The sequence below is a fragment of the Patiria miniata genome, unplaced genomic scaffold, assembly GCF_015706575.1.
Source record: "Patiria miniata isolate m_02_andy unplaced genomic scaffold, ASM1570657v1 HiC_scaffold_7, whole genome shotgun sequence".
NCBI classification, from domain to species: Eukaryota; Metazoa; Echinodermata; class Asteroidea; order Valvatida; family Asterinidae; genus Patiria; species Patiria miniata.
In genome coordinates, this window is record NW_024037074.1 from 20,548,728 (window position 1) to 20,620,816 (window position 72,089).

At 41.7% G+C, this 72,089-nt stretch overlaps 1 protein-coding gene and 1 long non-coding RNA gene across 2 annotated transcripts; both read left to right on the top strand.

Annotated features, from left to right (window-relative positions):
- Positions 1-33,666: 33,666 nt before the first annotated feature.
- Positions 33,667-34,263, top strand: LOC119745029. Its single transcript, XM_038221253.1, has one exon. It carries the CDS (start codon positions 33,667-33,669, stop codon positions 34,261-34,263), a length of 597 nt encoding a protein of 198 aa, XP_038077181.1.
- Positions 34,264-55,140: 20,877 nt separating this feature from the next.
- LOC119746264 lies at positions 55,141-58,829 on the top strand. The gene is made up of 3 exons (XR_005273714.1): positions 55,141-55,181; positions 56,845-56,949; positions 57,483-58,829. It is a non-coding gene; the product is annotated as an uncharacterized LOC119746264 (long non-coding RNA).
- The last annotated feature ends 13,260 nt before the right edge of the window (positions 58,830-72,089 follow it).

Genomic DNA, 72,089 nt, shown 5'->3' on the forward strand with positions numbered 1-72,089 from the left:
GCAACCAGCCAAAACAGCCTTTGTTTTTGTTAAAAAATATTTGTGGCTGTTTCGGCAACCGGCCGAAACAGCCTTTGTTTTCGTTAAAGTTTTTTTTTTTTGGCTTTTCCGCAGAAAACGGAAAAGCTGAAGGTTGACTGTGGATTGGGTCACAAATAACATAGTTACCTTCAGCAATTTCGGACTTAATTTGGGCCTCAACCAAGTGCTTATGGGAAGGGCTGGTTGCTGACGAATAGTTATTAACTTCTACATTGGCAGTAGGTAAAGAGCCTTCATCTGTAATACGAAAACCTTACTGAATACCCTGCAGTAGAAATACAGCATCCGTGTCATTTTTTAGTTTGGCCACGATTCGGGAGTTGGCGACAGTCCATTGGGCCTGAGTAACTGAAATCAATTTGGGGCGTCGTGAGGACGCATGCTTGAGCACTATAGATGACCCATCAGAGGTGGTTAAAAAGGGGCTCATCTTCAACCGAAAGCCCCCCTGGTATAAAATCTACAATTTGTAGGGCCTTTGTCTCACCTTTGGGTTTTTGTCGCAAATAGACGGCAGGGTCCAGATCCATTCGAGGTGCCAAACATGATGCCGGTGTTGAGGTCTTGGGCTATTGTGTCAAGTCCTTCAATAGTTCATGCAGGGACGTTCCTGCGGCAGGGGGGCGTGACTCGTCCTTTCGTTCAGACGAGGGTTTGGTTTGGGCAGGAGCACCGGTAACTTCATCCGCAGGGGTAGCTTCATCCGCAGCAACATCACCAGCAGGCAAGGGGGGTGAGGGCGTCGCTGGGGAAGTCACTTGTTGGCTGGCAGTTGGGATGATCCATGGATGGGACGTGGGCCTGATGAGGTTGGGCTGGAGCTGGCTGAGCCTGAGCCACTTCATCCTCATCGTTCTGAAGAGTGGCCTCAAGAGTCTTGACGTCCTTTTGGAGCCTGCGTATTTGCAGCGCCATCTCCAGGTGTTTTTTTTCTCCTGCAGCTCCTGTAACTGCTCTGTCAGTTCTTGGTTTGACTGGGCAGGTGACTTGGAACATGTTGGGCTTGTTTCTTGTTCAGCGTGTGGGCCTTCACAGTGTGGTGAGGGGGAGCCCCATTCATGCTGGTTGATTTTGATGCCACAACCAGGGCATTTTCTACTGCGTTATGTGTAAGTAGAAGTTCCTTTGAGCATATCATATAATTTGCGGGTGTAATTAATCCGTAACAGCATTTTGTGGAGGGTGCAATAATATTTTAGAGACGCTTGGTGGTGTGTCCACATCGTGCGAGAGCGCGCGAAACAGGCACTGCTTGTCTTTTAATTTTTGGACGGCAGTCACCTATTTTTGTAGCCGGGAATTTCTCGGTGAGATTTCACCTTTCCTTTGCTGTTTGCCAGCATAATCATGTGCTGAGCGGGAAGGTGGGTGCCTCCATAACCTGTGGTGAGTGTCCTTTTTATCATAACTTTACGGGAAACTTGTGTTTTTGCGACTTTCACTCACAAACTTTCCAATTTTGCAGCGTCGTCGTCATAGCTACAGTCGTGCATATTCCCACACACACCCACGTTGTACACCCATTCTGGAATTTGTATTCCTGTGGAGACATTTCTTTGTTCTCGTGTAGTAAAGTTTTCGAGTTTGAAATTGAAGTTTCAAAATGCTCTTATTTTAACCAGAATTAATTTCCTAGGCTGAAATTTGGACTAAATATCCCTTTTCTAAAACTCTTCCATTTGCGACACCTACCTTGGAAATTCCTAGTTTTTGAGTAAAATCCATATATCTATTTCGTGAAATTCTTGTGGAGACGTATTCATCTATAGAAATGTTCTTCTGGAGACGTATACAATCTTTTGTTCCCTATTGTGTTCATGTCTCCGTAAGGTAGTAAATTCCAGCACTATATGCACAGCGCACAGCGTATGAACTCGCGTTGTGTGTGTGTGACCTTTGACCGCCATTGTGTGTACACATTCACCATGTATTTTGACCGCAGTGTTGTCTTGTCTTATCAGTTTTTCCGTAGGCAGTATGTAGGCGCGGTCTACTGAGACCTTCATTTATTGCACCTGGGGATCTTTACTGGATCTTTTTCAACCTGATCTTTACTGGATCTTTTTCATCCTGATCTTTATCATACGGGATCTTTTGTACTCTGATTTGCTGATGTATGCTTGATTAACTTGATTCTGCTGATGATTGAATAAATTCTCCATTAATTGTTGAAGTTATAATCTGGTGATGCTGTGTAATTCATCTAGATAGCCTCCAAGTTCCAACACACTTATCCTAATTTAGTTAGGGATCGAACTCCCTTCATCATGCTGTGACACCGCGGTACTGAAATCACTTCATTATCAACACAGCACCAACTGACTTGTAGCATCGTCAAAGAAAGACTTAAAACTGGACCCTACGTACAAGGATACTACAGACCCCACACCAGACAAGTTTCATGGTATTCTGCTTACTCCTGTGTCGTCTAACTCAATGGCATCTCTTGTATCGCCGTCAGAGTATTCAGCTTCGGAGTCATTTCTTTATCAACATACTCAGCACCAACTGACTTGTGGCATCGTCCAAGAAAGACTTTAACTGGACCCTACACACAAGGATACTAAAGACCCCACACCAGACAAGTTTCATGGTATTCTGCTTACTCCCGTGTCATCAAACTCAATGGCATCTCTAGTTCTGGCCAATATATTCATGGAAAAAAATTAAACAGACCACCATCATCACGGCAGAAAAAAGACCACATCTTTGGCTCCTTCATCGTCAAGTGATGACACCTTCATCATCTGGCAGCAAGAGCAGGGTAAGAGAATCTACTGCTCCTCTACTTCTCCGACCAAAGGTTCTCCTATACCTAAAAGGCCCATTAATTAGGGTCACATGCTATATAGATCAACCCCTTCCTTGAATGAGAGTTGCACTTCCAACACATTCAACGCATCCTGACCAGAAGCATGGCATCAAAGTTTTCATGCAGCACCCCTGAAAACCACAATCTGCTGCAATCTCACAAGAACCAGCAAGACCAAACGTTCAGTCTCGGAATCTTTAGAATCCTTTGCCAATGTAAACAAAGTGTACAACGACGAGGCTGTTATAGTGACCTCCTTACTTCTACTACTACATGTACTCAGTTGCCCAAGACTATTGTGGCGCAGTAGCAGTTTGGTGGTAGCCAGGGGCTATCGTAGCTATGAAATAGATGATGACCTAGACGTCAGCCAGGGCTGATGCGCGTAATGCGCCGCGGCGCCAGCCTATTTGCCGCGTGGGTATATAAGCGCGAGCGCGCGCTCAGTGCGGTAGTTCCTCAGCTCATGAGTTCCTGAGTTCCTGAGCAGTTCCAGTCCCTTACCAGAGTGAGACACGGGTGACCAGTAGTGCGTCGCAGTTGCTGAGCGTGTTTATTCAGTCCCTCGCCCGTGCAGATTAGTGGTAGTAGGCAGCTGTGTCCGTAAGTGAGGCTCTTACTGGGATAAGTTTAGGGGGGCTTGTTCGGTCAGTTGAAGAGGGGAGGAACTCCGTCCACGGGAATAAGTAGCGAGGCCGTAGTGGTGAGTGGACGTTAACTTAGTAGGGAATATTTATAACCTGTACAGGGAACTCGCACCTGTTTAGGAAAACCCGCACCTGTTTAGGGGAGGCACCTGGGAAGGTGACCAACACCTGTCAAGGCCTAGAGATGATTTGCAGTCTGCCTGAGTAGATTATGATAAAGGAATGTTCACCTAAAGAGAAGAGTCCTGTGTTTGGTTTAGAGGTACCCCGTTTTCCTTCCCCTGCCCTGTTCCCGTGTGTGCTGGCGCGAGAGCTGCTGGCGTAAGACCCGCCCGCGAATAAAGTTGTTCCCCTGCTGCGCCTGGCGGTAGACTGCCCCAAAACGGGCCTGCTCCCTTGGCCTTCTCAGAATTGACCGCTCGCTGACGTCGGCCGAGGACGACTCGGGGTTGCTGTCGGCACGACCGCCACACTATCATAGAGTTGTAGTGATCTCCAACCTTCTCAATCGGATGCAACAGACCAACAGTTGCCTGGAGATACTGAACAGTTTGAGGACAACCACTGGGTCTATTCCAGGACACGGTACCTCAAGATATTGGTTCATCTATCAGTGACATCTGGTGCCCTATCCTCTTCCAGACAATCCAATGGGTCATCTGTACACATGTATGTACGAAAGCTTAGTTTCAAAACCTTAGTCAGGCTATGGGTCTCCTATACCCTTGACAACCTTTTTTCACAACTTCCTTCCATCACACTGATACCCCAATGATCAGCTTCATGTACATGTAGCATCCCCTGCCCCAGTCATACTACACAGCAGCTCTTTGGGTGTTGGAATCCCTTTTACTCCTGACGAAGAGCAGAGCATACTGTCGCATGTCCCAAACCTGGAGTTTCCCCTGGTTCTTTTAAGACCCTCACAAACCTTGGTGATATATATGCGGCCTGTTTTCGAGTAGTATAATGGGGGTGTAAGTGGCGCCACCAACGTCAAAATAGTCACCCCCCATTTTTTTTGACAAAATTTTAACTTCAAAAAAATTGAGAAAAAAATTGTGAGCCCCCCCAGCCAAATCCATTGTGCGCCCCTGTCCCGTCCATCATTGTGCTAGGAATATTTGCATATCTGTGATTAAAAAATTAAGTAATTTTAATATGTTACCAAAATGTGCTAACAAGTGGCTCAAATAGAGCACATCCACGTTTCTTTTTTTGATTTTCCTTTTATTTAACTACCACTAAACTGCAAACTCATGAAATCTCTACTTATTGAAAAATGTATGTATTATTATATCTATCTGGGTATTGCACCATCTGTAGTTGGATTCCAGGACAATGCAAAACATTTTTTTACATATATATACATGTACGAACATATACCATGTCAAGTTTTATCAAGATTGGTAAAGGTATGTGCATGTATCTGGAAGAATGACCTGACACCTACCGACCTAAAGGCAGAGAATACCAGAACCTAGATTCAGCAGGACGGTGTTTAAGTTATTCAGAACGTATATAATTTTCAAATTAGCTCAACAGAAGTTGGATATAATCATAACTTACGTGTTGTTTTATGATTTGGTGGCTTTCAAGACGAAAAGTAAGCTGTAATATTGTTACGAACCCAGAATGCTTGATTATGGAAATCTAGCGCCCTCTGGATTCACTCTGTCCATGAAGAACACAATCTTCTTGTTGTCTTTTATAGTTCCTGTATTTTACGCATTTATCGTAAATTGCCAACTTGCACTTTTATTCCCAGGGTCTCTTACCAAGCACAGCGCATGATGCAATGCCACGCGCGCTACTGTATGCATCATGTGACCCTTAGACATGGAAGATTACTATTGGTTAATTCTTAAATCAGTACTCATGCATTATTACTGGAAAAATTTGGCGCTTCCAAGTCATCATGCAGTCATTCCAAAATCGTCTGCGTCTAGCAGCGCGTGTTCTTTTTGCCCCGTGAACAAGATGGCGTGGCGCATATTACCGTGAAAGACCTTATTTTTAAGTTGATTAAAGTTCTCAAAGTGACTTGTTTCTCGATATGGTGCTCCACTTGACATTCACTCCGATCAGGATCGAACCTATGAATCGAAATTGTTTAAGCAAGTCTGCAAACTTTTGGAGATTCACAAAACTAGAACGTCTCCTACCATCATTCAGCGAACGGGCAGGCTGAGCGGTTTAACCAAGTACTGGTTAACATGATTTCAGCCTACATCGACGAGAACCAACGAAATTGGGACGTTCACCTCCCGCTGCTCACTTCAGCATACAGAAGTTGCCAGCATGAAACCACAGGGTACACACCAAACATGCTCATGTTCGGTCGTGAAACCCATACCCCTATCGAACTTGTGCTTGGCGGCCCAGCTACGGACGAAGAGTCACATGATGAATGTGACTATGTCAGTTCACTAAGGAAGCGGGTGGAGACAATTCATCACCTTGTACCTGGAACGGGCCCTCAAGACCAAAGTAGTGGAAATCGCCCAGGGGCAGTCCAAAGACATTGCAAAGAAACTCGAAGACAGCGCCGTGCAGGTGAAACAATCTGTACTTCAACAGAGTGATGCGGTGCGGAGATACACCAAAACCGTGGCGGAGGCGCTGACCGGATCATTCAAGTCCCTGTAAATATACATTACCTAGATAGTATATATAATCTTCGTTTTTTCCCTTTATTCCTATAATCGCTTAATAATTTTTGTTTTAGTAGTTTTTAGTCTCTGTCGCATTTAGTTCTATTATTAGTAGTTTAGATACAAAACATCAGAAAGTGACAGTCACCACGAACTCTAGAAGAACTCTAGACTTTGCTAAACGAATTATGCTGTGCCCTGCGTACTTCGTGTTTTTTTTTTGAGTTCACTATTCTACCTCGGTCTGAACTCATGAACTGGAGTTTCTACGAGCCAGCTTCAATTAAATAACCGTATTGACTCTACTGTTTTCCTCTTGGTTACAACGAGGACGTTGTAAAAACTTGAGGGGGAATAGTGTTACGAACCCAGAATGCTTGATTATGGAAATCTAGCGCCCTCTGGATTCACTCTGTCCATGAAGTACAAAATCTTCTTGTTGTCTTTTATAGTTCCTGTATTTTACCCATTTATCGTAAATTGCCAACTTGCACTTTTATTCCCAGGGTCTCTTACCAAGCACAGCGCATGATGCAATGCCACGCGCGCTACTGTATGCATTATTCACGTAGCGATGTACATGTGCGCGACTGACCACACCTCCCTTCGCCCCAGCGAGCTAAGTTCCTTTCCCCATAGCATGCGTGCTTTGGCGTTCTCCGAGAGACTGCTCAGCGGCACGGAGCATTTCTCTCCTCCGTGTGTTACCCATGAACACTAACCGGAGTTCACGGTCCAGTTTTTCAGTCCCGTACTTAGCTCGAGGGAATGGAATGTTACCCTTGCGTGGTCGCGTAGCTGGGCGTGGTAAGACATCCTGCGGTGTCAATAACCTGTGACACAGTAACCTTTTAGCTTGTCACTCACTCCATCAAGGTTGCTCGAGATGTTGCGTAAACACTTTTGCACTCTGATCTCACTGTTCGCACACTTCTCTCTCCATGTTTTCCCTCATGTAAATGCACACGTCTCTAGTCTCTTGCACTAGGCACTCTTAGTAAATCATGTGACTAGTCATGTGACCCTTAGACATGGAAGATTACTATTGGTTAATTCCTAAATCAGTACTCTTGCATTATTTAATCCCGAGACTTCTACTGCCTATAATTTATAAATACCGGAGGTTTTCCCTCACTTTCGGCAGTGCGGCGAACCACGAAACCAATGTAGTGCGAACGAACCCTAAACCCAAAGTTGTGCGGCAAACTTATATGTTGTGCGGTAACTAGTATGATGTGCGACGAACTCGAGATAATAACGAGTGTTATTGTGAAGCATCCTTCTCCTAGATCCCTCGAGGAGTGTGTAGAAGCTGGTGAAATAGTAATACAGTAGTCCCAATGGTGCTGTGCGGTTTCGAATGGCCATTGGACTGCTAGTCTTAGCTTGAACATGTGCGGTTGTCTGGTGTTCTAGCCCACTCAGCCAGAGCTAGTTCATCCCCGTCACCACAGCGGACCGCTCCCGCTGTGGCCAGCCAGCTCCCCGTAGCCATTCCCCCCGTAGTTCAGCTATGCTAGCCCGGTCTTGTCATAAACACTATCCTTGGTGCATAGTGCCTCGATTGACCTTGGATACCCGATACGCCACATGCACACTTTGGTTCGAACTGTAGTGCGGCCTGGTACACTTGCTGGCCCCGTCCAGTTGCCGTTGCCTCCCGGGTCACCGTAGCGGAGCGCTCCCGCTTCGGTCCGACCGTTGATAACCCGTACCGTGCGGGTGCCCACTCAATCGTATTGGTTTTACATGGTTTTGCCAAAGTACATAGTACATGTATAGACTTTGTAGACGCCAACCTGTTATCTCTATAACGCTACCAAAAACTACCAAAAGGAGAAACCCTATAGGTTGATGAAATCTAACAAAGTTATGTAAAGTGAAGAGATGAATAAATCAGTGTATTGACATGTGTGACTGTCACCCCAAAGCTCTGTTTCCCTCCAACTTATTGAATTATTGTTGACTCTAATAAATGTTTCATGAACTGCTATTAGGGAACGCAACACTATTAATGATGAGCAAATTTTTGGAAAATGTTCAAAATAAACGTGTATATTTTGTTTGACTGTAGCGCTCTCTATAATTGGTTTCCATGACAACCAAAGATATTTTTTGAAAGACCTATTCATGGAAAATACTTGTGCCGAGTTTGATTAAGATCGGTCACGGTCTGCTCAGGTTATGGCATTTTGTTCCTTCCCCTATCAACCCTAGTGCTAAGAAAATGCATCTGCACTCAATCATAGGTGGTTCCAATAAGTGGCCTCCTGAGAGAGTGCATCCCTAAATGTTCACTTTTAACATCTTTTTTCCTATTGGGGACATGCCAAGGATTAAAAAAATATCAGTGGCCGGGGTTCTGGGGGGGGGGGGGGGTGCACAATTAGAAGTGCTAGTCATCTGGATAACACCTATTTGAAAACTTATTGTTGAAGACAAAGGCATGTTTTAGACATTCAAGTTTTGCTTTTTATGAGGCTGACACGTTTGCGTACATGGCCTGGACAATCTTCTTCTCCACATAAGTGGTGCCTGAGTTGCTCTATTCGATCTGATGGATCCGTTTGTCGCTTCCATTTTGTCCTGTAAAATGAATAAAAGGGTGGGAACAGAGTCATTGTTCCTCACATAATCAAAATACTTTGCCAGAGATTTTTCGTGTTTCATTTCATTTGTAGCGTTTTTAGATTATCAATTCTTAATTATCAATTCGTCCTAATTTTTAGTTAATTATCACACTTTAATTATCAATGTTCCTTTTGAACTTTTTAATGATTAATTCTCCTGAATGCATTACTCATCGTTTTCCTTGTATACACAGTCATACACCCACACAGTGCCTATACTTTTATACAGAGCAAATTACCTTCACTGTCCACACACAAGTCACTGGTCAGTTTCTTAGTACAACCAATTAAGTTTCTTTCAAGATCATTGTTTTAAGGAACTATATTACTCATTCCTAGTCATTTTTCTGAGACTCAAGGAAACCACGATATGACTAAGTTTCCCCATTCTTAAGTATTTCTTATTCCAAAGACTTTCTGTTTCATTTCTGTTTCAATTCCATTTCTATTCTAGTCTGTTTCAGTTCACCCAGTTCTCTTTGTCTCAGTTCACTGTAACCAGTTCAATCAATCAATGTGTATTAAAATATTGTTGTGGAACAAACAGTCACGGTAAACACCATGGGCGTCGCCAGGATTTTTTCTAGAGGGGGGCACAAAACTTTTTTGCCAAAAAATTCTTGTATTTCTCAACACATTCTCGATTTATCAGTTTTAGAGGGGGGCAGGGACATTTTGGGCCCCCAACTCTTTAAATTTACACCACTCTGTCTTCGCGCCTTTTTTTTTTTCTTCCTTTTTTTTTTTTTTTTTGCTTTTCCGGGGGGGGGGGGGGGGGCAAGTGCCCCTTGCCCCCCCCTCGCGACGCCCATGGTAAACACAGTCCTCAACCAAATTGTGTATCGACCTATCCATTCCCCAACACATTCAAGCATAAACCAATCAAATTCTATTAAAACGTTGGGAAACAAGGAAAATGGTACACTGTATATGTACATGAAATAGGTTAATCCCAAGCCTGATTTTCTTTTGATAAATTAACGCTCTAGCTATTTAAAGGTAATGGGCTCTGTGTGCGAACAAAGAGGGCGCCTTTTTACCACTTCTGAGAGCCCCGTGGATGGGACACACAGCGTGAGCGTACTGTACTGTGCGTATAGAACTGGTTCGCGCGCGAAGTACGCACAACTTCTTCGCAAGGGGTTAGGCGTCGTTGATGCGTCGTTGATGCGTCGTTGATGCGTCGTTGATGCGTCGTTGATGCGTCGTTGATGCGTCGTTGATGCGTCGTTGATGCGTCGTCGTCGCGCGGATTGCGATGGTCAGCCAGACTAATCCCCGCCCCCAATAACTTTGGATCATTCAAAATACGCAGTGGATGAATCGGGAACAAGTTAGGTCTCCCCCAACTCTCCTTTTCTGGCCGTTGTAGGGGTACTTGTGCGCAGAGCCCATAGAATCATTTGCTTTTGTTCTTTAGCTGTTCCGGCGTACACATGCATCGAAACAGCTCTTGTTTTTGTTAATTTTTTTCTTTCTTTTTTTGTTTGTACAGGTACTTTTTTTCTTTTTCCCCTTCCCCCCCCCCCATAGGATAGCACGTGTTTTCGTTCTACACAGGACTGTGGGACTTTTTTCACATCCGATCGACTTCAAATCTGGTGCAAACTTAGATCACCATCTGAAGATTCAGGCCGAATCATGAAGTCATCATGACGTAATAATAATAATTTGGGAGGCTAATCATCCTTACTCGCAGCTGGTATGCTGAATTGCGAAGGACGCGGCTACAACGTGGTCGGGCCGCTGGCATGTAAAGGCGCCTATGGCTGCCGGCCACAGCGACCCATATATGACCACGGAGTACAGCCTGAGATCGAAAGTGTTTTTCTGGAGGGAGGAAAACCGGAGGACCCGGAGAAAAACCCTCGTGACACAGGAGAGAACCAACGCACAACTCTACTTACATGTGATCCGCGGCCAGGATTCGAACCGTGGTCACCTTGGTGAGAGGTGAGCGCTTTACGCACAAGCCACCCTTGCCAGTGCATATTTTAAGGCCCTATATCTACAGAACCGAAAGTCCGATCAGGTTCAAACTCGGTATGCATGTATTCCGGGATGTGTTGCAGTGCCATCACGATGAAGTCATCATGTGGTTTTATATAAATTATTCAATTTTGGACCTTTTACTCATATCTTAACACCGGGAGGTGGTAAATTCGAAATTCTTTTTGTAAAATGTTTGTTACGTCAAAGATAGATACACAAAATTTCGTAAAATGTGTGACATCATCATGACGTCATCAAAACGTGATTTTTTTCATTCACACATAATGGTATGTCCGATCGTTATTAAACTTGGTGGGTAGGTAGGTATTGATGCAAGCATTCAAAATCTGAAGTGACGTCATCATAACGTCATTATCTGATTTTTTATTAATTTTTAAAATTTTAATATTTTCTTCTTATTACCAAAAATTACATAAAATACGATCCGATCGACTTCAAACCTGGCACACCCTTAGACTACCATCTGAAGATTCAGGCCGAATCTAGCCTTCAGTCAAGTCCCACGCGCCTACACCCGGACCATCCGGACACGTAACGCACCCCGGATGCTGGCACATAAAAAGACTAGCACGAGCGGCGAAGCCGCGAGGGCCTTTACTATCTCGTTGAACTAATCACTTATTCATTTATTCAGTAGCCTTATGTAAATCATGCAATATAAACCAATCATCTAACGGTGGTTTGCGGTTACCAGCAACAGCACGCGCGCCATGGCGCGCATGCTGTCTGGCGCCAGACAATGGCTGATTTACGTTAATAATTCTGCATTTTCATTTGTCAATTCACAACGGGTAATGCATAATGCATGTCTACCAAATCGGTACACAAAATAAAGAAAAACATAAGCGTTCTCCACGAGATGGTAAAGGCCCTCGCGGCTTTGCCGCTCGTGCTAGTCTTTTTACGCGTCAGCATCCGGGGTGCGTCACGTGTCCGGATAAGCGCGTGGGACTTGACTAAAGGCTATGCCGAATCATGACATCATCATGACGTCGTCACCTGTCACGTGAGGTCATCCTAAATGTGCATATTTTAAGGCCCTACATCTACAGAACCTGAAGTCCGATTGGGTTCAAACTCGGTATGCGGGTATTCCGGGACGTGTTATAGACACATATTGCAGTGACGTCATGATGACGTCATCATGTAATTTTATATAAATTATCGAATTTTTGGACCATTTACTCATATCTCATCAACGGAACGTGGTAAATTTGAATTTCTGTTTGTAAAAGGTTTGTTAGGTCGTAGATAGATGCACACAATTTTGTAAAATGTGTGACGTCTCCTAGGCTACATGTATGTCGCTATAAATTTCACTACATGCACTCTGTTTTCCATAGGATAGGACATGTTTTCGTTCAACACTCCAGTTTGGGACTTTTTTCACATCCGATCTACACCTAAACCACCATCTATAGAATCCTCATGTACATGTACATTCAACTTGGACAATACTCCTTTATGGCAGTATACTCCTTTATTGTTGCTAAAACGGTCGAAACAGCTAAGTGTTTGTCCACAAACACATTTCTAATTTTTATTTTTGTTTATTTGTAGCAACAAAAGTTGCTCAAAAAATTTAGTAGGGTGCATAACAACTTAGAAAGTTTTGCTCAGTGTGTAGGCTATATGCATTTAGAGAAAACAGAGAAAACATATTCACAATTCTTCGGGGCTCGAAACTGGATTCCGTTGCTAACTCGCGTACAAACCCACACTTTCCAATATGAAATCTGTATTAAGTTATTTCAAATCACATGAGTCAGACATACTTAGTCAATCAGGTGATATTTTTGTATTCATGCAAATTAACATAAATGACTAAACTAGCCTTCAGAAAAGAAATGTTCCGTTCTAAACGATGTTCGCCATGCTCAATAACGCAGTGCATCCTAAAGTTTTCAATGTGTAGAACGGACATAATTATTCAATCTTATGCAAAACGCAGTGCATATGAAGTTGTGTATAGGCTTATGTGTTTATGAATGGGAGCATTCTAGAAGGTCAACAAACTTTGTTAACCATTCATCAGATGTTCTCGAAAGGTCAATGTCTAGACATTTTGGAAATGTTGTGATCATTTTGAGAAGATTTCTATAAAAACAATTACTGCTGAGAAGGGATGTGAAGCAGCTGGGACTTTGAAATCGTGTGACAGACGCTGTGGTGTTCGCAGATCGGCAGATACAGTTTACTAAAACCCACCAATTCAAACTTCAAAAACCCAATAAAGTCGTCAAGTCTAATAAAAGCAGACATACCAAAAATGACTTTGTGTACAAGACAACAAGTAAAGTGAAACCCGAGTCTCGTTCCCTGAAATATATAAATGTAATATATAAATATGTAAATTACCAGAGTGTGAGGGCAACACTTGCTGACTTTCAGTGCCTTCTCCATGAAGAGGAGCCAGATATAGTTGTAGGTACTGAATCAGCCATGATTCAGTACCTACAGCTATACATATCTTCAGGCCATATTTTACTAGCATCATGATACAATGTATTCCGCAAAGACAGTCAACCAAAATGATAACCATGGTAGCTTATTTATGGTGGTGAAATATGAACTTATTGCACAAGATGAACATGACCGTTAACATCCATGTGAGTGGCATAGCACCAGTCTATTGCTCTCAGAAAACAGAGTATGACTGTTCGACTAGTAGAAAACTCGCTTGATATCATACCGATTTTTATTTGCTGGATGTTCCTTAACATAAAGTGGCCGTCCTTCAGGTCCCAGTAAAACTACGTAGGATATTGCACTGGACCACATTTTGAACCAAATTGTCTTGGAACCAACTAGAGACAACAGTAACATGATTTGTGTTTCACGAACATCCCATAATTTGTTAATAGCATAAGCGACCATGATGTGGTCCTAGTTGATGCATCAATAAGACCAAAGATTGTTAAAGTTCCAAAACAAAAAGGGTAATGAACAAGAAAGCTGAATTCCCCCAAAATTAAAGGAGATCTTGTTAAACTCAATGGAAAGCTGACTGACAGGAAAGTTATGAGCTGGATATCGATGGGCTTTGGATCTGCTTTAGAGCTACTATTCAAAGATCTATGGATGCCAATGAACCATCAAAAATGACGTCCTCCAAGCCAAATGTGCCCTGCATTAATGTTGCCACAGGGGGGGGGGGTGTTTCATCTCAGCAAATCAATGCTAAAATGTTCACCATAATACTGTTTCCCTCATGGACTCATCAAGAGAAGAATTTCCTCCATAACAACTCATCGGATATTGCTCCAAGGTTAATATCTACATATACTTCTTGACATGATATTCAATTGATATTCAGCATCATCCCCCATCATTACCGTGGAGTCGTGCAAACTTGTACCACACAACCAACAAGACCATGGTCTGACCATACACACTACAGTGGTTTCTTCAACTTATCATGGCTGACATTGTACAAACCAAGTACTAGAAGCTACAAGCGTAAGTTTGGACATGCGCCAATCAGCTATTACTCCAACTGTGTTGCCTCATTCAACATTGAACTGGATGTTTGTGGTGATGTTGAAAGCAATCCCGGTCCAACTGCAAGTGCAAATCTTCTACCACCATCACTACCATCTATCCAGTCCACTCTCACATCTCAACCATCGGCATTATCCGAGACTACATTGGGACTCTCATCCAAGTCTACCCTTAGTGCAGTTCTGTTCAACGCAAGAAGTATTGTCAACAAGTTACTTTTTTTTCAAACTGAACTAGATGTCTACAAATACGACCTGGTTTTCATCACGGAATCCTGGCTAGACAACTCAATACACGATGGAGAACTATCTTCTGATTGTAACTATGCCATTTTTAGAAAGGACCGTAACAGACATGGTGGAGGTGTATTTGTCACAATTGTCAAACATTTATCTCCAGTTCGTAAATATGAGTTTGGACATGTTGATATTGAATTGATTATGATTGAAATACATACTAAACGTGGTAAAGTGTTGCTGGGTTGCCTGTACAGGCCTCCTAGTGCCTCTGTTAAGTTTTTTGATGATTATCAATCTGTTGTAGAAAATATATTACAATTTTCTCAACAGTATGTTGCCATAGTAATACTTGGTGATTTTAACATTGATTCCCGTACACAACCATCATCGGCACGTCTGAATAATATCTCTGATATTCTCAGTTTACAGCAGTTAGTCACATTCACCACTCGTGATGGTAATTCACCTACTGTTCCTGGTTCGGTGATAGATTTGTTATTTACAAACAGACCAGACTTGTTTTCCAATGTTACGCAACATCCCGGACTTGGAAACAGTGATCATAATGGTGTTAAGTTTGATATGTTAACCTCTTATGATTACAAAACTGTGAATCGGTCTTTTTACCAGTATAACAAAGCTAACATCGATACCTTATGTGACACTCTCCGTATGGTGCCTTGGGACACTTGCTTTTCTTCAGACAATATTGATGAGATTTGGGGTTATTTTAAAGACCTGTTGTTTGCTGCTGTAAAAGATATTGTTCCTATAGCCAAATGCAAAGGTAGAAAGAAACATCCTTGGATCTCACATGATATCACTATTTTATCCAAAAAGAAGAATAGAGCCTTTAAAGCAGCTATCCGGGTAATCATAACTTATGGGCTAAGTACAAAGAGCTTCGGAATGAGGTCAAATACCGTACTAGACAATCGTATTGTGCTTTTATCAATGACATGGCTACGAATTGTTCAAATAATCCCAAACGGTTCTGGTCTTTTGTTAGTACTCAACGCCGTAAGAGTACGATTACAAGTTTTCAAACTGATAATGGTGTCATCAATGATCCAGTTAATATTGCTCAGAATTTCAATCTCATGTTTCAGAGTAATTTTAGCTGTGACTCTAACAATATCATTGACATATCCTGTGATCATGTTAATTCCGATTTTCGTCTTTGTAACATTTCCACAACCCCAGCTGAGGTTAAAAAACTCTTTTCAGAACTCAACATGCACAAATCCTGTGGGCCAGACGATATATCTCCTATGTTGTTGAATCTAGCTTGTGGGAGTTTAGCCCAGCCATTAGCTCAGATTTTTAACTTGTCGCTTGCCACAGGTGTAGTTCCGCATGAGTGGAAACTAGCAAATGTTGTCCCTTTGTTCAAAACTGGTGACGCTCATATTATGTCGAATTATAGACCCATCTCACTATGTTCTGTGGTTGGTAAAATTCTTGAAAGGATTATCTGTAAACATCTCATTAATCACATGTATAGAGGGGGGATAATCTCACCTACACAACACGGTTTCTTGCCTAAAATATCTTGCGTTACTCAATTGACAACTCTTTATCATAGCTGGGCCAATGCTCTTGATGTTTCAAAACCGCCCCGCATTGATGCTATATTTCTTGCTTGGTCAAAAGCTTTTGATCGCGTGAGTCACAAAGTTCTTTTGAATAAATTACATAAATACGGTATTTGTGGCTCAATGTTGCACTGGTTTAAGTCTTATCTTTCAAACAGATTACAACGGGTTCAGTTTATGGGTTCATCATCTGACTGGGCTGCAGTTCATTCTGGCGTGCCACAGGGTGCTGTTCTTGCACCTATTCTTTTCAATATCTTTGCTTTTGATTTACCATTTTGCATTCAATCTAATCTCCGTCAGTATGCAGATGACACTGTCTTGTACAGAGTCATTTAAAATCAAGAGGATGAAGTGGCACTCCAGGATGACCTGCAGCACATAAACACTTGGTGTAATCTAAACTGTATGACTTCAAACCCAAATAAGTGTAAATTAATGACTGTGACCAGGTCTAGAAACCCTGCTTAACCACTGTATAAAATTGCTGAAAACACTTTGGAAAATGTGGATAGTTACAAATACTTGGGTGTTATTATCTCCAGGGACTTAAGCTGGAAAACACATTTTAATAAAGTCACTTCCAAAGCCACTAGACTCAACGGATTTATTGGTAGAGTAGTTAAAACTAGAAACCCTAACATTCTGACTTCATTTTATCGCTCAATTAGCAGACCCATACTTGAATACGCAGCTCCAGTCTGGTGCCCTGTTCTTTCGACTCAGCAAAAAACGCTAGAGAAGGTACAAAGGCGATTCACCTGTTTTTGTTTGGGTCTGCCGAGAAGGGTTTTAATTGATTCTGTAAATGAAATTGAATATTCAGACAGGTGTGTCAAGCTGGGTCTGCCTCTTTTAATCAACAGGGTTCATTTCCTTTCAATTACGTTTGTTATTAAATGTTTATATAATAAATTTGACGTTGACACTGACACTCTACTTCCCATTAATTGTAGACATATCAAATCTGTTAAATTTGTCCATCATCGGGCTCGTTCCAATGCTGCCCATCATTCTCTTTTTCACAGATTCCCTAGATTATGGGATGAACTACCGGCCTGCATTAAAGATACAATTATCCATATAGTTTATCCTCCTTCACAAATTCTCTCAGAAATCATTTATAAGTCCCTGGCCAGGAGGTCCCTTGACCAAAACAGTTTAACGTTCTAGTTGCCTTGCCCATTCAAATACCTTGCTGCTTGTTTTTTTCTCAATTTTATAGTGCCTTTTGCATTATAATTGACTCGAATCTCTCTTTTACCGAATTTGTATTTTTTAATGCCCATTTGTGCTTTTAAAGGGGGGGGGGGGCTCGTACTATACTTTCAATGGGGACACTGTTCAAATTTTGGGGTGTCAGAGCAGGGGGGCGGGGTGGGGGTGGGGGGGGGGGTGGGTAGCATTACTGTGTATTTGCTTTCCGTGTATTTCCGTCCACTGATGTTCGCAAGACAAATCGGACCATTTTGTAGGCCAGGGCAGCCATTTATTTAAAAACTTAGGTTTGCACATAGTCTAGCATTGTCTAGGGCCAAGGAATTTTTCAAGCTACACGGTTGCTGTTATTTTAAAGATGACTGAACTATGACCAATTTTTTTTTATGTTTGTAAGGTTAAGTACATGTAGTACGTTTCTCAAGTTAGAAGTATTTATTTATTTATTATTTTTTTGGGGTGGGGGAAGGGGTGTTTTTAAACTTAACTTTCAAACAGGAAGAATTATTGTGTTCTTCTGAAGATAACAAAAGTATATGCATAAAATACGAGCCTTTTAAACGTACCAGCCCAACGGTTTCACTTCAATTCAATTCTGTGACTTTTATTTCAATGATGACATGCAGCCCAACCGTGCATCCGATTAATTAACAAGTTGCAAAATTGTTCGGGGAAAATATGCAAAAGGTTAGCTGTAAAAAGAAAATTAAACACGAACAATTTTCGTACCCGGTACTGTAAAAAAACACACATTAAACTTGAAGAATTTTTGTATACTATAATGAAGGTATTAATAAATACAACCCTTTAATCTTTAACGGACCAGTTTAACGGTGACATGACACGTACATGTAGCCCCTACCGAAATGTTATAAGTAGGCCTATACCCCTGTTTTCCCACCGAAAGGCTGCGTTTCCAACCAAAATGACGTGTTTTCCACCAAATGACATATTTCCCACGTGTATTTTACGGTGTTTTCCCAGAACCAAAATGATGTGTTTACCCAACCAAAAGCACGAATAATCCACCAAAATAATATGTCCATCCACCCAAATGAGATGTCGCCAACCAAAATGATGTGTCTTCCAATGATATGTAGCCCACCAAAATGACGTGTCGCCCACCAAAATGATATGTCGTCAACCAAAATGACGTTTCACCCATACCCACCAAAGATGACGTGTTCCACAAAATTGATGTGTCATCCAACAAAATGACATGTCGCCAACCAAAATGACCTATTCCACCAAAATGAAATGTTGCCCACCAAAATGACGTGTCGCCCACCAAAATGACGTGTCTTCCACCAAAATGACATGTAGCCCACCAAAATGACGTGTCGCCCACCAAATGACGTGTCGTCAACCAAAATGACATGTCGCCAACCAAAATGACGTGTAATTCCATCAAAATGACGTACGTGTCGCCAACCAAAATGACACGTTCCACCACAATGACATGTAGCCCACAAAAATGAGGTGTCGCCAACCAAAATGACATATGACGTTTCACCCACCAAGATGACGTGTTCAACAAAATTGATGTGTCGCCAACCAAAATGACGTTTCGCCAACCAAAATGACATTTCGCTAACCAAAATGATGTGTCGTACGTCCACCAAAATGACGTGTTGTCCACCAAAATGACATGTCTATAGATTCCTTTCATCAGGTATGGTGTAAATAAATCCACCAACTGAAATGGTCTCGTCAACATGGAGGAATTAAAATGGTCTCAAATGCAAAACCCAGTGTCAACATTGGGATGGATATTAATTTATTTATTAGACCATTTTGGAATCAACTACAGCGATGCCTACTACTCCTGCTACAACTAGTACCGGCGCAACAGCACAGCCACCCGTAACCGCTACCATCAGCCTCAAACTCCCACCATACTGGCCATCTGACCCAACAATATGGTTCACCCAAGTGGAGGCACAATCCACCACTCGAGGCATAACCTCCGAACCCAACAGATATGCTGATGTGGTGGCGTCCCTGCAGCCAACTATAGCGCAGGAGGTGAGGGATATTTTAATAACTCCACCCTCAGAGGCTCCATACACAACGCTGAAAAAGGAGTTTATCAAGCGCACATCTCAATCTGAACAAAAACGCTTGCATCAAGTCTTGACAACAGAGGAGTTGGGGGATCGAAAGCCCTCCCAACTGCTCCGCAAGATGCAACAGCTCTTGGGGGAGCGAACATTGGAGCCATCAATAATGAAACAACTTTTTCTCCAGCGGCTTCCAACCAATGCTCGGCTAATTCTTGCTTCCACCTCAGAAGAGGTCGACATCGATCAATTGGCAAAGTTAGCAGATAAAATCATGGAAGTCTCCCCTACCCAGGCACCCGTCTCTGCACACATCACTACCATTGAATCTCCGCCACCAACCGAAATTCAACAACTGCGGGCCGAAGTAGCGAATTTGGCATCAATGATATCCACCCTCACCAGCCGTCCACGTGAACGCAGTCGCAGCAGCAGTCAACCGCGTCGCCAACGCGCACTGATGACCGTAGATCAGCAGCCACGGCCACCACCAGAAATTTGGAGCTATGGCCCACAAATGTACGCAGCCATGTTCTTATAAGGCCGGTCACCAGGAAAACGACCAAGCCGGCAAGTAGGGGCGACATGCTCTGCCGGCCGTTCCCCATCTCATCGCCTATTTTATGTCACAGATCGAGTAACGAAGCAACAATTCCTTGTGGACACAGGAGCAAAGGTGAGTGTCATCCCTCCTTCATCTCACGACCGCGCCCATCGCTGTCATGGACATGACCTTCAAGCAGCTAACGCATTGCAGATCGCTTCTTATGGTGAAAGGTCATTGACACTTGACATTGGGATTCGGCGGCCATGCCGATGGGTGTTCATCGTCGCCGACGTTCAACATGCAATCATAGGCGCAGATTTCCTTCGTTATTTCAAGTTTCTAGTTGGCATTCGCAACTGCAGGCTAGTTGATGCTACGACCAGCTTAAGCTTCGATGGAAAAGCATCAACATCGCCATCGCTCAGCCCCATCTTCAAACCGCCCACCCCATCTCGATTCGCGGACATTATCACCATATCATCACGACTGGCCCCCCTACAGCCGCACGCCCACGCCGTCTTGCACCTGACCGTTTGAAAGTCGCCAAAGACGAGTTCCAACCACTGATCTCTATATAAAGACTGGATAGCGGATATGCATACAACATTCACACAGCAGACTTTGCATATTGACCAATTCGCCCCCGGTCTCACGAAGATGGCCGCGTATAATACGAACGTTCTACGCGTAAATACGCGCGCGTTGTATCAACAGTTGACGCGCATTTTGGTCACGTACACATATTATGATGTTCTAAAAGGAACACATTTCCGTAGTGATTATTATTTCAAAAACGCCGAAAAAGTGATTTGCGGCATTATAAAAGTAACCACTACGTTAGAAAAATTGTAGTAAACCTTGGTCAGTTGGTCAGTGGTGGTAGCCAAAATATAAGTCAAGTGAGCCGCGACGTTACAAAAGAAATCAAGCTGTCTATAAAGACGGCAACTTGTCCTTTGTAGATCACCAGCCGGTCTCACCAATATGGCGTCAAATTCGTACATTGTGCAGCTCTTTATTAGCTATCCAGTCTTTATATAGAGATCAGTGGTTCCAACACATGATGGACTTAGGTATCGTGCGCCCTTCGGCCAGTAACTGGTCCTCACCTCTTCATATGGTCCCCCAAAAGCAACCTGGGGATTGGCGTCCATGCGGTGACTATCGGGCTCTCAACAAATCCACAGTGCCTGATCGTTATCCAGTGCCACACATCCAAGACTTTACATCATCACTAAATGGCACTGTGATATTTTTCAAGATCGACCTCATCCGCGCATACCATCAGATTCCCATGGCACCAGACGATATTGCTAAAACCGCTATCACGACTCCGTTTGGGCTCTTCGAATTTACCCGTATGCCATTCGGTTTGCGCAACGCCGCCCAAACGTTCCAACGCTTCATTGATGAAGTAACAAGAGGTTTGGACTTTTGTTATGCCTACATCGATGACCTCTTAGTTGCCAGTACTGATGCCGATCAACATGAAACGCATCTTCGCCTTCTGTTTGACCGCCTCCAACAATACGGCGTGATAATCAACCCCACGAAATGTCTGTTTGGCACAGAGTCACTGGAATTCCTTGGACATCACGTTGACCGTCACGGAGTGCAACCACTTGCTGGAAAGGTCAGTGCTATCCGTGATTTTCCTCAACCAAAAACTCTCACCAAACTCAGGAATTTTTCGGTCTCGTCAACTTCTACCGCCGTTTCATTCCCCAGTGTTCCCAGGTCCTCAAACCACTCACCGATCTACTTTCTAATGCCGGAAAGAAGTCGGCACCACTCCCTTGGAATGACTCTGCCACCGCTTCATTTCACGCTATCAAAGTTGCCCTCGCTAACGCCACTCTCCTTGCACATCCAAAGCCAGACGCGCCTCTGTGCGTCATGACGGACGCTTCGGATATCGCAGTGGGAGCTGTTCTTCAACAACGAATTGACAATGCATGGCAACCACTCGCTTTCTTCTCAAAGCGACTTCAACCAGCAGAGACAGGTTACAGCACATTTGGTCGCGAACTGTTGGCCATATACCTTGCCATCCGCCATTTTTGTCACTCACTCGAGGGTCGTCAATTTCTGTGCTAACGGACCACAAACCGCTCACATACGCTCACGACACCAAAACGGACAGACACCCCCCTCGCGAAATTCGCCACCTCGATTTTGTTTCCCAGTTTACCTGTGATATCAGACATGTTAAAGGTGGAGATAACCCTGCCGCAGATGCCCTATCTCATGTCGAACTAAATGCTCTTCGCACGGATCATACTGCACTCATCGATTTCCACAAAATGGCGGAATTGCAGAACACCAGCGAGGAACTTCAACGCTTGCGCACATCGTCATCCTCGCTCACGTTCAAACAAGTTCCCCTACCATCATGTGACATTACATTAACTTGTGACATTTCTACTGGAAACGCACGTCCATTTGTTCCAGTGGAGATGCGTCGTGCAGTGTTTGACGCTCTACACTCCCAATCTCACCCCGGAATTCGCGCTACGCAACGCCTCATCACGGACCGCTACGTTTGGCCATGTGTTAACCGTGATGTGCGACAATGGGAAAAATCGTGCATACAGTGTCAGCGCTCAAAGGTCCATCGCCATACCTTTGCACCCCTGTCTGAGTTTCTACTCCAGATGCCCGATTATCGCATGTTCACATTGATCTTGTTGGACCATTACCCACATCCAATGGATGTGTATACATGTTGACCTGTATTGACCGTTTCACACGTTGGCCAGAAGCCATCCCGCTACCTGACATCACAGCTGAAACAGTCGCTCGTGCTTTTGTAACGCGATGGGTTGCCTCATTTGGTGTCCCATCGGTTATCACCACTGATCGCGGTGCCCAGTTTGAATGCGCACTTTTTCGCGCACTCACAAATCTGCTTGGTACCACCCGCATACGTATCACAGCCTATCACCCAATCGCGAATGGACTAGTGGAACGTTTTCATCGCCAACTGAAGTCATCACTACGGGCACAACCAGACGCAAGCCTATGGACAGAGACTTTGCCGCTCATTCTCTTGGGAATCCGAACTGCGGTCAAGTCCGATTTCGGTCACTGTGTTGCCGAACGCGTCTATGGCACCACACTTCGCCTGCCTGGCGAATTCTTTGACAACACCACTGATGCCACTGCCTTAGAGCCTACGAACTATGTTCATCGCTTGAAACGCGCCCAGCAGGATCTCCAGCCACCAACAACCCGCGCACAGCAGCGTCCCACAGTGCATGTTCCCGAGGAACTTCAGACATGCACTCACTGGTTTTCGTTCGTCGTGACGCAGTGCGCAAACCTCTACAACCGCCTTACGACGGACCTTTCAAAGTACTCAGTCGTTCAGCTAAACATTTCGTCATTGAACTGAACAATCGTCAGGACACAGTTAGCATAGATCGCCTTAAATCTGCCCATTTGGATATAGGTCATGCTACGAATTCTGCTCTTCCCAAACCCAACCACACTATCCCAATAGTTCAAACCAATCCTGTAAATACCGAGCAGAATATCCGCACAGTTCATTGGCCCAAACGCTATGTCACATTCGTTCGTTCTTAAGTGTTTTATCAATTTTTGTTACTTCTCACTCACTGGAAGGGGGCTCCTGTAGCGTTTTCTTCCATATAATTATAGCTTAATTTGTGAACTTTTAACCCCTCGTACATTGCCCCCAGCAACAGTCCAGTGGTGGACACAGTTAGCATAGATCGCCTTAAATCTGCCCATTTGGATATAGGTCATGCTACGAATTCTGCTCTTCCCAAACCCAACCACACTATCCCAATAGTTCAAACCAATCCTGTAAATACCGAGCAGAATATCCGCACAGTTCATTGGCCCAAACGCTATGTCACATTCGTTCGTTCTTAAGTGTTTTATCAATTTTTGTTACTTCTCACTCACTGGAAGGGGGCTCCTGTAGCGTTTTCTTCCATATAATTATAGCTTAATTTGTGAACTTTTAACCCCTCGTACATTGCCCCCAGCAACAGTCCAGTGGTGGGTAAAAGTTATGACCCTATGGTATCAATCTCCCTAATTGATTGATTACTATTACTGGGCCAAGCCCCACTTTTATCACCTAGCCACAAAGTCCATTAGTACATTCCTTTGGTCTCTAGTTTTTATTGCTTTTAAATTGGATAGTCAGCCCCACTTTACTTATTAGATTCTTCACTCACTCTCCTTTATTACTTTCTTCGCTCACTCTTCTTTCAACCATCAAACGAGACACATGTCTCCGAATTCTCTCTTGTAATTACGGTAGTCTAGTTGTTCGATTGCTAGAATAAAGTCGCTGTACGACACCAACATCGTGTTTTCATAAAAGTGGGCTCAGAAATAAAATCAACTTGTACAGTATGTGGGAGAACTTGAGGACTGTCCCTTTTAAGTTGTTTTGTAATCAGACGTTTCAACTTATCAGCTATATTTCCTTTGTTTTTGCTCACTTATAATGGAAAGGGGAAAACTGTAAATAACCTTATTAGATCACATCACATCACATATCACATCATTCTCCTAACGCGTCCATCGGATGCGGACTGCTACAGCTGTCATGCCCGCATTTCAAGGTCTGCTTCCAGCTGGAACAGCCAGGTGTTGCGAGGTCTGCCTCTAGGTCTCCTCCAAGCTGGGCCAGGGTGGAATCCTTCTCACACGTCAACACTCAGCCTGATGAGGGCGGCGTAGGCGGACGTGTCTGCCAAAAGCCGTCGGATGTGGCGGAAGAGGGAGTGGCGTCTCCATGAGAAATGGTGACACAGATGTCCTCGAGACAGGTGGTCTCCGAGATTGTTGCGTTGCTGACAAAATCGGACCATCAGATACCGAGAATGCGCCATTGGCACCTAGTGTTGAAAGCTTGGAGCCTTCGCCCATCCTCTGCTAGAATTAGTGTCCAGGACGGGGAGAACAGGTTGTATAAACCCTCAACCTTGTTCTGAGGTTGAGGCATTTGTTGTGCCACACGCCGTCTAGTTGGCTGAAGGTTGATGAGGTGAGCCCTACTATGCGTCGAAGGATGTCTGGAGAAGAGTAGCCTGCCGAGGTACCTAAACTTCTCTGTGGTATCGAAAGGCTGGCCTTTAACAATGACTGAGGCAGCTAGATAATGGACTAAGGCCGGTGCAGCTCTGGATCTTGGTTTTGGCCCATGATATGTGCATTCCCATCGTCCCAGCTTCTTCCTCAACCTCTGGAGTGAAATAGGCCACTGGCATGGTCGGGCTTTCCTACGAACAGGACGGCTTCGTCTGCATAGTCCAGATATGAGAAGGGAATGTCTCCAACCACTATTCCAAAATCAGACTGACACATTTTAGGATTGAGTCGATAGCACAGCAGAATAGGGTTTGGGCGAGGATGCAGTCCTGATGGACACCTGAAGCGGTAGGGAAGGGGGTGGCGATGTCATTTCCGACACGCACGGTGGATGTATACTGCCCTCGGGCAGGTCCTGAATCAGGTGAAGCAGGAATGGGCAGGGTTTTTTTCAACTAAATTTTTTTTCCAACAAAATTTGTGGGAGCAGAATGAAAGTGTTACCTTGAAATAACAAAGTATTCTGCACTAGGTAGTAACATCTATCAATTTTACGTAGCTAATAAATAATCTGCGATCTTAAAACTTGATCATTTCAAATTAGACAAAACTGTAATGAAGAATTGTTGGCATCCTGATGAGAAATAATGACAACTAGACTTATGTTTGTGGACAAACACAGGGCTGTTTCGATTAACTTTTTGTGACATGTGACCAGTAAAAGTTTCAAGTATAAGTTCCATCCAGGAAGGATATGTAGTTCTGTTTATAATAAATGGTAGCATATAATATGTGATTACACTCTCATAGGGCTTTGAATTATGACGTCACATGTCACGTGATGACATCATAATGACGTCAATATCAATTTTCATCTATAATTATTTTTTTTGGGTAAATAACTTAGTCAGAGCATACATCGTTGAAAGTAAGTTCACATCTTTCACCAATTTTTAATTATAAGGCACTTCCGCTTTCAACCGGAAGAAATGGTCACATGATTTTGCACATAATGTCAATAAAGAAGACCCTGGATTATTCTATCAATTCCCACAAAAATCATGTTCAGGTCTCTCACGGTTGACTTTACATTTATTTTTAAAGATTAAATCTATTAATCATTAACGTGACGTCACGTAACACATGATGATGTCATCACGACGTCACTTCTCTTTTCATCTATAACACATCCCGGTCTAGGTATATACCAACTTTCAACCCAATCAGACCTGTAGTTCTGTAGATATTGGCCTTTAAAATATGCACATTTAATATGACATCACTTGTCACGTGATGACGTCATCGTGACGTCACGTAAATTTTTGTCTATATAACACATCCCGGTTTAGGTACATACCAACTTTCAACCCAATCAGACCTGTAGTTCTGTAGATATTGGCCTTTAAAATATGCACATTTAATATGACATCACTTGTCACGTGATGACGTCATCGTGACGTCACGTAAATTTTTGTCTATATAACACATCCCGGTTTAGGTACATACCAACTTTCAACCCAATCGGACCTGCAGTTATGAAAATATAGGCCTTCAAAATATGCACCTATATTGTGACATCACGGGTCACGTGATGACGTCATGATGACGTCAATGTTCGGCACACATCTTCAGATGCTGATCTAACTGTGTGCCGAGTATAAAGTCAATCGTTTGATTTTAGTGCCCAAAGTGCCTTCTACCGTAAAAACGTGTTCAAATGCTATGGGGAATGGCTGAAAAAGAAGGGAAAAAAGAGAAGAAAAAAAAAACTTTAAAGAAAACAAGGCTTGTTGCCGAAACAGCCAAATTTAAAAGCTAGAATATAACATGAACGAAGTATCATCTAGCCTGTACTTATTGTGTGTGAAAGGTTTCTGGCTATGTCAATAGAGGGTGTTGCTTTTTTAATTTTTTTTTCTAATGAAGAATTCTCGGTAATTTTATCTCAGATTTTCTCTTTCCCAATCAAACTGTGGATGCAGGAACAAAGTTTTTTTTGGATAGAGTACACCGTAATCTACATGTCTGGAAAGTTTCATAAAATTTGGCAAATCACATCGCCTATCTCAAAAACTATAAAAGCGTTTTCGGCCTCTCGTCCCACGGACTAAATCTACTGAAATGGCACTGATCTATGAAGATTCCTTCTGAGAAAAAAAGAATGTTATGCCTCAAGCTTTGCTGTAACTGATATGGAATAATTTGCATATATATACAGATGAGAACCATGACTTCTCTAACCTCATTCAAATCTGAACTATACCCAGTAAGTAAAACGTTCAGTCAGTAGGCCCTAATATTTCTGCATTTTTTCGCTGTCTTCACTGATCATACAAATCTAAGTGAAGTTAACAAACTTGGTTGCCATAATAATGAGCCTGATGGGAATTTCCCCGTGTTTTCTCCCCAAAAGGTTTTTCCCGTGTTTTCTCCCAAAAAGGTTTTTCGCAGGTTTGTTGCCCCTCCCGTATATAAATCAGCGAATATTTAGCCATATATTTTCTTGATGTCACAAGATATGTCCAAATTCTTGTGTTCACTTCATTCACCTTATGGCAAAGCCTGTTTAAAGCGATGTTGTTTCACACTGTACATGTAGTTGTAATAGTTTTACATTTTTTATGCTTATCTCATATGCTTTCATTTTATTTCATTGTATTGTTTTGTACTGTATATATTGTAATATATTTGTATTGTTTTGTATGTGTATAGTCATTTGTATTGTATGCAGGGCCCCAATGGAAACCTGTTTTAAACAATTTGGCAATACCCTGGGTAAAGAAATGTAATAACTACCCTGAGTAAAAGTATTTATTTGAACCAGACTGGACACATCAACCTATGATTCATATAATTATAGTTACTTGTGAGAAAATGTCCTGTATCAGCAAGACTTTTAATATTAAATAATATAGTTTCCAAAGGGGGTTGTATAGCACATCATTTTTTTTCTAAATCACATTTGGCGGACCATCCTTCGAGACTCATGGCGCATATAACGCTGCCCATGATCATCTGCAACATTAAATTTAAATGGTTAGCAACCAAACAAAAACAAAAGAAAATTGACCACATCAGTCACAAAATATCAGACAGACGGACCTTTACGGTATTCCTACCTTCGATTCTGGTACCATGTCTTGATCTGTGTCTCATTCAAGTTTAGCCGATCTGCTATTGTACCCCTTTCAGCAACACTTAGATACTTTTGACAATGGAACTTCCTTTCCAAAACCGATAGCTGTGTCTGTGTGAAAGTTGTTCGTCGACGACGTGGACGTCTTGGTTTGATCGGCAGCGTAGCAGCAAGTGGTGCTTCACTCAGTCCAACCTCTGAAGCTGCTGATTTGTTTGAAAATCCAATGCTTTGAGAGCAGATGGGATTCGGTATGGCAAAATGGAGCTGGTTGTGGTTTAGTGTAACTACTGTTGGACGGAATATCTTAATGCAGTTACCAGTAGATCCACCAGTCACTGTAAAAAGTACAAACATAAAATCATTAATAGAGCTGCTGCTTTGTTGAGTTACAAATGCGGTGTGCATCGGCATTTAATTTGGGCGTCAAATTTCGTGACACGCATCGGCTGTGCTAGTCTGATCATAGGCCGTTTACCAAACCTCAGGCTTCGGCTTCGGCTTAGGCTCCGGCTTCGGCTTAGGCTCCGGCTTCGGCTTATGAGGCTTCGTCTTCGTGCGACAGGGCGCCAAGCCTGACAGCAGCTAAAAGCTTTGGAACGCGGAGGCTTTGGCTGGCTTCGAATAGCGGCTCCAACCATTCGCGATGCTTCGGCACAGTTCGTCACTGCACACTGCATAATTGTCAGGCTATGATCGAATGACAATGATCTTGAAACTTTAGCGCCAATAAATGGCTTTATTTGTGTCATTTCGAGAAAAAAAAAGCGGGCTTCAGCTGCCATGCAGATATTTTTAAAAGTGATATTTTGAGTCTGCCTTAAAATACTTTGCGGAGAAAAAATACGATGGGTATTGTATCACATCCAAATTAGATCTTTTTCCTATGAATAAATTTCGACTTTATTTTCATTCCAACCAAAAAAACTTCTTTCCCCCCATTTTTTAAAAGTCTGTCACTTTTTTTTTTGGGGGGGGGGGTACTTTTATCAATACTGATTGGGCGAGAACCAGCCTAGCCCTACGAGAACGGGAATTATTGTCTGGCAGCCACTAAATCGAAATAGTTAAATAACTAAACTTTGGGTTTTTTTGGTCAATGTCTCTCATTCAAAAGTGAGTAATTTTTTATTGCTTGAAAAATAGCAATCATTACAAAAGGAATCTATTTTTTCGGGATAATATTCGAAAATAACACTGGCAATTTCTTAAAGATTTAGGTTCGATCTATCACTACCTATCCCCACAACAATTTGCTATCTCTGTGTTTCGAGAATAAAACTGCACTTTTTTGCAAAGAATTTGTATCCTTGTATTATTATTGATGGTTTATTTGGCCAGAAGGTTCCACAGTACAGAGTTAAAATTCATGTTACACAGAGCATCAGAATGAACTAGAGATTTGCATTTGTTGTTACAAACGCAGAGTGGTCGGGTAGACAACTATTTTATGAAACACTGTCCAGTTAAGTTATGAATATTTTTATGTAAGAACAAAGGATAACGAAATTAAACCTTTTTCTAGTACAATGAATTATTTTGTTTAAAAAATACATCTTTAAGGCCAAAAAAAAACAATCTCCGGTTTCTGGTATGCGCGCGCGTCGCCGTAGCCATGCGCGTCGGCAAAATGAAAAAGGTTTTTTTTCAATGAAAGATGATGTCTCAAAACCGCCAAACTCACTGGTTTGACTGGAATCCTGCTGCTGCCCAATTTTAACAGGTTTTTTTTAGATGGGGTTACGATCGAGAATAAGCTTTATGTGGCCTCTCTGGTGTCCCATAATATTTGCACTAAGTTTAGTCGGGCACCATTTGCAGCAAAATTTGCAGTCATCAGCCGACATTTGAAGCAAAAATAAAACAGGTTAAAAAAAAAAAAAAGCCGCGTCGCCGCACCACTTTTTGGGCAAGCTCCATACCAGAAACCGGAGACTTTTTTTTTGGCCTAACGGTGTGATAAATTTCAGTAAACATTCTATGTACAAATACAAGTTATTTCTGACTTGATAACATCATTAGTCAAAATGGGAAGTGAATACTGATTTAGTTCGGAGTGGATGTTCATTGTGAAGTTAAATAACATATGAAAATTTGGAAAATATAAGTGTATGTATTCATAACACCGAACGTCCAGTTTGATGACGTCACAGTATTTGGAAGCAAAAGGTGAACATTGTAATGGTATCCTTATTTGGGCTAAGATATACGACATGGATCAAATGATAGAATTAAATTTAAAATACGATCGTTGCAAAATCCTCATAGAAGTAACTTCCGGTCTGATGACGTCATGAATTTGAAACCTTGCCAAGTTATCTGTGTTTAATCAAAGGATATCAAGGGGCGATTTGGTAAAATTTGAACCTATGGTTTCAAAATTAAAGTAAAGAAACATTATTTCATGTGCCGCTAGGGGGCGCCCTTTCGAATGATGACGTCGTCATTCTGTTTTTTGTGTCTAACATTCCTCAACAAACACTTTCATAATATATTTGTCTGTAGTAAAATGCTTCCACTTTTGAATTATATTCAGTTTTTATTGCACTTCTGGTAACACCGGAAGTAAAGGTCAAGCAGTTTTGTGTCCGGGAACTCGAAATGTTACTCACGGCATAGTCTACAACCTCACGAAAAAAACCAACCCGATACTCTATTCAGTTAAAAAAATATAACGCAAACTGTTTTGTCAAAATTTGCCCTTAAATCGCTTGTAACTTGGTACCTGATGAAGTCATGGTGACGTAACAAAATTTATAACATCTTCGTGACATGGTACAAGTTCACACAAGGTTGTGTGACAATACCGTGAACCCTTCGGAAGAAATTTTGCTTTGTTTTGATTTCAGGCTAACGTCTTCATTTTGAATTCACTTAACATTGACCTTCCAGCTAGTAGACCCGGAAGTAAAGGTCAGGCGAGTTTACGTACATGACAAAAAATGTTTAGCAATTAATGGTCTATCTGATTACAGAATACAAACATCATTGATTATATAGTTCAAGAGTTATAGATTAAAGTGATTGGTCACTTTTTCAGATAAAATCACTTGTAATTTTGACACCCGATGACGTAATCAAGACGTCAGAGTAATATGCACCACTTCGAATGAGGGTCTATATATATTCAAAGTTACATGTGGCGCTCATGGGCGTCGCCAGGATTGTTTCTAGAGGGGGGCCAAAAAAAATTTTTGCCAAAAAATGCTTGTATTTCTCAACACATTTTCGATTTATCAGTTTTAGAGGGGGGCAGGGACATTTTGCCCCCCCCCCCCCAACTCATTAAATTTACACCACTTTGTCTTCGCGCCTCTTTTTCTTTTCTTTTTTTTCTTTTTTTTTCTTCCTTTTTTTGGGGTTTTTTGGGGGGGCTTTTCCGGGGGGGGGGGGGGCAAGTGCCCCCCCCCTTGCCCCCCCCTCGCGACGCCCATGGTGGCGCTATCAATGGATCTCAACATCTTTTACAGGTTAACCACAACAGCCATATATAAAAATTCCCTTTTGTTTTGAATAACATTTGAATGTCGTGTTCTTTATAATTTCAATCCGAGAACAGCTGATCTTAGGATTTGTTCTGGTGAACAGAGTTGCCTGACAAGACCAGAATCTGAAGAGCGTCCTCAGCAGTTCACGTTTAGTTAAACCATTCTCACATGTCACTCATAAATCAGTTCAGCCATATTTGATTAAGTTATGCTTTGTTTGTAGCCAGTTTGGGCGAAAATGTAACCTGTTTTTAAGTATTTACCTTGGATGCAAGAAGATCCAGTGCTCAGTCCTATGTGGAAGAGTCTTGCCAAAGAAGTAAGTGTATTTTTAGTGTCAAGTTAAGAAACTTATGTGCATTTTACTGTGATTGAATATTTACCGAAACATGTGACTGGAAATTAGATGTAGTCGTTTGGTGACCTTCCTGACCGATTGTGTTGCACCTAATTTAGGTTTTAAGAATTCCTGTGTATTCTTTCAGGCCATCCTTACTGTTAAAGATGATTTCAGAGATTGGATAGATGTGTTGGAAATGACTTTTAATAGAGTTTCTTCCCAATAAATTGGGTGTTACCATTTTCAAGGGGCACTAGCTGTCTGAGCACTAGCCCATTTCACTAGTCCGAGTAACTTGGACCCAACTTATCGCCTTTTAACATTCGGACATGGTCTGGCGAAGGGTCCAAGCTAATGGTTATATGCCGAGCAACACAATTCTGTCACTGGCCCAAAAACCAACATTTTCCAACAAAAACATCGGATTTCACCCTCAAAACGGCCTCTAAATTACTAGATACGCCACCTGAGATACAAGTAGACATCGATGATTAAGATAGTCGTACTGAAGTTTACTCACGATCCGGATGAAAAGTGAAATTTCCCGTTCAATTCTGAGAGCTCCCCTCGCGATCGTGAACACGTTAAATTTCCGACTCGTGTTAATGTTTGAACGACGCGATGTGGTCTTCATGCCCAGCGTTCATTCGATGGTCCCCGTATCCCGAGTCCGATTCCGTTACCGAGCACGCACGATGCATCGATTATGATAATGAGTAGACTGGATCACGTTTGTAAACACAAGTGCATTTCGAACGATAAAAGGGAGTCGGGAACTAGCTTGAACGGGTTTCCGCCCACAAAAGCTGCCGCAGTTTTCTGTTCCGCTCCATAGGAAATTGCCTCATACCCCACATTTTCAATAAAAAAATGATCAGTGGTTTTTCTGCCTTTCAAAGCCAGACATAGATAGACTTAAAGCCAGAAGAATGAATTTTTATAATCTGCAACCCCCAGATTTGTGCGACCGTCCGTTCTGAAGATACAAGGAATTTAGTGTAAAAATGGGCTATCTTTGTGGTCATTTCCCCACGTTAAAGCTTGTGTGGACATTTTTTGGTTGAGCAGATGCGCGCTGCTTTTCATTATGATTCGTGGCCGACATCATCACTCATTAAAAAGACACTCAAGACATCACGAAATTCAAAGCTCTCCGGGATGAAGAAGATAACAGATTCTGTGAATTGGTACACCTATAGTCAAGAGGAGTCACAATGTTTTGAAAGAAGTTGGCCATCCTCACGATATGGATAACGACTACATGCTTTCACTGATAGAGAGGAAATGCAGATGACCAAACAGTGTGGTTTCGAGTCCTTCAAGGAGAAAAGAAAGAGGCTATCCTACAAAATCTGATGGAGTGGATGACGTCAGAAATGAAGACGCGCATGAGAGCTATAGCCCCAGTGAAAAACCAGACTTCTGCACGTCACGCAGTAACAGTTAACTACGTCAAGAAGCCCGCTGACCGAAAGTTTCCCCCCAGTTTTAAGTGTTGGCTGTGTGAAACGTCCGAGCATTGGTTGGATCAATTAATGCCCAAAAATCAAGTCCATGAGCCCCGCTGACCGAATGCAGTTGATGAAAACCAACCATGCATGTTTCAGTTGCTTAAAGAAGGCCGGCAGAAACCATAATGCTACGACCTGTTCTCGCAGACGTCAATGCCCAGAGATGATGAATGGCACCCAATGCAAGCTCTTTCATCACCAACTTTTACACCCCACTTCTGCCAGTAACATCAGTCTTGTTGGCGTCGCATCAGTAAGCTACAAAGAAGCAGTGCTGCCCGTTGTTTTGGTTGATATCGGTAACCATGACAACCATCAGCTAGGAAACCTACTGTTTGACTCTGGTGCTCAGATAAGTTTAGTTCGGATGTCACTCGCAGAAAATCTGAAGCTGAACGGAAAGGAAGTTGTAACCACAATCACTAACAAGGTTGGAGGCGAGGAGGAAGAATTACGAACAAAGATATACCAAGTTCGTATCCGCCCACTGAACAAGTCCCAGTTCCATACAGTATTGGCCGTTGGCATTCCCTGCATCTGTGAAGAGTTGGCCGTTGTGAATCTCACAAGCATAGCACAAAACTTCAAAATCCACCCGGTCAGTCTCTATCGAGGAAGCGGCTCTGTTGACCTTCTCCTCAGAATAGACTTATATGCCAAGATGCACTGTGGACAGACAATAGAGGCTGGAAATCTAGTTGCCCGTCAATCACCACTGGGTTGGGTGATTTTCGGAGCAATCCCTGGGGAACCAATGTGAACGAGCCGAGTATTGCATGTGAAGTTGTCGACACCAGTCGACTTAGCGGATTTCTGGACAACTAAAGCAATGGAAGTAAAATCAAACACATGCAGTTGTAAACCACAAAAGATGAGCCCTACTGAGGTGGAGGAAGCTAGAGTCATTGAGCAAAGCTGTACCAAGATTGGCAACCAGTGAATCATGTCATACCCATGGAAACGAGATCCAAATCTACTTCCAAATAATAAAATACAAGCAGAATGAAAACTAGAATCGACAGAACGCTGACTTATGAAGAATGCTGATCATGCCAGTGCCTACGATAAACAGATACAAGAGATGACAGCGATGCAGTTTGCCAGAAAGCTGTCTGAAGAGGAGTTGAAGTCCTACACTGGTCCAATCTACTACATCGCTCACCATGGAGTCCTAAAGCCGGACAGTAAAAGCACCCCACTGCGCATATTGTTCAATACATTTGAACAACTGTAACTGTAATTTTTGTTTATTTATTAATAACTATTTATTTAAAGAATTAAAAATGCAATATTGACTCATTTATTTAGTTAATTAATTAATTAGGCTAACTTACCAACTTGTCTAATTATTTATTTATCTATTAATAGAAGTAGTAGTAGTAGTACATGTAGTAGTGGTAGTAGTTGATTTGTTTATTCATTTAATTTACCAAGTACAAATGTAATTTATTTATTTTTTTTTTTTTGCCTTTTGATTTGTTTGTCTTATAATTATATAATTTACCAACTTTGTTCTTGACTTAATGTAACTTTATTTAACTTTTTTTTTGTATAGTTAAAACTTCTTTTTATATTTATTGCTTGTTGTTTTCACGTATGCCATTCAGTTTGGAGAACCCCTAGACAGAAACAACGTTTCTTTTGGGCAATCCTTTGGGAGCTGAATGGTATTTTGTTTTTGTTTGTTTGTTTATGTATCTAAAGCTTTAGTTGTTTTGTGTTGTAACTTTAGTCATTTGTTTACATGTATTTTTTGATATTTTCCCGAGAAATAAAACAGTATAGTATAATACATCTGCGACATATCAAGGGCATCGTTTAAACGACTACTGGATGAAAGGGCCCGACCTACTGAACAACTTATCTGTTTGGGGTGATCCTGAGATTTCAAGAGAATGAAGTAGCTGTCATCAGTGACATCTCAAAAATGTACCACAGAATTCTAATACCCGAGAGAGATCAACATGTTGAGCGGTTCCTGTGGAGAGACATGAAGACAGACCAAAAGCCAGATGTCTACGTCAAAATCGTCCTCACATTCAGAGACAAACTTGCACCGGCTATGGCACAAACAGCATTGAGAAAAACAGCTGAAGACGGAAAATATAAGTTTCAAGAGGCGGCACGGATGTTGGAAGAGAACACCTATATGGATGATATCTGTGATTCTGTCCCCACAATGGAAGACGTACACAAGTTGACAAGTGCCCTCGACATCATCCTAAGCAAGGGAGGATTTAAGGTGAAAGAGTGGCTGTCCAACAAGCCACTAACAGGAGACCCTGCTAACCATGATCGCCATGAGCTGAAACCCAATCAGGACCCGACACAAGAGAAAGTTTTAGGGGCAGTTTGGAACCCTAAAGACGATGACATGTCCTACAAAGCTACCCTGGACTTAGACAAAGTCTACAGAAGCTGGAGGACCCAAGATAAAACTCACGAAACAAAGTGTCCTGAGTCAAGTTGCCAGATTTTGTGACCCGATTGGATTTGCTGCACCATTCCTAATACGAGCAAAATTTGGTATGCAGAGACTTTGGCAAAGATAAAACTCACAAAACAAAGTATCCTGAGTCAAGTTGCCAGATTTTGTGACCCGATTGGATTTGCTGCACCATTCCTAATACGAGCAAAATTTGGTATGCAGAGACTTTGGCAAAGGGGACTCGACTGGGATCAAGAACTTTCATTGGCCGAGCAAACCTTGTGGATCCAACTGTTTGAAGAGATGGAGGAGCTAAATGACGTGCATTTCCAGAGATCACTCACCCCCTTTGAGGCCATCAGAAATCCAACACTCTGTATTTTCCCAGACGCATCAGAAGATGCCTTTGGTGCTTGTGCTTACGCTAGATGGATGCGGAGTATAGATACGATGTCCGATTCGTCGCTGCCAAGTCAAGAGTTGCACCCTTGAAAAAACTGACCATACCCCGCCTTTAGCTACAAGTAGCAGTAGTTGCTGCCTGTCTGTACACGACCGGACTTCAGATAGACAAGACAGACAAGACAATCTTTCTTTCTGACAGCATGATTGCAATGGCGTGGATACGTAGCACAGCACGAGGTTTTAAGCCATTCGGATTTGATGGCCGATGATGTGTCTCGTGGCGTATCCGTCAAGCGACTGTCCGAGCGATGGCAACATGGGCCAGACTTCCTGTGTCTACCCGAAGAGAACTGGCCCCAAGATGCTTCCATCGTAGACCAATCTGAAGTAGAAAGAGAACAACGAAAGACAGAAAATGTCTTCTTGACACAGATGAGACCAGAGGTCATTGATTGCAGCAAGTTTTTTCCTGGAGAAAGCTGATCAGAGTGACAGCCTACACTCTGAGATTTGTCTGGAACTTGCGTGCTAAACGACAAAAATGGAACGAGAGCCAAAGATCTTGATATTGGATCAAGAATGCACAGAAGAGCCTCCATGACCGCCTCGCCAAGGGGGAATCCAAGACACTGAGTCCATTCATGGAAGCAGATGGAGTAATGAGGGTAGGAGGTCGAGGAAAGGAATCCTGAATGTCGTATGAATCGAAGCATCCAGCCCTTCTGCCAAACAACCACCACATATCACGTCTGATCATGCGTCACATGCACCAGTATGGGCATACTGGTGTCGCAACCACAGTAGCAAGGACAAGACGATTGTACTGGATCCTGAAAGCCCACACCCTTGCCAAGACGGTGAAGTTCAGGTGTGCAGTCTGCAGAGAAACAGACCACAAGGTGGAATCACAAATCATGGCAGACTTGCCGAAGCAGAGATTGGCACCATACACACCACCGTTTCATTTCACGTCATGTGACTACTTCAGGCCGTACCAGGTGAAGATCGGGCGCTACAAGACCTCCAAACACTATGGAGTTCTCTTCACATGCCTAAACACGAGGGCAGTCCACCTGGAGCTAGCTGTTGACTATTCCACCATGGAGTAGCCTACATGCAAGTTCTGCGCAGATTCTTTTTCATCCAAGGTTATCCGGCACTAATGATAAGTGACAATGGCACACAGCTTGTAGGAGCTGAGCGAGAGCTTTGCGAGATGATAAAGGGGTTGAATGCCAAAGAACTTCAGCAGTTCTGCGCAGAAAAATAGATGGAGTGGAAATTCATCTCACTGGCAGCCCCACACCAGAATGGCTGCGCTGAGGCACTCGTGAAAAGTATGCATTGAAACACGCAGTTGGAGCCCAAGTGCTAACACCCTTTGAGCTCTACACAGTTCTGCTTGAAGTGGCCAATCTCATCAATCAGCGACCAATTGGAAGAATCCTGAACGACCCAGAGGATGGCGCTTACCTCTGCCCAAACGAAACGACATCCTGCTTGGAAGGCCAGGTCTTCCTCTGAGGTACCCCAAGGTCCGTTTCGAAATACGAAGAATCAAAGGCACCGAGTAGAGTTTATACAGAAGATCGTGGATTCGTTCCGGCGACGTTGGATCCAAGACGTGCTACCACTATTGGTCCTGCGCAAGAAGTGGCAGACAGAGAGGCGTAATGTTCGAGTGAACGACATCGTGAAGCTGACCAGAACACCATCCGCAGCAAGTGGGACATCGCCAGAATCTTGGAAGTCTACCCGGGACCAGATGGGCGAGTTCGGAGCATCAAAGTACGTACACCTGCTTGACAGTGTGTCCGACCTATCACCAAAGTAGCGGTTCTCTATCCTGCAGAGGGATAGGGAGATGAGCACTAGGGCGGGGCGGAGGATGGTCTGGTGAACAGAGTTGCCTGACAAGACCGGAATCTGAAGAGCGCCCTCAACAGTTCACGTTTAGTTAGTCCATTCTCACATCTCACTCATAAATCAGTTCGGCCATGTTTGATTAAGTTATGCTTTGTTTGTAGCCAGTTTGGGCGAAAATGTAACCTGTTTTTAAGTATTTACCTTGGATGCAAGAAGATCCAGTGCTCAGTCCTATGTGGAAGAATCTTGCCAAAGAAGTAAGTGTATTTTTAGTGTCAAGTTAAGAAACTTATGTGCATTTTACTGTGATTGAATATTTACCGGAACATGTGACTGGAAATTAGATGTAGTCGTTTGGTGACCTTCCTGACCGATTGTATTGCACCGAATTTAGGTTTTAAGAATTCCTGTGTTTTCTTTCAGGCCATCATTACTGTTGAAGATGATTTCAGAGATTGGATAGATGTGTTGGAAATGACTTTTAATAGAGTTTCTTCCCAATAAATTGGGTGTTACCATTTTAAAGGGGCACTGTCTGAGCACTGTTCATTTAACATATTTTCAAGATAGCATACTTAACGTTGTATTCTATGTTTGTTGTTGTTTACAGATCAAATAAAAAACCAAGTTATACAATATGCAAGATCTCTTCTGACTCCGAGTTGTTAACACTTCGACGATCCAGGATTATCACCTGAATGTGTTTCAAATTTACAAATTAATCTTTTGCAGATTGTTATCCAGCCTTCCATACCTACTGAAAATAATGAACGAGTCTTCAAAAATTGGTTACTTTGACTGGTCAAGCGATGTTGCTGCATATGCATAGTGATGATGTTGCATAATGCATTGATGAATACATGCGCGCACAAACGAGGGGGGTGTTGATGGCAGATTGATCAAGTCGGAATTGCCAATTTTTGCACCACATGTATGCATGTATGCTCTGTACATGCACACACACATGTACATGTACCCGCGTGAACGATGTACATAAGTGTCTGCGCATTGTTATACGGCACTAAAATGAAACGCATGCTGAAGTGTACCTTGTCGTGCTTTTTGAAAGATGTAAACTAAGTGATAGATTTTTGTGATTTTTTTTTCATCACAACAGGACATCACAACATACCTTGATGATGGGGATGCTGTGGATATCATTTTTTGGACTACCAGAAGGCATTTGACTCGGTACCACACAGGAGATTGATATCCAAACTCCAAGCATATGGCTACGATGGGAAGATTCTTAAGTGGATATAATCTTTTCTATCAGACAGGATACAAAGTGTCTCAGTCAGAGGGGCCACGTCTAGTCCAACCAAGGTTACAAGTGGAGTTCCCCAAGGGTCAGTTTTGGGACCTATCCTATTCATCATCTATGTGAATGATCTTCCAAATCATGTAAGGTGCAATATTCAAATGTTTGCGGATGACACAAAAATTTACAGCGCAGTTAAAGAAAAAGAAGACATTGGAAAGATTCAAGAGGATTTAGATGAATTGAAAGTGTGGTCTGACAAGTGGTTATTGCGTTTCATCAACGCTGGAAAATGAAAGACAATGCAAATTGGTTATGGGAATCCGCAGTGTGAATACCACATGGGAGAAACAACATTGGAATCAATAGAGGAAGAAAAGGACCGAGGAGTATACATCACAAAGGATTGTAAGCCAAGCATCCAATGTAGCAAAGCAGCGGTGAAAGGAATGAACTGTTTGAGAGTCATAAAAAGATCATTCAAGCACATGATGCCAACAGCTTTTCCATCCTTTACAAGACCTATATTAGACCACATATTAAGTATTGCGACCAAGCGTGGAATCCCTGACTGGAGAAGGACAAGTCTGTGTTGGAAAAGGTGCAGAGACGAGCAACCAAGTTTGTACCTGAATTGAAAGATCTACCTTACGAGCAACGTCTCCAGGCCCTGGACCTCTACTCGCTAGAACAAAGACGCGTAAGAGGAGACCTCATACAAGCTTTCAAGCTGATGAAGGGATTTCAGAACATCGACAGCAGAACATTCTTCAGAACATCATCAAGCACCATAGCACAAGGGACACACTCTGAAGATCTTCAAACCAGCATTAAACAAGAATATTGGATGTATAGTCCATGGGCCAGAGGCCAAAACTTGACGTATTGGTACCACTTGAGGTGGCAAAATCTAAATACATTTTTTTGAAAGGTCTATAATGTCTAAGGATGATAAATTGATCCAAGGATGGTAGCTTAGTGGTAGTAAATGCCCACTTTTTAAGCCTAGTCGGAATGAGTTCAGTACATAAATCCTTAGAACTTCGGTTAGGATATGGTTGTACAATTCGCAATTACACCATTATGCTTAGTTGTATAATGATGAAACTTGGTAAAATTATATATTATACTATAAATCATATATTACACATGATTTTTTTAATAGGATGTATAAACATTATTTTAAACATTAATCTTTTGTGTCCCCTGTGAAACAAACCAAACTTAATTAATGGTTTAAAATTGTTGGTTTAGGTCTGTTTTAACTTTTTAGATAGTAACATTTAAACATAAAGATTACCAGTATAGCACCTGTCTGAGTAACATAAACTGCCTGTATATCATACATATAGTATTCATATTAGCGTCATGTGTACATGTAGGTTGATATCACCTGTCTCAAATATGCTTTCTAAGACATAGATAGAATTTCGCGAATCAAATAATCATACTCCACGGGATGATGAACCTCACGTGATGACAAATTTATTGTCATGGCAACTGTTTATAGAGGGCGCTATACTTGGATGAGTATTACTTAGACATTAATAATTTATTTCGTTATGTGTCAATGTGCACGTATATGACACTAAATAAAAGCAACTTGTATGACTCAGAGCAGCAGTGGGCCCCAGAGACATGGTGCGCAGCCCCAGCGACGTGTGGACACGTCCTGGCGTTATGCCAACCACTGCCCCAGCTATGGGTTAAAAAGTCCTGGGAAGGCAGCCCTCCTAAGAGAAGGAAAACTCGGGCACTACTTTCGCAAAAGAAAAGTCTAATCATGATCTTAAATCCAATGAAGAATCGTATACTGCCAGCGGCCGGAGTCCGCAGGAGAACAGCGGAGGGAATTCGTGTACACTCACCTCGTGAGAATGATGATGGTGCTCCCTGAAACCCCAAGGTCTCCTTGGGAAGGGCGGCAGCAGACGGGTGCCAGAGAACCGACGCACTGCTGAGATGTAAGAAGAGCTTGTCTTTTGCCACCATGAATGTGCAGCCAATCAGGGAGAATAAAAGAGCAAATGAGCTAGTGGATAGGATGAGGAGACACTGAGTGGCCCTGTGTGGGATCCAGGAGCACAGGAGGGTGTATGCTGATAGCATGAGAGATATCGTTGTTACCAACATGATTGAAGATTACCACCTTGTCATGGCATTGGCTTGGAGAAATGAAGCTCAGGCGGCAGCTGGTGGGGTCGGGCTCATGCTGAGCAGAATGGCACAGAGGTCATTAATCAGTGTTAACCGGTCTTCTGATAGAGTTATCACTGCCCCTTTCCAAAGAAATCCAGTCCTCACCACCATAGTGGCCTATGTGCCAACTCTCCTAGCACCCGATTAGTAGAAGAGAAAGTTGTAGGATAATAAAGACGAGCGGTAGAGGCTGTTCCCCATCCTTGCCATCCTTGCCATCCTTGCCATCCTTGGGGACTTCAATGCCCACCTGGGACAGGGAGACGTTCCTTTCACCTTTCATCAGGTAACAAATGACAACGGGGTGCGTCTGCTGGATCTAATAGACAACTAGTCTCTTCTAGTCAACAACACGCTGTTTGAGAAGCAAAAGGGAAGGCTGTGGACGTGGCTGTACCTTCTCTACAGTGGGATCAGATCATAGAGTGGTGGTGACGAAGGTGAGTCTCAGCCTCTGAGCACTGAGAAAGGCAGTCACAAGAAGGGTGAAGTACGAATGGGGGAATCAGCTCAATGGAAACAGCGATCTACAGGAGAGGTACACCATAGAAGTTCACAATCGGTTTCAGGTACTGACTGAGGAGGGGAAATCTGCAACTGACCGATATAAAAAGTTTGTGAAAACAAACGAGGAGGCCGCAGAGGTCTGCATGGACACAGGTCCCTAAGGTGAAGAGGAGGGTGAAAGCCTCATCAGATCCTTGTGTCGTCAGAGCCAGAAAGGAGATGGAATTGGTCTACAGATCTCTAGTAGCAGACTTCAGCCTCACCAATCGAGTGGTGTACTCCAACAAGAAGAAGGCCCTCGTCCAAACCTATTATCTCATCGAAGAGGAGGTGCTTACCCAGAAAATCAGTCAGGTGGAAGTAGTTTGGGTTAACCAAATGCATGTGATGAGCTGGAAGCTGATCCAGGAGATTACTAGAAAGTCTTCCAAGCCCTCTCATATCAAGGGAGATACTGATGAGCAACGGGATGAGGCATGGTTCAACCACTTCAGAAACCTTCTTGGTGATGAACCAGAGATGATGGATGAGCAGGTGGAGGTAGAACAAGTGGTCGAGGACCTGGACATCGAAAAATGGTCCCTTCAATGAAGAGGAGTATGTGAAAGCAAAGGGGGCGCTCAAGGCTAGACAATGCTGTGGGGAGGACGGTGTCGTCCCAGAGGTCCTGAAGTACATGTATGTCACCATCGACGACCTCGTACTCGACTTTGTCAACAAGGCATAAGAAAAGGGAGAGATACCAGATCAGTGGAGCAGTATTAATATTATCCCAGTTCCGAAGTCTGGTGACTTCACATGTACGGACAACTACCGAGGGATAAGTCTTAATTACCTCTTTTGTCGCCAAAACCTTTAACCGGATGGTGCTCAACCGGATTCGGCCAGTGATGGACCCACTTCTTAGAATAGCATAGAATGGTTTCCGGCTAGAGAGCTCCTCAGTGGGGCACATCATTTCACTGAAAACAATTATTGAAGGTGTCACACATAAACATCTTCCTGCTGTCATGACCTTCATTGACTTCGGCAAGGCGTTTGACACTATCCACCGGGTCAAGATGATGAACATCCTCACTGCATATGGGATCCCTAGTAAGTTAGTGCAAATCATTGGGGCGACCTACGCTAACACCCTGGCCAGGGTCACTTCAATGGATGGCGTCACAGAGAGCTTTGACATCCTGACAGAAGAGCTTCAGGGTGACACCTTGGCTCCTTTTCTCTTCATCATTGTACTCGACTACGCCCTGAGGAAGGCCATCAACGGTAAAGAAAAGGAGCTGGGTTTCACCATAGTGCCCCAGTGAGTGTCTCCTGTGATGATCACTGACATGGACTTTGAGGATGACATCGCACTGGTCTCAAACACAGTGGAGCAGGCTCTTTTGTATCAGTTGAGGAGGAGTGTTTGAAGGTTGACCTACAGTTGAACACAAAGAAGACCAAGCTTGGTGCTCGCCTATAACATCAGTGACATAGCTGTCTGCACGAGAGAGATGGTACAAGTCTCAAGGTTGAATCTGACTACAAGTACCTTGCAGCGTGGATCAGCTCCAGTGAGAAAGACCTCAAGACCCAAAGAGGACAGGCGTGGTCAGTGCTCCACAGAATGGAAAATGTGTGGTCATCAGCGCTCAGTGATCAAATGAAAAGGTCACTGTTTGTGTCTACGGTAGAGGCAGTTCTAGAGGCTGAGACCTGGACCCTCACTACTAAGATGGAGAAGTCTCTGAATACACCAGGATGCTGCGCATGGCCCTGAACATCCCTTGGCAGGATCACATGAGAAATGTAGACCTCTACGCTGGCTTGCCGAAGGTGACGAAAAAGATCCAGGAACGCTGTCTCAAGCTTGCAGGGCATTGCGTCCGTCACCTGGAACTGGCCGCTAGCCCGATCATTCTCTGGGAGCCCACATGGGGCACTGCCTCACGTGGTAGAAGAAATCTGCCCTTTGTGAACATGCTGAAACGGGAAACCGGTTTGACAACCGCTGAGGAGCTGCGCTCCTGCATGCTGGACCGGGACACTGTGGACCGAGATCATTGGGAGGGCTTGAGCTGCCAAAGGGCCTCGACTTGATTAACACAAACGTATATCTGTTGATTTACATAGTTCAGCGGAAAGCACTGAAATAATGGAGAGTTTTAAGCTAGAGTACAGTAACACCCCCCCCCCAAACAACATTTATGGTTACAATCAACATGCACTATTGGAATAGGATTCATTGTTCACAAACTGCCTGTCTGTATTTTATTGCCATAATCACCTGCAATAGCAGCGTAATTAATATTATAGCAAACCATATGCAAAGGGATGTACATAAAATGCAAGTATAATGTAACTTAATGGCAAAACACAAAACTAAGAAAAACATTGACTAAGCTACTCATTTGGAGATGCTATCACATGTTTTTGTACTTAGGTCGATCCTACAAAGCGTTTGGCACCCTTAATGTTTTGCCACCTCGGTAATTAGTACCAATATCTGGTCTGGCCCATGGACTAGTAGGAAACACTTCTTCTCCCAACGAATCATCAATGCATGGAATGCTCTCCCACAGGAAGTAGTGAATGCTAGAACTTTGTCAGCTTTTAAGAAGGAACTCGACTCACATTGGAAGAGAACAAATATAGGATATGGGGTCACAAAGGCTATGCCTAAATAAATTACCCATTAAACCGTAAGTAGATGTAGCATGCAAATATTCTGTCAAATTAAGCCAAAATTCGGCTAGAACGGTCACTCGGTCACTGCAGTAACCGCGGATCACTGTAGATCGAAGCGTGGCTATAGCCACGTTCATCACGGGTCTAGCCCACGGCTAGCTTGAGTACGTAACTCCCGCTGACATGCTCATGTGAATTCCTGATGGGTGCAACAGTGCAAAACAATTCCCATAGTCACTAGTATACAAATATAACATGGTTTGAGGGTGGACAGTCGATATTCGCTCCCCAAGGTATTGGAAGTTGACAAACTAGTTCCCGAGGCGAAGCCGAGGGAACTAGTTTGTCAACTTCCAATACCGAGGGGAGCTAATATCGACTGTCCACCCGAAATAAACCATGTTATATTTGTTTTACTATACCTCATACATATTCAGTCGCCGAATTTTGTTTTATTATTATGCACCTAAAAAAAAATTTGGGGAAACTTGTACAGCTCACCAAAAGATTCAACTTCAATTACTAGTTCGGTTCGTTTGCAATTATAATACAGTTACTACAGTTGTAAATACAGTTGTTTGCAATGTGTACCACTTTCTTTTGTACAGGAGACATCTTTACACGGTCTATACATTTTCTCCAGTACGGCATCATTGAGCTCTGTAAATTAACTTTTACGCGAACCGTGCAACCATGCATCTCTCCTGTGCGATGTTCGCGCGTGCGTACTGCACCCGTGCGACAGTTCCTCGATTGCTCTGTAAAGCGCATGCGTAGTAGACTGTCGCACGGGTAACCCATGCGACAGTCTACTACGCATGCGTATTTACAATGTGCGTGAATCCTCGCGCGCGCGTTTGGTAAACAGCAAGAATAACATCTGGCACGTGATGGTGAATTGACCAGTGAACGTCCGGCTCTCGATCATGAATATGTATGAGGTATAGTAATGCTAAATGCCCATATCTTAAATTCTTTTTAAAATACTCAGAACTCTCACAGGTATTTAGCTGCACAGTAAAATGATGATCAACATGTCATCTTTCATTTTCTTTTCATTTTTTGGTGGGTTGACCTTTGACTTTTCGAGGAATTCTCACTCAAAGAAGATGACCCCTATTTTTCCCAAAGCGTTAAAGTAGCCATCTTGGAAAACGATCCCTCCACAACATGGCAAAATAGTGCCACTTTCGAGCCCAATTACATCCAAAATGCTCAGAATTGGGAGCCCAAAGTCCGGCCCAGAGGTTCATTGCCGTATCTCTTCAATTCCCCAATTTTATGGCTCTCAGAACTCTCCAATAGAATATTTTGAGGGTGTAACTTTTAATTCATGAGCTCGGCGAATGGGTTTAACTTAAGCCTATTTAGCGATGTGCACCCTGATAAAAAATATTAGCTGGAGTTTCCCGAGCTATAAGCCCATGGCCTATCGAAAAATCAAATTGCGCCACGTTAAAGCTATAGTCCATCATTTGTAATTTGTGCATTTTGTTCGTTTGAAGCAACAAAACAACATTCTAAGATCTCAATTTCAAATCAAAAGTTACTGAATCATGTTTTGAATTGTTTTGAATTGCAGCTATACGCGACGTAGCGCACTGATCCGACGAATTATAACAACCGCGCGCGCGTGTGCGTCGTTCCAATACTTGTGCGCGCTGCGCTGAATAACAAAACGAACTACTAATTTAAATTTTCCTACGGTGCTTCTTAAGAATCACCGTTGGAAATGCCTTCTTTCGTTGATTACTTCAAAATGACAGCTTCCCATAAGGAATAATTTCACAGGGAGTTTAGTTCCCTTACTATCTTTCAACCAAGTTTGTTTTTCAACAATAATTACGCCAGTTACTTTTCGGATGGCTGCAAATGATGGACTATAGCTTTAACTAAGGGGCCGCGCCACTGATCTCTATATAAAGACTGGATAGCTAATACAGAGCCGCACAATGTATAGACTTGACTCAAGTCGGAAATGCTTTATGTCGGTATCTTAATTTAAAAAAAAACTAGCAAAAATCACTTAGTTTACGTCTTTCCAGATGCCCGACAAGGTACACTTCAGCGCGCGTTCCACTTCAGTGCCGTATAACAATGCGCACACACTGTATGTACATGTGTACATTGTACAACACGCGTATTACACGTACATGTCACTGCATGTGTGTGCATGTATTTCAGAGCATGTGCATACATGTGGTGCAAAAGTTAGCAATTCCGACTTGATCAATCTGCCATCAGCACCCCCCCCCCACGCGTGCACGCGCCTGTATTCATCAATGCATATGCAACACCATCTCTATGCATATGCAGCAACATCGCTTGACCAATCAAAGTAACCGTTTTTCGAAGACTCGTTTATTATTTTCAGTAGGTATGGAAGGCTGGATAACAATCTGCAAAAGTTTAAAAACGTAATCTTAATTTGTAGATTTCAAACATATTATATTGGGGATGATAATGCTAAGATCAGCTGCTCTTGGATTGAATAAATAAAGAATGAGACATTCAAATGTTATTCAAAACAAAAGGGAATTTTTATTGGGGTTAACCTGTAAAAGATGTTGAGATCCATTGATACCGATTCGTGTTGTGCATACCCAGAGCCGTTTCAAAGCATTCGAACGTACGCGTGCGTGTATCTGTTTCTACTCCTCACCATGGGATTCGTGTGCGTTCTCCGCGAAACTTTGGATGCGCGAATACGCAGACAACGCTGATTGCGTGTTAGGAATATTATCAAAACAATCTGCGCGCGTTTTTAAGAATAAAAACGCTCATTGCCTGAAATACTGTGATATGATTGGCTTCTACCGAAATCGGTAGAAGCCAATCACATCGAGAATTAATTTCCATAGACTGTGTACAAACGTGGAACAAACCAGCGCGTACGCTTGGCAGATTGACCAAGTCTGGGTTGCTGCATGCATCACTTGAAAATAACATGTAGGATGGAACGCCGTATTATCGCGGTACTTATCACGTTTCTCGTTCGGAATAGAGATTGCTCACTAACCTTCCAGAATTGTCCTGTCTTATGTGTAGTATAACTCTTCCTTTTTAAATTAATATAAAAAAAATCTGACAGGTGGTGTGGTTTATTCCGTGTACGATGCCTGTGAAAATAGACATGCGCGGCGTGTGCGAACGGAGGTGGACTCCCTATTATCGCGGTATGCGGGAAGTGGTTTTTATAATGATCCCAACTTTTTTGTTCATAGTTTATGTTTGACCAAACACCCCCTGAATAAAGTCTGATATTTTCCCTGTAACGTTCAAGTTGATTAAAGACAAAATGTCTGCAGGATGATTTCTTAAGACCCTGCCCTTCCCCCGAAAGGAGAACACAAATCCCTGAGGCAAGTCTACTGATCGGCGATTGAGGGCGCCATTCACATTACACGGTGTGCCGTTTTATTTTCGCTAACGCGCGGTGCTTATTTTGATCCCGTAAAAGTTGTTACGATTTCGCGCTGCAAATATCGTCGTTTGACTTCATTTTACATTTGCAGCTGAAGAATGGGAACCAGACAATGGAACTTTCATGGACAGAGCGCAATTAAAGATTTATGTTAAAATATAAACGGTACCTTTTAGCAGACACGGTGAGGGAAAATTTTGCAAGTTTTGGAAAACGTTAATATTTATTAAAATCGTTAAAAGTCCTGAAAGACACAACATTTTTTAATCGTCCTTTTTATACAACTCGGTAGAAAAATCCTTGATGACTGAAGAACTGGATAAAAATCGCCACTTGAAGGAGTTTTGACACTGTAAAAAGAGAAATTTCCCATGCCGCGATAATAGGGATGCCGCGATAATAGGGAGTCCGACTATACATGTACGTTTTTAACATGATGGTCCGGATTCGACGCATGAGGGCGCGCGTTATGTACTGTAAGTATGCGATATGCGCTGTGAGTGGATTTACTATATAGACACAGATCGAGCGCAACCTTGCTGCATCACTTAAAAATAACATGTACATGTACGTTTTTAACATGATGGTCCGGATTCGACGCATGAGGGTGCGCGTTATGTACTGTAAGTATGCGATATGCGTTGTGAGTGGATTTACTATATAGGCACAGATCGAGCGCAACCCAGACTTGGCCAAGTCTACACAATGTACGAATTTGACGCCATATTGGTGAGACCGGCTGGTGATCTACAAAGGACAAGTTGCCGTTTTTATAGACAGCATGATTTCTTTTGTAACGTCGCGGTTTCACTTGACTTATATTTTGACCACCACCACTGACCAAGGTTAACTACAATTTTTCTAACGTCGTGGTTACTAAAATGCCGCAAATATAACTTTTTCGGCGTTTTGAAATAATAATTACTAAATGTGTCCCTTTTAGAACATCATAATATGTGTACGTGACCAAAATGCGCGTCAACTGTTGATACAACGCGCGCGTATTTACGCGTAGAACGTTCGTATTATACGCGGCCATCTTCGTGAGACCGGCGAATTGGTCAATACTAGTGCAGGGCCAGTTGAAAATTTGCCTGTTGGGGAGGAGCAAGTTAAAAATGTGCCTGTTTGGGAGAGGCAAATTGCTTGACCGCTGGTAGGCCTACTGGTTAAGGTTGATTGCAGCGTTTTTGAGAACTGCTCATGCAAACAACGCACACGATTCAGTGGTGTTAGTCACAGATTGAACGCACATATCTTTTTACATGTGGACAGACAATCTCTACTTTAATTCCATGAATTCCAGTGAAATACCCATATAACTACATCGACGGTTGCTCAGTCGACTGCAAAAATGCATCTGCTCGTGCAGCCACCCAGTCACGTGGGGCTATTTACCCCATAGAAGATTTACCCATACTGGACAATGGTATCGCCCTAGAATGCACGTGCGCGTGCCTGTCCTTTTTGTATTGTTGTGTCATATTAGGCACGCGCGCTTTAGCTTAAACATGACGTAAACATTTAAAAAGAACGGCAGTGCGTGGTGTTATGTTCTAAGCTGCAACGTTTGCCTCCGAAAATACCGCTTTTTTGCTGTCTAAAATGTGCTTGTTTGGGAAGCGCAAATTGCTTTGCCGCAGGTATTGGTTGCATGCTTGCAGAGTTTTTGAGAACTGCTCGTGCAAACAACGCACGGCGATTCAATGGTGTTGTTTTCACAGGTTGAACGCACACTCGCGTCAAAGTTTGTGCCAAGTTTGAAATTGTTTGGGCGAGTGTTTCTCAAAAAAAAAAGGCTGCAAAAATAGCGCAGATATTACTCACCCCTAATGGACAATGGTATTGTCCTGCAGTAAGGTCGCTCAGTCGACTGCAAAAATAGTGTGCCCGTGCAGCCACCACGTAGGTGTACATACGGTAACATGGTACGCAATGCTATATATTCACCCATACTGGACAATAGTATCGCCCTACAATGCCCGTGCACGTGCCATAGAGTTATGGCGCGTGCCCGCGTCTCCTTTTTGCATTGGTTGCGTCATATTGAGCACGCGCGCTTTAGCTTAAACATGACGTAAACAATTGAATAGAACGGCAGTGCGTGGTGTTATGTTCTAGGTGCAATACACCCGCCGATTCTCAACTTCATACGGTGCCCGGTTCTGGAGATAATCGGCGGACAGACAGACAGACGGCCGTTCTAGCCAGACGGACTTGTGGGGTGATAGCATTGTGTTCCCATTATCCCTTTTTCTAAAGATTCCCTTCTGGGGTGATGTTTTTCCACTGTGTAAAAAGTGGGGTGATGTGTCCTGAAAGGAACATCACCCCACAAGGGTGGTCTGGTCAGAACGGACAGACAGACAGACAGACAGACAGACAGACAGACAGACAGACAGAGATTCCTTGAATTGTAGTATAGATGCAAAGTCTACTGTGTGAATGTTGTATGCATATCCGCTATCCAGTCTTTATATAGAGATCAGTGGGCCGCGCCCATAGACATCCTTACTACAATTCAAGGAATCTCTGTCTGTCTCTCCGTCGATTATCTCCAGAACCGGGCACCGTATGAAGTTGAAAATCGGCGGGTGTATTGCTCGGGACCACAGAATGTGCAGTGCCAAGTTTGAAGTGGTTTGGATGAGCGGTTCTCGAAAAAGCTGCAAAAAAGCAGTATTTTCGAAGGCAAACGTGGCAGCTTAGAACATAACACCACGCACTGCCGTTCTTTTCAATTGTTTACGTCATGTTTAAGCTTAAGCGCGCGTGCTCAATATGACGCAAACAACGCAAAAAGGACTGGCACGCACACGTGCATTGTGCGATACATTGTCCAGTATGGGTGAATAGCACTGCATACCATGCTTTCGTATGTACACGGGCACATTATTTTTGCAGTCGACTGAGCGACCATTGTAGGTGGTCGAGCTTCAAACTTGGCACAAACTTTGACGTAAGTGTGCGTTCAACCTGTGAAAACAACACAATTGAATCGCGTGCGTTGTTTGCACGAGCAGTTCTCAAAAACTCTGCAAGTATGCAACCTATACGGCAGCGGCAAAGCAATTTGCGTTTCCCGAACATGCACATTTTAGACGGGCACTGCACTAGTATTATAAAACCTAGACACGACATTAATAATAATAATAATAATAATAACAATAACGAAGTTTTATAAAGCGCACATATCCACCAAGGTACTCAGGGCGCTATTACAAAGAAAACGAAATAAAACAAAATCAGTTTAATTACGAAAAAACGGATCTTTCGACATGAGGTGTGTTTTGAGAGATGTTTTGAATGAGTGAATAGAAGTGGAGGTTTTGATATGAAGAGATGTGGTGCTGCAACAGAGAAAGATCTGTCCCCCCAGGTACGATGAGATTTGAATTCTTGAAGAAGATATTTATTTCCAGATCGAAGGTTGCGAGATGGTTTGTATATATTGAGCATGTCCAGGATGTACGCAGGTGCTTGCCCATTAAGTGCTTGAAGACAATGAGCATCAGTTTGTAGATGATTCTAGACGATATTGGGAGCCAGTGAAGATCCAGAAGGACAGGTTTTATATGGGAGTGTTTTGTCGTTAAGGTGACCACACGTGCAGCAGTGTTTTGTAGGCGTTGAAGGCGGGATAGCTGAACATCTGGAAGCCAAAATAAAAGTGAGTTTCCCATATCAAGACGAGATGTAACAAAGGAGTGGACAATCTGTTCTGTGGAAGCGCGATCAAGATATTTTCGGATCTTTCCTATGTTGCGGATGTGAAATGAAGCAGAGCATTATCTGCTTTTACGTTGTAAATCCGGTGAGCAAAATGGGCTGCGTCACGCGGCCTGGCGCGATGCGCGAATTATCATGTGGCTTCGATTTACGCGCATACTTCATACGTATACCACGCATGTTCAGGCCAGCGTCGCCAACGTGCGTTGGCGACGCTGGCCTGAACATGCGTTGTGCCCCACTTATAGTTGTTTTTTCCCACATGCGTACGGGACCAAACGATTCCAAATAACACGCGCAGTGAGACGCTCTCATGGGCGTGCGCGTGAAACGTCGCGCAAGATCTTGCGCGACGCTATGCGCTTAGCATTTTGCTCACAGGCGCAATAGCAAATGTCGTGTCTAGGTTTTATTATATGTCTATGGCCGCGCCACGTTCGTGACGTTAGAAATTTTGCGACAAAGAATATTTTCATCCATTATCTGCCAATCCCTCCACATACAGTTGGTGACTTTCTTCCAAAATATAAAACACTCTTTTTCTTTTCACTGATACCGTTGCAACGCAACGGTAGAGGAGAAAATGAAAGCAGTTTGTATTGATGCCTTGGCACTTGTGGAACATGAAAATATTACTTAAGAGGGCTTTTAGGTCAGATTAATTACGTTAAGCCCGGCGGGAAAAGCCAGAAAGGGGCGGGGCCTAAACCCCCCTCGTGTACATTTTGGCTCCTATCGTCGCAAAGCATTTCTTAAATCCTGCCAAGTTCCTTTGACAGTTGTTCAGATGCCTTGCGGTACGGAAGATGGATAGTGCCACTCAATAAGCGTGAATATATTTTTTGTACGTGTGAATAAGTGGCGGCCGCTGTACAAAAAAATATTTTCACACGTACAAAAAACATATTCACAATTATTATGTGGCGGCCGCCATTCATTATGTGGCGGCCGCCCCTTATTGTGTGGCGGCCGCCCCTTATAATGTGGCGGCTGCCCCTCCGGACACTTCACTGTCCGGGGGTCAACCCCCAATTTTGAGGTGGACCGTGAATTAGGGTGCGCACATAATGTTTTTGCATTTTCTTGTCATTTGGACCTTGTAGATCAATATTCCAACGAGTGCCACCTTGGCACCCTTGAGCATTTTTTTTAACAATAAAAGATGTAAATTAGCTTCCGCCATAAGGAAAAATATGAGTTGTGTATACATCTCTACAGGGTTTCTTCCAAACTTATCAATGGAGGTGCCCAGATTATGTTTGGGGTAAACAAATATATTAATACCGTTTTTCAATGACTTATTTATTTATTTTATGCATGATATGCAAATTAGCATCCGCCATTATCAAAAATTGAATTTCAATCCATATCTCCTCAGGAATTCGTCCAATGGTATCAAACAAGGTGTCTAAACCCATATGTTTGGGGGGTGGGAAGTCAATGAATGTATTTAAGCCATTTCTACAGTGAGTATGTACATACTTTATGCACATTATGCAAATTAGCGCTCTCTATTATCAAAAATAGTTATAACATTTTCTCCGCAGGAGTTTGTCCAGTCGTACCTAACGAGGCTTCTAAACTCATGATTTAAGGGTCATTGAAGCCCTTCATGCATAATATGCAAATTGGCATCCTCCATTAGCAAAAATGCATTTTTCTTTATACATGTATCTATGCAGAATATTGTCCAAGCTTATCAGCAGAAGTGTTCTTTATCGACTTGCGTTACTCGAACTCAAAATGAATACTCATCTAACTGAAACAACCAATCTCCATCTTCAGGAGTCCTTAATATTTTATTTAAAATTGAACACATTGTATATTATATATATTCGATATTTAATTTAGTATTTGCAGTTTTATGTAAATTAATAAATACATTGCAAGAAAATGTTCATTTGAAATATTTAAATTGTTTCCATGGCAATATTACATTTTTCAAAGTAAAGTATAGTTGCCATAAAACATTAACCAGTGTTCGCTCGTACCCCCGCCCTGCAAACGGGACGCTGGGATACTCTGATGAGCTTCACAGAATCTTGTGAAGGAAGTGGCCTATGACCTATGTATAAAGCATCTGGCTGCAGCTGTTCAAGACCGCAGTTAGACAATGTGCGGAAATGCTATCCGAAAACTTCCCATAGAATTGCGCACACTTCGTCTCGGTCCATTAACAGCGGTCACCCCCACACCCGGTCATTATCACGCAGTGAAGACCGGCTCCTCACACTGTTATTCCCTTAATAATACACTAGGATGTAAAAATACACCATGATAAAAAATACCTTAACATATGTAAACTGTTACACGCTAAAACAGCAATAAAAGTACAACTAAAAATTACCAAGGTTTAAGTCCTTTTAAAAAAAATCTTTTCCTACTCATAAACATTTCCAATTTTTAAATTTGTAGGCAAACTCGATCCTAAAGAGATTTTTACAAACGCGCCTAAAGAGCATATCACCAGATGCGTAAGAGAAAAACCAAGAAGTTTTCCAAAAATCGGGAAATACATGAAATGGATTATCATGATGTATAAACCAATACGAACAGTAAAACGAATAAATTCGAATTTTTGAATCGTTTTGAGATTTACACACAAACAAAAAATCAAAAATATGGCAGCATTCTGATAAAAACTAAATAGGTTTCACTTCAGAACAATTCAGAACACAATATAAAATTGTTTGATAGAATCATATGACATTTTGATGAATAAGCTGAGATAATTGCGGTAATAGACAGATAGAACCAGTGTTTGTGTGGGGAAACCCACAAAACAAGTACAAGAAAGCGGAGCTTGAGTAGAGGCTACTATTTTTCAACTTGGTACGGATTTCGGACTTGATTTCCCTTTTAAAAAAATCCTCCAGAGCCTCGGATCAGAAAAGAAAAAGAAAATTGCTGCTATACAAGAAGTATCCGACTGAAAAATAACGTTTCTAAGATAAAACTTTGACTAGTGTTTTTCTAGTGTTTTTTTTTTTCGAGCAAAATCTGGGGTTTTTCAGATTTTGCGAGTGGTAACGCTGCCCATAATGCGCTCGCGTGCTTTGCACGTAAACGTCACGCACGAAAAAAAAATTGTTATTCAACACTCGCGATGCCTGTACGATATGGATTATGGCAGCCTCGTTTTTCGCAAAAGAAACCTGTATCTTCGGTTGTACAGGGACGAAAGGGGTACGTACATTTAATACAAATCTTTGCTAACGTCCAAACGTTAAGTTTGAAAGGATTGATTCTTCAAAATCACAACTTTTAACATTTTAAGATGGCGTCGGCACGTACAACGGATAAACTGCAGCCTAATTATAATGTGCCATATTTTTGACACATTTAAATTACACAACTCCAGGGGTTAAGATCGCGCAAGGCATGAGGGGAAACGACATGGCGCAGCAAGATCGTACCCATGGGGAACGAGGTTGCACCAGGAATTATTCTGGCTGAATTTTCGGCCCCGCTGGGCCTTAATTAGTCTATTACATAGACCACGGCGAATGCCGTGGTCTGTTATGCGCGAATAGATTTGCTGATTAATTAGGCAAGACCCCGCCTCTTGACACCCTAGATTTTGACCAATCAGCAGGCGCTTTCTATAGGTCTATCGGGTCTTCGATCATTCACCCGTTGCCCGTCATAGACAAGGATTTTAAAAAAATCGCGGCGCGCGGCATCATGTTACGCGAATTCCCGGCTGTTGTTGTATTACAAAACGCTGCGTCTGAATTGACCAATCACAGCGTTTGTCCTGATTTTGATATGAAATGACGTCACGATTTAGTAAAGTCGACTCCGATTGGTCTCCATGCAGCCATTTTGAAGCCCGTACCAAATGAAGGCTCCGGCTTAGGCCTTCAATATGCGGCTCCGTTTTGGGCCCAAATATTGGAGCCTGGGCAAAGCCTGCCGAGGAGGTGACTTCATGAGGCTCCGTGACGTAGTGTCACGCGTGACAGACACAAACAATTTATACAATTTTCATCTGCCTTAATGGCGGTAGTTTTGCTTGCACAAACATGGCTCAAAGAATCTTTTCAAGAAAACGGAAGTTTCCAACCGAAAGTGTTTCGGTGTAAAGGTAAGTTCATGACATAATTTGGAAGAAAGTCACCAACTGTATGCAGACTGTATGCAGGGGGGGGGGGGGGGGGGGGGGTCAACCCCCCAAGCTTTGTCCCAAAAATTTTTTTCATACAAATTCCTAAAAAGTAAGTCGAACCCCCCCCCCCCCCCCCCCCGCTGTGACACCCCAAAAAATTATACTGCTATAATGTCTGCCTGTTTAAAATACGGTGCACCATTCTGTAATCTAGTGTTAAAAATCGTCGAATTTGAACAGCGCCCCCTATTAAAATATGGTACCATAATTATATAAGTCATTCCCTTTATGTAAATTCCTTAAGATTGTCCGGCCGGGGTCATGGTGCGTGTGCCCTTGAGCAAGGCACTTTGTCACTGATTGCTTCTCTCCACCCAGGAGTAAATTGGTACCTGTGAGGGCAGAGATGATTATTGTGATTGAATAAGCTTGCTTGCAGCATCGAGCTGTATACTCCCCAGGGAGCTGAGATGGTATTTGGAATGTTTCATTGGCCCAATGGTCAGGGGTAATAATAATACTGTAAGCGTTGTGATTTAGTTTACTAAAAAGACCGTTCTTTAATGCCGATTATTATTATTATCATTATTATTATTATTTATTTATTTCTAACTAGCAAATTTCCCTTTATCTAAATAAGGTTTACATACAATGGGGAATGGGTCAACAAATTTTACAGGCCTGACAGGCTTTTTTTATATTTCCAATTTGCACTAACTTCAAACATATATTTGTAAACAGGGACGGAGGAACTTTACTGAGAGAAGTTCATGGACTTGAGGAAACAAATATGATGAAGACTTCCAGGAGGGAAGGAGAGGCCATTGTAATACAATGTATGGACGAGTAAGTAGGATATACGTTTTATAATACATCACCCAAAGATTCTGCTTCTGGATTGGCCGAAATCGACTCGCTTGGCAATTATGATTTCGACCATTAACTGAGAACGTATGACACATGTTGCATATATGCAACATCGGTGTGTGCCTTGTGCGTGGTGTTCACATGCACTACAGAGTTTGGTTCAAAAAGAGGTAGTTTGGAAAAGTTCATATAAATTTTGATTTGAATCTCTTTTTGAAGTACTAGTTCTTTATTATTTGTGTTTTGGCTAAATTTATAAGTTGTCTATCAAAGCGGAATCTGTGGTTGAGGCAATAAGACAAATGTATCGGCTTTGAACTTGTGCTGCTATAGTTGAGGGTTCCGACAAACTTAAGCATCCCTGAGTAATCCAGGGAGCTTTTCATTTCCCTTCGGCAATGTCTTGGGAGGATACTGCACCAGCACCGCCACCAGTCAATATGGGCACACCCAACTATTTTGTCCTAGACCATCATCATTCTCAATTCAGCTTTTGTTTCTTTTTCTTCAAGGTTCTTTGGTTCTCCAGAAAATTAAGAGTCCAAGCACAGGAGCAAGACAAACCCCATCATCATGGACTTTCTACACCATCATGGAGTGCCCACCAGGAAAGAACCACTCCACCAGTCTCCCACTTCTTATTTCTAGCAGTGGAGGAAAGTTCAGTGTCAAAGCCTCTTCTAGTCAGCCAAAAAAACGAAGAGGAGTACTTAATTTCTGTTTGCCAGCGTTGTTGTTTAGGATCTCTGACATTAGAGACTAATTGCACAATGATCTTCTGAATTCTCGGACTGGTCCTGACACTTGTCTAAAGATCTGTTCTGCAAGGTACAGGGGTGTGAACTCTCAGCTTAAAAGCTGATTTCAGCTTTTATTGTTTTGGATTTCAGCTTTTTTCCCCTCACTTGCTGTGTACAAAAGTATAGCAGATTTCCAAAGTTCAGCTTTTTACACCCTTTTCAGCTGTTTTCAGCTATTTTTTATCAGTTGTCACTCTCACCCCTTATTGTACTTAAAATAAATTTAGGTGCTCAATGTATAGTGCTGTTTACACTAGAAAACTATTGAAACAGGTCCAGGTCAACATAGCTCATGTTGCCTAGCCCGGTTGACATTTATAATTACATCATATAAGTGTTTGACTGTTTACATTTATATGCTGGGGTAAAATTATATTTCTAATGATTTAATTGTCAGAAATAGAAAATGTTCAGGCCTCTTTTTAAGAAAAGAATATTCCCACTGTATTTGCGATGTGTGTGAATTTACTTAATATTCTTGTCACTTTTTTTAAGGGATCACAATGATTTCTGTCTTCATAAGCTACAGCAAAGGAAACATTTCCATTTTGAAATATAAATATTTCATTAAGTGCCTTTTTATCTAAACATTTGGATTTTTTTTTTTGGGGGGGGGGGTGATTATACATGCTGTTACTGTTGAACTGTTATGTATGTACATAACTTGTTTTTAAATTCTATTGTACTATGTAGTTCCTCAAGATACATCAAGATACATTTTTGTGTTTCGCTGACACAATGTTTGTGCTGAACGATTGTTAGTTCTGATGTCCTGTGCAATATGAATCTTGACTCTTTACAGTTGAACCTTCTGGCCAAATAAACCATCAATAAAAATACAAGTATAACAATTCTTTGCAGAAAAGGGCAGTTTAATTCTCGAAAGACGGGGATAGCATTTTGTTGTAGGGATAGATGATAGATCAAACCTAAATCTTTAAGACTTGCCAGTGTTATTTTCTAATATTATCCCGAAAAAAGTCCTTTTGTAATGATTGTTGTTTTTCAAGCAATAAAAAATTACTCACTTTTAAATGATGAGAGACATTGACCAAAAAATTGCTATTTGTTTATTGAATTATTACTTAACTATTTCGATTTAGTGGCTGTCAGACAATAATTCCCGTTCACGTGGGCAAGGTTGGTCCTCGCCCAATCAGTATCGATAAAAGTACCCCCCCCCCAAACAAAAATTAAGAGAGATTTGGTTGGAATGAAAATATTCGAAAATTTATTCTTAGAAAAGAAATCGAATTGGGATATAGGCCCTAATGCCCATTGTACTCTTTCCCACAAAGTATTTAAAGACAGACTCAAAATATCACAGCAGAGCCCGCTTTTTTTATCGATACAACACAAATAAAACCATTTATTAGCGCTAAAGTATCAATATCATTGTCATTCAAAGCCCGACAATGTCATCATACAACGACGAACGCTGCTGAGAGGCTTGGCGCGGAGCCGCACGAAGACGAAGCCTCATAAGTCGAAGCCGGTGCATAAGCCGAAGCCGAAGCCTGAGGTTTGGTAAACGCCTGAGACAACCGTTCCGTAGTACCATAAAAAGACTAGATCGGCAGCGCGTGCAGACGCGCAATATAGAGTGTGCACAAATTTCTCCGTTCTTTCATATGGACGCTCTACGCGCAGCAGTCTGGCATATGCCCAAGCGTCAGCTCAATGCATTGATCATTGCAAATTAATTCTCAAAGAATCTTTAGCATATAAAGGCCCTGAATAAGTGGAATTTTGTTTTGCGAAGTGCAACAACAATTACGCAGTAGGAAATCTACTAAAACTATTCCTAGCATGCAAAGGTACGATAAAAAAAATATTTTTTTAGGCAATTTTTATGCGCGAGTTAACATTTTGTAGGAACCATGCAAATAGTCCACTCACAGGAATTATGTTTGCGCAAACATCCTGCCCCCATAAAATAAATTAGAATAAATTACAAAAGCCTGCTACTTAGGTACACACGATGGGTGAATTTGCCTCCAAACTGTCCTACGAGTTTATGTCTCCTACAGATTGGCTACATCAACGTAACGTAGACCGGGGCCTTTGCCTGTCAGCAGTCGTTTCCATAGGTTTCCAACTTTCCATTCATTGACATGAATCAACTGAATTTCAGTCATTTTCCATTTCTTGACATGACAAGGATATTTTTAGAAGAGAGATTTTCTTACGATAGATTTAAAATTCCTGACAAACTCGCTAAACGAAATTCCGAATATTTCTTGAAGAAAAGGACATGCATTTATCTCCAAGACTAATCCCCGCCCCCAATGACTTTGGATCATTCGAAATACGCACTGGATGGACCGGGAACAAGTCTAGGTCTCCCCTAACTCTCCTTTTTTGGCCGTTGAAGGGGAACTTAATTGTGCACGTAACCCATACAGGAAAAGTACTATAATATCAGCCTTGTGGTTGCGAAGGCCTAAAGCCCGGTTCATACTCTGCGCGAAAGCGAAAGCGACGTGGCAAGTATTCGCACTGCTGTGAATTCGTAAAAGTTGAACATATTTCAACTCGGGCGAATTTTGCAGCGAATGTTTCATGACGTCAAAAGTTAATCCGATTACGTACATGGACGCTACCATCAGAGCAGTGAAATTCCTGCAGCCCCCCCCCCCCCAAAAAAAACCCCAAAACATGGCTTTTTGAATATTGGGTAAAAAAAAAATATGCTCAGTGTGATTGAAATGTTAAATTATAACAGAAGAAGAAATTCTAAATGTCATGTCAGTAAAAAAAAAAATCGCCGTTATTGATGCCGAAACGTCATAGTAAGTAAATAAGTAAACTCTTTCACGCGCCAATGTGGCCCCTCAGGCCGGTGTTTACCTCCGGTTTCAGTAGCATGAAACGACTGAGAATATTTCTACTCCCCCTGGATGGGATGCTAGTCCATCGCAGGTTACTCCCCAGTTAATGCTGGTACCCATTTATACTCCTGGGTGGAGAGAGGCAAGTGGAGGTGAAGTGGCTTGCCCAAGGACACAACATAATTATGACCAGCAGCTGGATTCGAACCTCTGACCCTCTGATCATGAGTCACGAACCCTAACCACTAGGCCACACTCCCGTGAACAAGTAACACTAGGCCACAAGTACCCCACTAGGCCACACTTCACTGGTGAAGCTGACCTAAAAGTCGTGGAAAAATCGTTCCAAAAAGGTCCCCAAATCTATATATTTTTTATCTCAATTTCTAGGAATCTCCACAAGTTGTTATTTCACGAGTAGTTGAACACTAATATCATCTAAGTATATTGAAAAGATTGACAGATATTGCAAACACCAGTGTTACAGCTTTGAAAAATGAACGTACCCAAGCCTATTTTTCCAATTACAACGACAAATACTGAACATTTCAAAACGATTTTTAGCACATAGTTGGATCATTATAAGGGAAACAAACCCTGAAAGTTGCATGAAGGTACGGGCTTCCAAACGGGATAAATTGATTTTCAAAGATTTCGCCGGCGAACATCCACAATGTCTGTGTGCATGATTTTTCATTCAAAATAAAGTATTACGTAACCTTTAGAAATCGGCCTTCGCAACCACATGGCTGGTATCAGCTGTTTCGTGGCTTGGATCGTACTAATATCGGCGATAGTGCGCTATGTTTTCATCAATCGTTTGGCTAAAAGCACGATAAAAGACGCTTTATATGAATGGTCAACTATATGCAGGTCAAAGAGGTGGCCGTCACGCATATTTAATCACCGAATCTAAACGCGTATAGGTCCACTAGTAGCGGGCTCCGTTCTTTTTCCTACAATAACGTTGTTCGTCAACCATGAACAAATCACGGCTCATTTTGATTGAATGGGATATTTTAATCTCTTAAATGCTTGGTAATTGGTGGATACACGAGAAGCCACACTCACTATCGACTGCCTCTTAATTGGTTTGATCACGTTTGCTTCGACGTTTGGTGCAACAGGATCACATCATCAATCTCAGAGGATCGAAACAACGTTTGTTTAGTCGTACCTCTGCAAATCGTCAAATTCAGCAGATGGCACGTTCGGTCAGATTATGCTCCAAATTTGATACCTTAATGAATTAACGAGCTCTCTATAACAGGCCTGAAAAGAACACGCTGTCAGCACCGATCATTCTCCCATCTCCCCCTCTTCTCTGGGAATTGTCTTCATCTTCGAAAATAATTGCGCTTCACGTGAATCAAACTTAACATGAAAGTAAAATCCGTAATTTCTAGACTGAAAAATTTGGGGAAGGGTACAACAGTTTTAACTGAATTGTTGAGGATAGGATATTAAACATGTGTAAGGCCTATAGTGTTAAAACAGAGTTTAAATGAAATAACTTTTTACGAAAGTTTTTAGATGGATTGTACTTTGATAGAATGTACAGTTATTTTAAAGAAAGCGATGCTTGAAAAGGATTATGTTAAAATGCATAAACATAACTTTAAACAAAATGTGGTGTCACAGCACAGATAGAAATAAAAGGTGGACACTTGCCAATACAAAAACTGCGTAAACAGACAGATTTTACATGCAAAGGGTGTGATCACTGTGGAAGTTTCACCTAAATAAAAATATAAAGAAAATCACAAACAAAAAATGATTTTCTTATCGCCATGACGATTGACGTGTATATTTCATGCCTCACAATACGGAACAATAATTTTACAATGAATAGGTTTTTGTTTCATTTAAAACACATAATTAAATTGCCCCCCCCCAAAAAAAAAGAAGGAAAAAAAGGGGAAAAAAGGACAAGGCAAGCAGTGTAGAGCCTGTCCCCGAGCGCACACTATTCTATTATATTGTTTGGTGAATTGGGGTTTTTTTTGCGCACCAACGTATCCTTGTTTGTTACTTTTGATTTTTATCTTCTCAAAAATAAGATTTTATCTTATCTTCGTAAATTCTTAAAAATAAGTTAGACTCTGTGTTGGGTACACACATTAATGTTATAATACATGGGGAATTAAGGGTCGTTGTAGTTATAGACATTTTGTTCTTCATTTTAACAATTTATTATTCGTTTCGTTTGTTAATTAAAATTTACTTGACGTTTTGTTGTTCTTGGTGATCTATACATTTTCCGTTTTGTAACTGTTTACTGAGTTCAATACACCTATTAATTGGGCAGATATAGGGAAAATATTTGAGGGAATTGTGCCTTTTTTGCGATGGCTCCACATCTGAAAATAGTTGTCTCATGAATGAAAGTGCACAATTGTTCCTTGCACTGTCAATACAAATACATGTATAGCCTATACAGGTATACGTACATGAACATAAATGTGTGGCTTTTTTTAACGGTACTGTATTATAGGTTTAGTTGCTCACAAAATGGCTATATATACGCGCTTCCACTGGGTAGCTTAGCTTATAACGAACACGTCCAAATATTTCGTTAATTAAGCCTTTGTTGTTGTTTTTTCCTTTTGGAGCGATTGTGAAGTTTAGGACACTTTTTCCCCATGCATGCCAAACACAATCTACTTTAAGTTGTTTGTTGTGCCACATTTAGAACAAACAGCCTTGTCGTAGACAGACTGCAATATTTTTGAGGGAAATCTTGAGGTGAATTTCTCAAAGTCCTATATCTACAGAACTACAGGCAGCATTGTCTTACAACTTTGTATGTAATAGGCAGGCACAAGTAAAACATGAACACATTAATGGAGTGATGTCATGATGACGCTATCAAGTGATTTTATAAGGAAATTCCATTTTTTCTAGGAGTTCAAACAACTGACGAAAAATTCTCCGTAGCCACGAATCAAACAAAGAAAAAATATGTTGCGACAGAAAAGAGGATCCGACTGAAAAATTGATCAAATTGCAACCGAAATGCTCAGAAAAGAAGCCCCAAGTCCAGGCCAGAGGTGCAGTGCCATATGTCTTCAGTCCTCCAATGCCGTGGCTCTAGCTCAGAACTCTCAAATGTAGAATAATTCGAATGTATAACTTTTTTTTCATGAGCTCAGCGGACGGATTTTTGGCCTATTTATTGGGATGCACCCGTAAACGTCGCACCCTACAGTTGGGTCGGTCAGGGGTGAGCTATGATCTGATGGCTAGTCTTTTTACAAGGCTGATGAAGATGAATTATAATTGTGCAGTTTTCAATGTATACGAAAACGATGAGTCCAGTTGGCAGGTACCATAAGTATGTCACGGATCACAACTGAATTTAGTACCGATTTCTAGTCTTATTTCAAGGCTGAAGATTGCTATTGTCGATAGTATTTGCAAGTAATTTGCGTGTTTAACGAAATAGTACTAGTTAATAACACGTACTTTATACCTATGTTATTTTTATGAAATGGAGCAAGCCACACATATTTTTTTTTGTTTTATATTTTCTAATTCGGTCACTGTCTTTTTGACTCACCCTGTAGGGCCTGCAGTGTTTGTGTAAAAATGCGTTGGCGAAGGGAAAAACCCTATATTATTGAACCATACAAAAATGAAGAGACAACAGACTGGTCAAGCTGTTCTTGGCAGTACATTAATGATGGGGAACCATTTATTCTAAGGCTACTAGGCTGGACAAAATTGAATTAAGAAATAATACAAGGCCAAACCGCATATGCTAGAGTCTATATTTTAACTAAGAAACAAAAGAGAACCCTCATAAACACTGAATATATAGGTAAAATGAAAGAGCCAATACTATTATAAAACAAAAATTAAACAAAAAGGGAGGGGTGGGTGGGAAGAAAACTGTTGAAGTCGGTGCTGCTAAGTCTTGACTCAGAATGAAGCAGATCTCACTTGCCTTTACAGTATATTTCATGGCACATAAATTAAAAAACTAAAAACATTTTTTCCCTCTTGGAAATGGCCCCAATGAATTGTCCATCTGTGTTATTGTCTCATGAGGGAGATTAAACAGGATGTGGGGAACCTCTCATGTGGGGGCCATTGACCAACACTGACCATGAGCTGTGGTCGCGGTGTTTTTGTTTATACTATACATGTAGAATGCTGCGATTGTGTTTGGAATGTTTAATTGGCCCATTGGGTAATTTTTCATTCTGTAACATTTAATTCAACGATGTAATTCTTTACAATATGTACATTCATGTAGAAATTACATAAGGAGTACAATAATATGATATTGGATATGTACACAGTGATTAATAATAGTAGAAAAGTAGAATATTTAATAGTTAGGTGTAAGGTTAAGCGATACGCTTGTGTGCCCCAACCTATGGACAGACAAACATACAACCAAGGTACCGTATGTCCGTAACATGGACATGGACAAACAAAACACAACGTGAGACAGACAAGACAAGCTTTAGACAAGGCCTAATTATTAGTTCACATTCAAACAACACCTTAATTTATGAATATGAGTCGAGTAAAGCGGCGTAGCCAGGGTTCTCATCCTAACGAACTTGATGAACAACCCGCTAATAATGGTATACAAATAACGAATGTTTGTGAGTGCGATGGTAAGAATAATTTTATGAGGTGACAGATTGAATGTTCTATTCCACGAGGCGAAGCCGAGTGGAATAGAACATTCAATCTGTCACCGAATGAAATTATTCTTTCCATCGCACGAACGTAAAACATTCGTTATTTGTTTTATACAACACCTGAATAAATTCTCGTCATTTGATTGGTAAATTATAAACTACAATTTATTTCGATTTTAAAGATGTTGAACTACCCCTTCACGAAAATGTTTGAACCCAACGCTGTAGCGCTGGCTCTTTGGAACAATACGCGCTACGCTGAACGCGCACACCAGCATGCATTTTGCACGCAAATACCGCGTCATGGAACAAGCGCAAAGTGAAACGGTATAACGCACGGGTATAACGCATGGTCGCACCGTGCATTATACCGAATAATAATATGTCACGTGATCTACAATTCACCAATCAGATGACGGGGATTTATTCAGGTGTTGTATAATAACTTATAACCCACACCCCCCCCCCCCATACTGAGCTACACCTCTAGCTCTGCGAGTAACTGAGCTCTCTTTTTTTTTTTACAAAGACAGATACAGAGGGTATTGATTAAAAGAATCATCTAAACTATTCCAGTATGAGATGCCGCGCGGAACAACACTATTTTTAGACATTGACGTTCTGTTAAATCGGACGAACAAATTTCGCCTAGCTAGCGCTACTTCGAGTATTACATGCATGAATGTTAGATGTTAAGGTAAAACAAGAACTAAAACAGGAAGGGAGTAAATTATGCATTCATTTATACATTAATTTTTTCAGATTGAGGTGGTATAATTCATTACATTGTAGTTGATTTAATTTAGTAAATAATGGAGTAGAATGATCACGGTATCCAGCATTCAAAATTACACGAAACCGCTCGTTTTTGTCAAGTATGTAATTTGTTACATTTGGATGACAAACTGCCCCAAGTCAAGATGTAGTAATTTGAATATGGTAAAACGAATGAATTATAGTTACAATGATAATAAAATATTACTCGGGAGGTAATATTTTAAACCGTTACGATTCATCACGCCAATTTTCTTGGATATTTTTGTCGCTAGTTCATCAATATGATTTTTCCAAGTTAGATTTTCATGATGATTATACCCAGGAATTTTGTGCTTTTAACCTGACTTAGCATTGAATTATTCAAAATCAAAGGAACAGATTGTGTGTACTTGAATTGATTGGTACAAAAAATCATGTAATTTGATTTGACGACATTAATACATAATTTGTTTGCTAAAAGCCATGTACTGATCTCTCCAAGTTACATGTTGAGGTTTAGCTTCATTTACATTACCGTGAGTATACAACAAACTGTTATCATGGGCAAATATACAGAATGTTATACTGTCTGAGGTATTATCATTAATATAAAAAAAAGGAAGAGTAAAGGACCCAACACGGAACCCTGGGGTACCCCACACGTAATAACTCGATTGGTGGAATTTATAGAGTGAAATTATACATACAATAATAATAATATAAAGCGCATTGATCATAGTTAAAAACGCTATATATCAAAGTACCCGTTATTATTTTTACTAGTGCAGGGCCAGTTGAAAATGTGCCTGTTCGGGAGGGGCAAGTTGAAAATGTGCCTGTTCGGGAGGGGCAAATTGCTTGACCGCTGGTCTTGGTTGCTTGCAGCGTTTTTGAGAACTGCTCATGCAAACAACGCACACGATTCAATGGTGTTAGTCAAAGGTTAAACGCACACTCACAGGTTGAACGCACATTTCTTTTACATGTGGACAGACAATAATATTAATGAGAAAGAAAAGTGTGATGTTGTTTATTTACCAATTGTTGATAATGGAATAGACCCCCTCCAAGTGAAGTACCCATTGTTGATAATGGAATAGCCCCCAGTGAAAGTCGGCTAGCGCTATGCACACACACACGCACGTAGTGTTAATTGTGACGGCACACGCACAACACACACAAAAGTGCTTGTTCAGAAGAGGCAGTGAACTGCTACAAACAACGCACACGATTCAATGGTGTTGTTTTCAGGTTGAACGCACACTTACAGGTTAAACACGCACAACAGTACAGTAAGGGTTGCTCAGTCGACCGCCTAGTACAGTGATGGTTGCTCAATTGGATGTAAAATGCACGTGCCCGTGCAGCAGCCACACACGTACGTACGTGTACGTGTACATACGGCCGGCCGGAGACAAAGTATGCAGTGCTCGGCAGTCTCTTCACCCATACTGGACAATGGTATCGCCCTACAGTGAGGGTTCCTTAATCAGCCTCGACTCCATGGGCGCGCAAGGCATGATGGGAAACAACATGGCGCAGCAAGATCTCGTACCCATGGGAACGAGGTTGAGTCGGAATTGCTAACTTTTGCACCACATGTATTCACATGCTCTGCAATACATGCACACACATGTACGTATAATACGCGTATTGTACGATGTACATACAGTGTGTGCGCATTGTTATACGGCACTGAAGTGGAAGGCGTGCTGGTGTGTACCTTGCCGTGCTTCTGGAAATATTTACACTAATTATTTTGTGATTTTTTTTTTTTTTTAAGATACCGACTTAATGCAATTCCGACTTCAGTCAAGTCTACTGTGTGGTCTGAAATTACCGTTTTCTCTGATTATTCTCTTGACTATCCAAATGTCCCGAAGAATGTTCGTGTAGGTCGAGATCGTAAGTGGGTGCAGAATCCTAATGGCCTTACTGAGGTCAGCTCAAGCTAGTCCACCCTTAAAAAAACCCAGCAAAAACGATGACATTTTGACGTTTTTGTAAAATCGTGGTGATTTTACACGAGTCAAAATGTTGTCCCGTCATAATTTTAGGTACATTTTGTATTTGTGACTGAGTGTGTCAAGCGGCTCGTCACGGTGAGTTTACTTTAAAAACTCGTTCTTAAACTTTTGCTCAAGGCCTGTTTCAAGATGTGAAAAAAAGGAGGCGCCGTGCCGAATACTTTATCTGGTTACTCGTGATTTGTAATGATTACTGTGAAACTTAACTTACAAAACTTTTCAGAGCTTGACTCCACCGACCAAGCATAGCATGCAAGCAACAAGAGTGACAAGATTGCGTCCAGCATAACTATGTAGGCTGGAGACCAGCCTTAATGTAGGAGAGTTAGTGACCAGACTACGGTAGCAACGCTTTACGCGCCATCAACAACAAAAAAGAAACTTCGCGAAGCCGGCCACCAACGACTCTTGGAGGGGAGTCAAATTGACTCTTTATTATAGTCCACTTTACTCTTGATAAAAGTAAGGGGCCATTAAATCTGTTTGTCGAGTCATTTGACACAACGACTCTGGGAGGGGAGTCGTGATTACTCCACATTATAGTCGACTTAAGAGTAAGGGGCCATTTTGTTTGACGAGTCATTTGACTCCGATTTGGCTATTTTTCTAAATACATATGGGTCATTCCATGTCAGACCAACGCACTTTTTACCTCATGTCTTCCGATTTTGATAAAAAATTGCTGTGCTTGTAGGTCCTGATGAGCAAAACCAATTCCAAAACCAAAAAAGGAAAATCCTGGGTGCGCCACTGCTGATAATTTATATTATGAGACTGGTTATACCTCATCAGCCCTAAACATGAGAAATTCCCATACCAAGATTAATTTAAGTACCTTTACAAACAGAATAATAAGTTGTGTGGGTGGATTTCAAATGTAAAGTCTATAAATTGACTCATTTGTAACCCACCAACTGTACAAAAATAGTCATCAAGTTGTAAATTTTGAAGACCCCAATTGATTTTTAGTAGATTCTGATAGAGGAAGACATGTTCTATCAAGTCATTTTCATTTCGTTGATTTTCGGAATAATACATTATTACATAAATTGGGTCAAATGTCACGATAACATATTTAAGGTCACGTGACCTCCTTTTCACAAACTTTAATTTTGACAAAAGAGTTGATTTGAGCATGCAATTCTTATTATATTTATACCACATTTGCATATGTTCAATGAAAATTGACACGGTTTTGACATATTTCTACCAAAAGGGTGGTATTTTACTCTAAAAAATGTCCGTTTTTGTGGTTTCTGCCCTGGCCACATGGTAGGTCGGATCGGGCTAAAAATTGGTGTGCATTCATTGCTCATCAGGACCTACAAGCACAGCAATTTTTATCAAAATCGGAAAACATAAGGTAAAAAAGTGCGTTGGTCTGACATGGAATGACCCATATGCAGGATATCGTCCTAACCTATATATTAACGCAGGTGTCTAGATTCATCGTTTAGTTTTAGCGTCAATGGTATTAATTGTTTGACGGTTTCATTGGGATTTCCCCCAGGCGACACCCCCAAATATCCCAATAAGTTCACCCTTGGCCAATGCCATATGAAAGCACCTTTTTTTTATTAAAATAATGAATAGTGAAGATTATTAGTTTTTGGCCAAATTTGATGAATTTCGGTCAGTTTCATAGGAGATTTTTCTCTAATTCAGATCAAAATAGAGTTTTAAAGAGCGATTGTTGGTATAAGGCATCAGTTATTAAATAAGTGATGCCTTACATCAACAATGCAATCTCTGTTCAAAACAAAATTGAATCTGATGGGGAACTGGTAAACATTTTCATTTAGGGTGGTGGTTCAAATTGGCAAGGAAACCTAAATAAGTTGCAAATGTTTCACATTAGGCATATACTTAATTATTAGTTTGTTGTAAAAAATGGTGTTTTGTTGTGTCTGTTGTGTTTTGAAACTGAGGGCACATGATTCTTAGGAAAGACAATCCCATAATCCCTTATAAATCCGTTAGAGCCCTTGTGAAAACAATTCCCTAAACCATATTTCCACACAAAATATACTTTAAATATCGATGTTTTCTGGAGATCAGAATTTTAAAAATAGACCAGTTAGAACTACCTTTTGTCCAGCAACCCCCGCCCCAACAAAACCATGTCAAAATAATGACGGACAGTTACTTTAATTTTAAAACAGAAGGACACTTTTATTACATTAGTTTTATTTTATTAACGTTCGTATGTAGGTTAACCTGTTTGTACGTGTGAAGAAAGGTCTGTTTGGCAGTGTAGGTTAATAATTGTGTGTCTCTACAATAATAGATCGAGATATTCAGAAAACACTGCATTATTACAGCTAATCTGCGTATATTTGTATAAAATAACAATTCCAGTATGTAGCTTCAATTAAATCAGTGACGCTGAAAATATGGGTCTAGCTCGACACCTCATTTGATATTATTGAGCAAATTCCTGCTGATCGATAGAATTTAAATTCTATTTCTGACAATGACGGATACTTCTTCATGTAAAAGATATTTACATTATCATTGCAGGAATGGCTTCAATAAATTCCTAAAACACATGGGTCTACTTGTTTGATAAGATCGGACAAAGTCCTGCGGAGATATAGATAGACGTTAATATTTTTGATAATGGAGGATGATAATTTGCATTATTATACATAAAATACACGAATTATGGTTGTAAAAATGGCCTTAATAAATTATTTGGACCCCAAACATGGTATAGACACCTTGATTGGTAAGATTGGACGAGATCATAAATAAAACTTGCATTTCACATAATGTCGTTAGCTAATTGGTATATTAATTGATTTAAACAAAAAGACAAGGGTGCATTGGTGACACCCGCCGGAATATTGATCTTTAAAGTTCAAATGACAAGAAAATGCAAAAATATTTTGTGTGGACCCTAATGCACGATTCCGTGGTCAACCCCCGGACTTAGATACTGGGTTGTTTGTTTGTATTTTATTGAATTTCATAGGACTGGGCCTATAGTTCGGCGATGCAGCGCAATAGTACGGCGATATAACGCCTCATCCTCATCTCTCACTATGTGGCTTAGCTTCAATGTTCTTACTGCTTTTTCTCTACCGAACCTTAGATTTATGGCCAGTTCTAAAATTGTTTTTCTCTTTCTTGTTTACTATGTTTATCTTTGTTGTTCATTAATTTCGTCAGCAATATGTACATTGTTCCTTACCAGACGGTGTTTAATGTCATGTCCATGTAATCAGTTTGTTTTGTCTCATCCGTCAATTTGGTCATTCTGTATATTTGTTTTTCTGTTGTGTCTGTCTGATTAATTTTGTATGTCTCATCATTTCACTCAGTATTTCTTTAAAGGGACACTGCGTCCTAAAATACGCCTAATTTGGCTACAAAACGCGTTTTGAATGAAATGATGTTAATCGGAAAGAACATTTAAAAGTAGGATATAAACATCCACACAACTATCCTTTAAAAACTGGGCGCTTTTGTAGTATTCTTGTGTTATTGTGCGAGAACGACTTTCGGGGTCCACTTACGACCCCAAGAAGTCGGGCTGTTCCATAGAGCTATATTAAATATAGCTCTATGGGCTGTTCGTGCTAGTTGTGATTCCAGCCGTAAGGGTTCGCCTTTTGCGGAGGTGTAAGAAATCACATATTGTGCATTGGTGTTTGGTCACCGCGCACTGTTCGCGAGCACACAGCTGTGTACGCACATAATGCTAGACACACACAACGTGTATCGTACATTGTATGAAAACGACAGGAAACACGTATCATACTCCGTCGTGTCCGATGTAAACTATCGTTGTTGTTGTTTTTTCGTCTTTTCTCGGGAACGTTAAGACATTAGGTTGGTTTCCTTTCAAACAGATGTTTGAAATTGGATAAGTAAACAATCCAAAACTGAACATGAAATTTTCGGGGATTTAAGGACGCAGTACCCCCTTTTTTTTTAGTTATTATTTAAAGGCATCTCTATATACAAGCTTCGGCTTATAGAATATGCCCCCATGTATGTGCCGGTGTAGCACGAAGTAGTACGGACTCATTGGTGGTATTGCGCATG

Excerpts from the sequence above, each read along its gene's own strand:
- LOC119745029 (XM_038221253.1), top strand. The coding sequence starts at position 33,667 with ATGATGAATGGCACCCAATGCAAGCTCTTTCATCACCAACTTTTACAC.